Source organism: Gossypium arboreum, chromosome 13 (assembly GCF_025698485.1).
Source record: "Gossypium arboreum isolate Shixiya-1 chromosome 13, ASM2569848v2, whole genome shotgun sequence".
In the NCBI taxonomy this organism is placed as follows: Eukaryota; Viridiplantae; Streptophyta; class Magnoliopsida; order Malvales; family Malvaceae; genus Gossypium; species Gossypium arboreum.
The window spans coordinates 41196596-41268684 of record NC_069082.1 but is presented as its reverse complement, the minus strand read 5'-3'; the positions used below and the strand labels follow the sequence as shown (position 1 = coordinate 41268684).

The 72089-nt window shown below is 34.1% G+C and overlaps 1 protein-coding gene across 5 annotated transcripts; it reads left to right on the top strand.

Annotated features, from left to right (window-relative positions):
• The first annotated feature begins 39459 nt into the window (after positions 1-39459).
• Positions 39460-48722, top strand: LOC108479587 (protein MICRORCHIDIA 6). Of its 5 annotated transcripts, none has more exons than XM_053024198.1 (22): positions 39460-39659; positions 39984-40054; positions 40258-40635; positions 40734-40808; positions 40914-40948; positions 41644-41722; positions 41861-41950; positions 42025-42100; positions 42936-43014; positions 43087-43215; positions 44119-44217; positions 44307-44408; positions 44497-44643; positions 44933-45025; positions 45752-45803; positions 45925-46036; positions 47141-47349; positions 47428-47519; positions 47911-47990; positions 48175-48217; positions 48297-48395; positions 48485-48722. In XM_053024198.1, exons 3-22 carry the CDS (start codon positions 40266-40268, stop codon positions 48494-48496), a joined length of 2073 nt encoding a protein of 690 aa, XP_052880158.1. In that variant the 5' UTR covers positions 39460-39659; positions 39984-40054; positions 40258-40265; the 3' UTR covers positions 48497-48722. The 5 variants fall into 5 exon arrangements, with proteins under 5 accessions (XP_052880158.1, XP_052880157.1, XP_017637773.1 ...); XM_053024197.1 differs by having other exon boundaries at positions 48297-48403; XM_017782284.2 differs by having other exon boundaries at positions 39460-39807; positions 48297-48403.
• The last annotated feature ends 23367 nt before the right edge of the window (positions 48723-72089 follow it).

The window sequence follows — 72089 nt, the reverse complement described above, 5'->3', positions numbered from 1 at the left end:
TGAGACACATGGCCTGTTCACACGAGCGTGTGACCCCTGTATGGTTGAGATTTTACTAAGTTTCCAAAATTTTTGTATGATACCGGTTTAGTCTCGAACCACTTTTAAAGCATGTTTAAGGCCTCGTAGGCCCTTATAAGGGACAATATGATTGTGTTGAATGATTTATGAGAATGAATGCTTTATGGTTTATAAATGTATGCTATACGTTGTGTATTAATTGGTAAAAGCTCGTAACCCTACTCCGGCGATGAATATGGGTTAGGGGTGTTACATTGTTTGTTATTCAAAGGCAGAGTATGTGTACTGAAAGGTTTAGAACTAGTGCAGAAGATTTTGAATGAAGCTCACAATGGTAACATTTCTATTCATCCTGGTAGTAATAAAATGTATAATGATTTGAAAAAGATGTACTGGTGGTTGGGAATGAAACGAGATATTTCTGAGTTTGTGTCTAAATGTTTGATATGTTAACAAGTAAAACCTGAACATCAGTTGCCTTCTAGACCATTACAGCTAGTTACGATACCCGAATGGAAATGGGAAAGAATTACTATATACTTTGTATCGGGGTTACCCTATCTCCAAAGAAGAAAGATGCCATTAGGGTGATTGTTGATTGATTAACTAAGTCTGCACACTTTATTCCAGTACGCATGGATTATTCTTTGGACAGATTGACTAAATTATATGTTTCTAAGATTGTCAGATTGTATGGAGTGCCTGTCTCTATTATTTCAGATAGAGACCCTCGGTTTACATATCGATTTTGGAGCAAATTGTAAGAAGCTCTAGGTACTCAGTTACACTTTAGTACTGCATTTCATCCCCAGACAGATAGTCAATCTGAACAGGTAATACAGATTTTGGAAGATATGCTTCAGTGTTGTATACTTGAGTTTGAAGGTAATTGGGAAAAGTATTTACCTTTAGTTGAATTTGCTTATAATAACAGTTATCAACCTAGTATCAAAATGGCACCGTATAAAGCTTTGTACGGTCAAAAATGTAGAACTCTATTGTATTGGAAAAAACTCAGTGAGAAAAAGTTACACGAATTTGACTTAGTCCGTGAAATCGAGGAAAATGTGAAAGTAATACAAGATAGTTTGAAAGCAGCCTCTGATCGCCAAAAGTCCTATGTTGATCTTAAAGAAAAAGAAATAGAATTTCAAGTTGGCGACAAGGTATTCTTGAAAGTATCGTCCTGGAAGAAAGTTCTCCGATTTGGTCGCAAAGGAAAACTAAGTCCACGGTTCATTGGATCATATGAGATTACAGAAAGAATCAGACCGGTTGCGTATCAGTTAGCTTTACCACCAGAACTTGATCGGATTCATAATATTTTTCATGTGTCTATACTACGACGATATAGATCCGATCCTTTACATGTTATTTCTCTTACAGAGGTAAGGATTCAACTTGATATGAGATATAGTGAAGAACCAATCAAAATCTTATCTTAGGAAACAAAAGAGTTAAGAAATAAAAAGGTAGCATTAGTAAAAGTTCTTTGGCAATGACACAGTATAGAAGAGGCTACCTGGGAACCGGAGGATAGTATGAGGAAGCAATACCCGAATCTTTTTACTAGTAAGATTTTCGAGGACAAAAATTTTAAGGGGGGAGGGTTGTAACAACCCATTTTTTCAGTAAAATTGGAATAGTGGTTTCGGGACCGCAAATTTGATCTGAAAATAAAATTTATTTTTATTTTATTATATGGTCCGTATTATGATAGACATGTCATGTGAAAATTTTATCAATTAAGTGTTTAATTATGAGAAGGACTAAATTGCATAAAATGTGAAAGTTGAATTCTAGTAGCTATAAGGATTAAATAGCTATGGAATTCAAAACTAGAGGTCCTTATATTTTAATTAGACCATTAAAGAAAAGTATGCAGATTTCTGGTGACTCATCCATGGAAATTTAGAAAAAAGGCAAGGACTAAATTGGAATTTGAAAAATATTTAATTAATTAAAAGATGAAAAGAAAATATCATCTTATTTTCTCATCTTCTTTAACCTAAAATACATGGAAATCCTAAGAGAGAGAAAAGAAACTTTCATGGCTTAATTGGGTAAGTTTCCTTGTCCTGTTTTTAGTAATTTTGATATTTTTGAAACCGAAATAGCTTAATCTATCTATTTAGGGGATTAATTTGAAAAGTTATCAAGGTATGAAATTTGGGTCATGGATGAATATGCTGAAAATTAGAAATTTGGTAGAAAATGAAAGGTTGTTGATAGATAAACAACTTTTACAAAGTGATTTTTGATGAAAACATGATTTAGGGACTAAAATGTAAAATTGTGAAATTGAAGAAAAATGCTAAATTTTTATGAATACATGTGCTGTAAGTTTTGTAATGGGATTTTCTTTAGGCTTGGAATAGGGAGTACATTGCACAAGTTTTATTTTCAGAGCCTAGGGACGAAATTTGAATTTATGGAAAAGTTAGGCACAAAATGGTAATATTTCCTAGGACGTAAATTGAGTCCAAATGAGTATGAAATATGAGAAATTGATGATTAAATCTAGTTATATAGATCCGGGGCAACTCACATTCGAGGTTAGATCGAGGAAAAGAAAAGGTTTTTGACAAGTAGATTACTTACGCGAACAAGTGTGGAGGTAAGTTCGTGTAACTTAATCGAGCTTGTAATTATGTTAAATTAAATGCTGTGATTGTATGAAATGTGATTATCATTTATGTGATTTACTTGGATGTTACAGTATGAGAAATTAATACATGCTTGAAAATGGTGAAAAAGGGTTATGTCCCGATTGAATATTGAATTCCGATGAACATATATGCTTTCCCAAAATGAATGAGGCCTTGCATTTGTTGCTGACAGGATTTAGCTCGAACAAGTAATCCTATTTACCTCATTATGGAAAGGATTTAGCCCGGATGGGTAATCCTGATATAATACCTCTCGAATATATGTTACAATTAGGATTTAGCCTGGACTGGTAATCCTAATTGAACTCTTCCGAACGTACATTATATAAAGTATTTAGCCTGGACTGGTAATCTTGTTATATGATATGTGACTCGAGAGTGTGTTCCTCAATTAAGTGCCCTAATAGGTACTCTTGAAAAAAGAATTGACGGGTTATTGAATCATACACCTCGAGTGTACCACTTGAGTATCCATCGGAATTTCAATGATTCAACAGACACAAAACTTCTTGGCATGATAAGAGAATTATGGAATGAAATAAATGATGACTTGAATTAGTATAAAGAGCTCATCTATGTTTACTTGATTGATATGAAGATTTTGTGACTAAATGTGTTTGATTGAATGCATGTGTTTAGGCAATTATACCAAATGGATTTAAAACATGATATTGTATGCTTAGATTTAATAAATGAGATTGGTAAGTTTGGTTTTCGTTATACGAACTTACTAAGCATGTAATGCTTACTCCGTTTTATTTTTCCCCTATTTTATAGTGCTCGGAAGCTCGCGAAGGTTGGAGATCATTGAAGCATCGTCACACTATCTACTAGCTATTTGGGTATTTATAGTAGAATCATTTTTGTATAATGGCATGTATAGGACAAATTGGCCAATAGTGGCTTGAAAATGATGTTTTGTAACTTAGCCATTGGAATGGCTAGTAATGGTTTATTTTGGTATGATTAAGTAGGTTATTATGATATATACACATGTTATGTTAAGTATATGTGATCAAATGATGTTAATGCCTAAGTTAAACCAAGGTAAGTTTATAATCATATATGCATGTAATGATATGCCTTATTCAATGATAGAGTTTGCTTAATTTAAATGCTTGAAATGGTTGGTATTGGATGTGGGTCTTAAGTGCAAGCCTTTGGTGTGATATTGGGTGAGAAATGAAGTTAGAAGTGGCTTTATTTTGTCCACATGGGAAGACACACGGATGTGTTTCCAAACCGTGTGTGACACACGACCGAGTACATGGGCGTACTTTTAGGTCGTGTGTCCATTGCACCTTAATTTTGAGAAACAGAATGCTTAGAATTGAGCACACGGGTAGAGACACGGGTGTATGTCTCAGCCGTGTGTGCTACACGACCTAGAACACGGGCATCTGTCTTGGCCGTGTGAAACCTGCACCTAATTTTGAATTGAATTAATTAACCACACGGCCTAGCACACGGGCATGTGGCATGGCCGTGTGCACAAGTCAGAGAGTTACACGGGTTTGACACGGCCTGTAGCATGTGCGTGTCCTAGGGTCACATGGGCGTTTCCCTTGGACCACATGGGCGTGTGAGCCCTGTACCTTGGCAAATTTTTGAAATGTTGCAAAAAATTCTTAGAGTTCCCGATTAAGTCCCGACTCGATTCTAGTGCTCGTATTGGGCCTCGATGGTCCAACTAAGGGACATTTTGAATGATCTCGAATAATGAATAGTAATTTACATAAATTATTTGTAAAATGTTTTTAAAGTTTCGGTAATGCTCTGTAACCCTGTTCTGGCGACGGATACGGGTTAAGTGGTGTTACAACAGCAACCATAGTTGAAATACAAGGGTGAGTTGTTCATATTGGATCACTAGTATGCCTTGTGCCACAGCAGAAAAATATTCCAACAATCATCAACCTCAAATCCATGTATGAGGAACGAATCGTGTTGAAATAGGGTTGAAGATATACCTTTCAAAACTAAAAATGTTGACTAATATCATTGGTTGAAAACCTTTGCACGATGTCAGTCCTAGCCGTAACAAAGTGTCGTAGCCTCTACGTAGTCCACCCAGTCAATCGCAAATAGAAAATTCTTTTGAACTTTTCAGAAAGTATCCAAACTTTTGGCTGCTATACCTAGTTTGATTTTCTTACTCACTCTCCACAATCCGAGATTGTATTCCTTTTATTAATATCATCTATATTGAAACCATTCCCATTTTACTTTTTGGAGAAAATCATAGAAGTTATTGAAATTATATTATTTCCAAAAGAATACTAACTTCCATAAATATTAACTTTGGAAAGCTATTGCAAATCATATCTGCAAGGGAATCCTATTCGCCAAGTAATTCTATCCGCCAAGTTATTTTGTTCTCCAGGCGATACTTATCTGCCAAGGATAAGAATCTGTCATGATCATTTGTAAGAGGGTATACACCCATTCTATTGGTGTGAAGTCTATTCGCTTTAACCATAGGGTGTGACCATGTAGGTTCTTACAACATTGGCACTAATACTAGAATATTTATAATGTTACAAGAAATGAGTGGCGTCTAGCAATGCGTCATTTCTACCCAAGTTACAAGAAGCCGTGATTCAACATAACTTTTTTTGTGATAAACTTTTCATGTATCATATCATTTTATCCTTTATATCTAGATTGGGCATCGAAAGTTTATTTCGGTCATTTTCATGGACAAATAGTTTTTGAAATGAGATTGAAATTAAAGTTGAACATTCAATTTTACTGGTTTTGAACAAACTGTGCAAATGATTTAAAAAAATACGTTTGAAATCACGAAAGTTTTTCTGGGCCATTCCGGTGCCATGTAGCTTTCTAAATTTGGCCATAACACTGGGTCGGTTTTGGGGTGTTAAAGTATATATTTTACCGAATTTATTAATAGAAACAATTATATTAATTAATTTTGGTCAAAATATAAAAGACATGGATTTGGAAAGAATATAATTAATATATGAATTTGATTCATCCAAAATATTAATTGTATATATTTTACCGAATTTATTAAAATAAACAAATTATATTAATTAATTTTGGTCAAAATATAAAAGACATGGAAATTAATATTCTTTTGTAATGAATATAATTTATTTTTCTAACTTTCCATTTTCCTTCTCTATTAATGAGAGTATAATCTTGGTTTTCCTTTTTAATACGTGATATCAAAGAGGATAAAAGGATGATAATCCCTTTGTGTGAAAAGGTTACCAACTTAATAAAATAAAGGTCTAGCGACCATTTTTTAATTCTCTCTGAAAAGTTCAAGAGAAAGTGGTTGTTCATTTTTTACGGGGTGGACTATGTAGAGTCAAGACGTTTTCGTTGTGTCTTGGAATCGACATCAAATCAGTAGCATTCTTTCAATGTTTTCACTAAAGAAGGTATATTTTCAATCCTATTTCAACCCAATTCGTTCCTCGAACATGGATCTTTGGCTATAGATCTCTGGAATAATTTGTTCATTTAGCCATGGGGCATACCGATAGTCCTAACAGTGGTCAATCTTGAGGAGTCCATGGGGGGCATGAGGGAGACACTCGATGTGGTCAAAGGATGCATAGACGACTTGAAGGAGCAACTCAGGGACTTTGTGTTGATGTCTCTCAGTTCCTATAACCTCCTAAACCCGACCTAGATGTTATGGCTGGCCTGAGAAGGATACATAAGCCACCGAAATGGCTAAGCTAACTTACATTACTTTTTAAGACCTAAACTCATTTTAGAGAAAACTGTAGTTGTACTTTGAGTTAGCTTAAAAGCATTCATTCCTTAGGTCATGTATGCTTAGGACTCATTTTATTGTTGACAATGTTGTTTTAGAAAAACCGTTTGCTTGTCGCTCTTCATTAAAAAAAAAACTCAAAGTTAAACTAATGCAGTGGAAAAACCATTTTTCAAGTCATTGTGGAAAATTAGTTGCCTTATCGATGTGTTTTTCAAAAATAGTTCCTTCGCAATGAAGTGGAAACTAGGGAACAATATCAAATTTTACTTAAGCCCGATATCATGCATTATCCAGTTATTATGCTTGAGTAATTCATGCATGCAAAAATCCCCAAAAGAAAAGTTACCAAGCCACAAACCAAAAATAATTAAAAATTACAAGCCAAAACCAATAAAGACTTAATAATACTTAATTAAATAATAATAATCTGAGATCCAAGTTGATTCTCTGAATGTCGAGTCCAGTCCTAATTTTGAGGTTTACTTGAAAAGTTTAACACTATTGGGGGTGAGCTTATGAAAAGCTCAGTGTGAGCTGAATAATTATTTAAACGGGCAAAAACATCAAATACAGTGAAACATATTAGCATTAACAGAAGAAAAAAGAACTATCATAGGAATTTCATGTCATTACATAGCCATTATCAAATTGATATCAAACGGTGTATGAGCATAGGTCATCATTCCTTCAAGTAACAATCATTCATTTTGATACCATTTAATATAACAAAATACAATGCGTAGCATAAATCAATAACATTCGAATATGCCGTGCACATGATGCAACGCAAAAAGGTTTCTACCCATACCATCCGCTACACACCACGAGTTCTCCAGAACTCGTCTGCCAAACTCCAAAACATTATGAGCATAACTTAATGTGGTAAAAGCACCAAATAATCAATAATGCAGAAAATCTGTCGGATATCAAATAGTGCGATACAATTGCCAATAACATAAAATATGCGATAAAATCACCAATCCCCTTAGTACTCCAGATGCAGTGCACTGACTACGAATAATGCAGACTTAATATGTCGCTAGTACTCCACGGAACTCCTTAGTCAACCACAAATTCCCAACCCAATGCATATGCTGTATGTCACACAATCTCATACATAATCATATCTCAATACTTTTCACATTCATTTGACATGCTCAGCATGTCCTCAATAATCACATACTTTCCGTAAATGGAAACAGTGTTCCAATCTTTCAAATTACCATTGTGTTGGTATCAATCAATATCATTCAATTTCACATACTTTACGAATTTTAATTGTGCATAAATAGCACCATTTTCAGTACACAATATAACAAATATCTCATGCATTTAAATCATACAAAAGCTTAATATCTCAACACATTATATCATTTAGTCAAACATTTTCATATCTCATAACTCAAATATGCAATTACAAACTCAATTAAACATTCATGCTATCAAATAGCAATTTTGCCAACATGTCAATATTTTAAGGCTCAAAACATACCTGGTTCGACCACTCACAAAATCAATAATTTGGCTATTAAGACAATCCAATAAGCAAGCTAATTTATCATATATAACATGATATTTAACATTTTCAAACAAGTTTATGATTTTAAGACCTACATCTTATTTTTCACTTCCTCGCAACACACTAGTGAATCTTTTAATTTTCCTTAATAATTCCCTAAACAAACCTAAATCAAAATTCAGTATAAATTTAATCAATTTACCATTAAACCAGCCCGAAAAAATCCACTTATGATTTCAAACCAATTGTTGAAATTATAACTATTTTATGAATCCAAACTAGTTAGATTCTTTACACTGTATCGATGCAAACCTTATGTACAATCGTTCTTCGCCTTTACGGATGATTTGGGCATTTGGTTTAGCACTTAATTCAGCAATATACTGGAAAATCAGTAGCTAGTTAATTATTATATTCCTTCATTTAATCAATTCATAACCTTTACCCAACAATTATGTCGAAATAACAAACTAATTACCCTTAATTGCACTTACGCTTCACAATTTGTGGGATCCGAATGGCCAATCGATCAAGAAAATTTTTCCCTAATTGAAATGGGTTTAAAATCAGATTAGGAGGGTTCAAGGACTCAAATTAATGCTGGAAAAATATATGCAAGAACCAAGAAACAAAACAGCCCCCTTTCTTGTACATAGGCACACGCACCACCACCCATAGTGGCCAAATTTGAGGCTGAATTTTAAACCGATTTGAGATCTCATTAATTTCTGGAAAAATACCTTTGAAATAATTTAAAATCCCCCAAATTCCAGATCTACAAATTTATGTTTTTAATGGACAAGATTAATAAAGAAATTGAAGAGAGAATAGACTTACCCAAGCTAGTCGAGAGAAACGACAATGGCACTTTCTTGGTAATGTTCGAGATCGATCTTGGAGTTCAAGATTTTAGATTTGGGGTTAATTTTAATGAGGAAAAATTACAGCAATATGGTGGAGAATATGTTAACAAATCTTGTGGCAAAAAAAAAAGAAATGGTAAAACTAGGTGTAGGCGACGACAACAATGGAGGAAAGGAAAAAAATTAAAATCAAAGAGAATGAGAGGAGGAGAAGAACGGATAGGGCAATGAGGAGGAGGATTAAAGGCTGATTATTAGTGAAAAAATTAATATTTATACCTAGGTTAACTAGGCTTGGTTGACCCACACATTAAAACAAGGGTATTAAATTATTTACATGGGAAGGGAATTGAAGTTAGGACCTCAAGGATAAATTCACCAATGCTTAACCATTAAACCAATAACTCATTCTTGATATACTTTGAAATATTTATTTTTAAAAACAAGGCATGTCACATACTAGGGTTTAAGACAAAATTTGCAAAATAATAAAAATGATGCGAGAGAATGGATTTGAACTTGGGTTTCAAGAAACGTTGCACTAACATTTAACCAACAAACCAATACGTCATTTATTCCCTAAAAATGCATAGATAATTTAAAAAATTAAGGCATGATCACTCTCTCTCGATTCACAAACTTGATTCTACTAACCCCCGATTTTTGCAATGTTACAGTTCTAATGTGGAAAAGGTGAAAGAGTTCCTCAATTCCACTAAAAATAAGATGACAAAGAGGAATGTTGCTTTCGAGGCCATGGTGACAGTTTTGTAGGAGGAAACAATGACTACGATGAGGGCTTTAAGTACAAGAATAAAAGAGCTCGAGGTAGAGCTTGCCTTATGTCGAGCAGTAGTGGATAAAGGAGTGTCAAGTGCAACACTTAATTGCGAGGTAGACGTCTCAAAGCCAAAAAAGCTTGTAGGGACAAGGTCATGCAATGTGAAAATTTTCTTGTGGAGAATGGAGCAATACTTCCCTACCAAAGGCATCATAGACAATGCTATTAATATCTACTACCATGTTTCTTACTGATTTTGCGCTTGTATAGTGGCGGAGCAGGTCCATAGATAAAAGGCATAGTGAGATTAAGACTTGGAAAGAGTTCCAATATGAGTTGAAAGGCCAGTTTTATCCAGAATATGTCAAGGAGGAAGCTCAAGAAAAGTTGCGACGGCTTACACAATAAGGCACCATTGGGGAGTATGTGCGAGAGTTCAAGGAACTCATTTTCCAAATTTCAGATGTGAATGAAAACAAGGCATTTCTTACCTTCAATAATGGGTTAAAGTTGTGGGTCAGATAGGAATTGGAACGTTGAGGAGTCTAAAAACTATCGAAAGCCATGGTAGTAGAGGAGTCCGTAGTCAAGCTAGATCTAGGGAAAGACAAACTTAATTCTTCCTATCCAAGGAAAGAGGCGTATGTGGGGGAACCACAAGGAAGATAATGGCAATGGCAATGGTAATGGTGGTAATGGGAAACCATAAGTTAGGAAAAGGAAACCCAACAACTTGAAGAAAAAGATGAGCAAGATGAAATACTTTCTTTACGATATTCACATATGTTGAAGAGAAGTTTGTAGTGATCCTTTCTTTCAAGAAATGACAAGTCAAAAAGAGAGGCCAAGAGACATGGGTCGAGTGTAAATGATGTCGAAGCCAAGGAGGCCAAAGAAAATAAGAAGTCAATGGAGTGCTTATTGTGTGGTGATCTACATAGGTTTCAGAATTATCCAAAGAAGTCTGCCACCAAAGGGAACAATAAATAAAACAAAGCTCAAAAAAAGCTCCCAAGTGACTTGGCTTAAGCGTAAGGGGTGTCAAAGCCAAGAGGACAAAGAGGAAAAAGAAGAAGCGAGTGAAATGCTTCTTGTGTTGTGGTCCGTATGAGTTCTGAAACTATCTAGAATAATCCAAGTTATACGCGGTCAAGAGAAAGGTAGCAACAAAGCTTATTGAGTCATCAGAGGGGCTCTCACCCAAGGAAGAGGTGAGTTGTGCATCGGACTTATTGGAAAAGTAGCGATGCAAACATTGAAGCTAAGACCAATGAGACTCAATTCAGGGAAAGCGGTGGACTTTGCTAAGGCGTTGAAGAGGCTTCCATCCAAAGAAGAGGTGAGTTGTGTATCAAAAGTAGAGGAAAAAGTAGCGGTGCAAACATTGAAGCTAGGACTAATAGCGCTAATCTCTATTGAGTCATTGAATGAGCTACCACCTATGGGAAATGTAGGTTTTGCATCGGGCTTTGGGAAAATGATGATGCAAATTGGATAGTCGAGTTGAGTAAATGTAACGAACAAGGTAAATCTTAAACACCGTGGTAGCGTTTTACATTTTGACTTACCATTGGCTTGGCAAGAACATAAGGGCCCTTTAAAAGTTTTAAAGCAAGGAAGCTTCTTGCCAACAATCATAACAAATCGAGCTAAGAGGCGACGGAATCCAGGCAAAAATTCTGAGGTGTGGGACAACCCGATAGTGAGACTAGTTGGGAAAAACCTAAGACGTTGAGAAAGCTCCAAGGTGAATCAATCCAATACTATTCCAAAGGCACAACAAGGGTATTGTGGGAATGAGCAAGGGAGAATGTCATAAGCTGCAGTTCAAAGCCCATGACCATTGCACAAAATGTATCTCGTTGAATTCAATCAGTTAGATAGGGATCATTTAACCCACGCGAGCTGGCCCAATTCAAAGAACTGATGGTAAAACATGTCTACTTGAAGCTTGGGTGGCCCAACGAAGCAGATATGAAAAGTTAGGTTACCTTGGTAAATAGGGAAACTTATCTTAGAAGATTGGGGAGAATAAAATTTGATAAGATTATATTTGATTTGATTATGTAATCTTGTAAAATCCCTTAATTGTAGGGATAGGCTTCATCTCGTCCGTCAATGTAAATTTAGCTAGATCACTGGATTTGAGGGAGCTCAACTATAAATAGAGAGCCTCCCTCTCAGTTGTAAATCATCCATTGATCCATTGTATCTTGAATTCTTAAAGTAATAGAATTCTTTGAGAGCATTTATTCGAACACTTCACGTGCATTGTTTTCTGTGGCTATTTTGTTCTTTGAACATTCTTTCGGCTTTCTGTTGCTTCTGCTTTGCATTGGTGCATTGGAGGAATTCTGTTTGAAACCTCAATTGTAGGGAGTTAGGCTGACTTAAGTATTTTTGAAGCGAAGAAATCACCTAAGACCGCACAGATTGTGAGACTAAAGTTCTATCTCTATGACATTAGAATAGAGTTAACATTTATTGTTTAAAAATGTCATTTATTGTTTTATAGAGTTACTATTTTTTTATATTTTTAAGTTTTTATGATTTTATAAATGAAATATTTTTGTTTGAAATTGAACTACCATTGAAAAAAAAAGTAATTTTCAAGATATTTTTCTTACAACAAATGTTGATTCTATTACCATTTGTCCTTATTTGATTCTTTTTAATAGTAAAGAGACTAAATTGATCCATTGAATAATAAAGGGACTAAATTGATACAATCCTTCTAATACGGAGATCTCCCAAGTACTTTACATGAAAAAAATGGATATTGGCTTTTGTTAAAATGATAAAGTTAATATAATAAAGAGTAGAAAGCCTCAAGTTTGAATCCCAAGATTCTTATTTTTTATATGTATATTTTAGATTTATCAAAATATAAAATGAGATAAATACTAAAAGAAAGAAACTTTTAGTAATTACTCAAATTAAGATAAGTTTTTGCTGATAAGTGATATCAACTCAATAAAGAAGCTTTTGGGAATTACTCAACTGAGTTGAGACCTAGTTTAAAGTAAATATAAATTTATGGTGATACCATGTAACAACCTATTTTTTAGTGGTGTTAGAAACGGCAGTTTCAGAACCCCTTTTTTCGATGTTTAAGTCCTTAAATATTATTGTTTAATATTTATGAGTTTAGTATAAAGGTTAATTAAAGTTTGATCCTTTAATTTTGTCAAATTGATAGTTAACCCAGGTACAATGACTAAATTGTAAACGTAGTAAAAGTTTATTGATATAGATTTTTAATAAGCCAAAAGACCAATTAAGCAATTAGGCCATTCTAAAAGTTCTAAGTGGTGGTGGAGGCTAGTTGTAAGTGATTCACCTTGTTAATCATGTTTAATTTAGTTAATTAAAGGTTAATTTAGTTAATTATAATTAATTAAAAGTTAAACTAAATATATAAGTAAAATTAAAAGAAAAAATGAGACATTTCATGTTCATCTTCATCTTTTTCACAAAACAAAAGAAAAAAAAAGAATTGGGTTTGAGCTTTCAACCTTTCAATCCTAAAAGTTTTCATTGATGAATTCATGATGGAATTGGTGTTAAATGGTTAGATTTTAAGCTTAGATGTGAAAAAGGACTAGATTGTAAGGTGTAATTGTTAGTTTTGAATATAAGGACTAAAGTATTTAAATTTCAAAGTAGGTTTGAAATTTCTATAACTATTGATAATAAAGAGTCCTAAAGGGATGTAATTGAGATCAATTTTGAAATCGAAGCTCAAATTTGAAAGATATTGCGATTTTGGTTTTAGGGACTAAATTGAATAAAGTGCAAAAATTTAGGGTATTCAAAAATGAAAATTAAATTGATTCATACTTATTATAGGATATTATAAACTGTTTAGAATTAATAAATTGAACTGAAATATAGTTTAGATTGGGAATTGGACCAAATAAAAAATAATTGTGGAAAAGACAAAAAATGTTGAGTAGTCCTTAAAGGGAATTGGACCAAATAAAAAATAATTGTGGAAAAGACAAAAAATGTTGAGTAGTCCTTGAAGTTCCAACTTAATTGTTGATTTTTTCAGGTAAGTTCATATGGTATGAATTTTATTTAAATTTTATATATTTGAATGATGATTTTCTGTATGTTTGATGGTAATTTGAATTGTTTGTCATTTGGTACAAAAGGTGAGATATGGACTAAATTGTAAAGAAACGATAAATTGACTGATAAAATGAATATGATGAATTGCAATTTGAGATTGACTATTTGAATTGAATTGGTATGTAAATGGTTGATTTTTTAAATGGGGGACTAAGTACCCCTTTAGATCACCAGTAAGCTCTAGTGTGGTGAGATTTAAAGAGTAAAAAAAATTGAATTGAAATGCAGCTCCAATTGTGGTGTTTGACAAGCACACCAGTGAGCATTTCTCACCTCATTGTAACTCAAAATATTGGCTGGAGTTAAAAGGTCTAGTGGATTGATTTGGAAGTCCAAAAATAAGGGTAATTATTATTTTACCTCTCCAACTCTTTCTTTATTATTTATTTTATTTAATACACATAACATAAGTTTAATATGTCATTATTTAATATAATTTAATTTTCAATAAATATATAATTTTATTTATAAATTTAGTATAAATACAATTTAATTTATATTTTATTATTTTATTTAAATATAATTTGTAAAATATTTTGATATTTTATTATGAATATAATTTAAAATTATTTAAATTTTATTGTATATGATTTTAATATTTTAATTATCATTTTATAAAAAATATAATTTTAATTTATGTTTTATATTAAATAATATAACATAAATACATTGTCATTCCTAATCTAATGTCCTTAATAGTCATTTTATATTCTCACCTCACCGCTACAGTTGCGTTTAAATCCAAACACACACCATATCATTGTTTCTAATCTCACCGCCATAGTATTCAATCTCACCTTTACAGTAACTAATCTCACTGCCACCACTGTTTTTAACCTCACCGGAGGCCGCCCATCCAAACTAAGCCTAAATTGAATAGAATTAAAAATAGTGAAATTCGATGAAATTATGGAATTAACTTTGAATTAGGCTGAAATAGAATTTTCTATGTGATGAATTAATGCTTTGAACAATGAATTGAATTGATGAGATGCGAATTAAACAAAATGATGATTGAATAAATTGTTATCCTATTAACTATTCAGGTAGAATCGGATATAGTTGGCATGCCATAGGATAGATTGAGTACGAGTTGCTTTGACTACATGTTGATGAGTGCTAGGCACAAATTATACTTCAGTTATATCGATGAGCATTGGGCGTAATATATTTACTTTGGATTTTCTGATGAGGCATTGGGAGCCAAATTTGGTATATTGGTTGGATCTGTGTATCTATTCAAGACCGAGTCAGGTTAATAGGGGTATAAAATGTAAAGTTGATAATGGAATATCAATTGAATTGATATTGTGAAATAATGCTAAACAGAAGAATTATAATATATGAATTTTGATAATATACAAAAGATTAAGCAAACCAGATATACAAGTCCAGAGGACTGATATAAGAACGTGACGAATTAATCAATTCGATTCGAAAAAGGATATGAATTGGATATTGAATTGATTAAATGCTGACTGATTATGTGAATGGAATTGAAATGATGATTATAAGTGAATTGGAATGTCATATATTTGAATTACTATATGATACGATTATAAATTGAACTCAACTTGTTGATATGTGGTTGCCATGTTTAAGCAAACTTGTCAAGCTTGTAACGGCCCATTTTACTATGGTGTCGAAAATAGTGGTTTCAGGGCTACCAAATTCGACGAGTAAGTTTGTAAATATTATTATTTAATATTTATGAGTCAAATATGTTTTTTAAAAAGGTTTTTGATTTGATAAATTATGATTTATAAACGATATATTAAGTTCAAGTGGTATGACCTTAAGGTCAAATGGTTTTAGAAAATGAGTTATCAGGACCTAGTTTCTATAAACCAAGCCGTAAATTTGTCATTAAGCTGGTATTAAAGTTTTATTGAAAAATTTTAACATTTCTATAGTTAATTAATTAAAAAGGACTAAATCATAAAAAATGTAAAATTTAATCACTATTTGATATGAGTGACTAAATGGTTAATTGAATAAAGGAAAAGGGACTTGAATGGTAACCAGAACATTTAAGGTGTTAGTGGACAATAGTGGACATGAATTTGATGTTTTATTTATTAATTCTAAATAATTTGTATGTATCATCTTTTCCAATTTATTTCTTTCACCGATTTGAGAAAGGAGAAAGCCATTGTTAAAGGCTTGAAAGCTTCGGCCAAACATCATTATGTGCATGTAAGTCCGATTTAGTCCCGTTTCTAATAATTTTTATGTTTTTGAGATCGTTACAACTAGGTCCAGCTAGCCCGTACCTTCAATTTTAAAACTGTTAAAGATTTTGAATGTTTTCATTAATGAATCTTGTGATTTTTTATGTTAGATGATGAATTTGGGATGTTGATTGATAATTAAAAATATTTTGTTAAGTGATTTTTGATGAATTTATCGGCTAGGGACTAAATTGTTAAAATAGTAAAAATACAAGGGTTTTGATACAAACTCAGTTGTAGATGTCTCTAGTCGTATTTGTTTCCCAATCGTGAATTTGAGTAAGAGTTGAATCATTTACAAAATGAATTAGGTTTAATCAAAATATGCTAATGAAAAGAAAGAAAATGGCTTAAAACAAGGTTGCGACATGGTTAAACAAAGATAGGTAATTCGGCTAAGGCCTGAGAATGAACCAACAATAATGTGAATTGTTGACCCGAAACTCAAAATAGGTCTTAGGTGAATTAGGTTTAGAAAAAAAAACAGCACAAAGAAAAACCTTGACCCACTATCAAATGTGATAGGAACCAAAGGTATATGAATGCCACACCAAAGGTGATAAGTTCGGTTTAACAAAGAACAGCTTGACGCCACAAGATACTTTATAATTCAATTTAGTTTTGAAAGAACAAGGAGAATTGGAAATCTCTCAAGTTTCATATTTAGCATAAATTTCACAAAAAAGTCCCTTCAACAAGCTGATTACAAAGTTTTTATAGTACATTAAGAGACCTAGCCAAAAAGTCACTTAAATTCAGCTTTAATGAGCAGTTATGAGCTAAAATGAAACTTAATCACTAAGCACAAACTCTTGAAATCTCTAGGCCTAAATAACAACAACTATCAACATGATTTACTGTTCCAATTCAGCTGATTTAATTGAACTTGAAGGCTTGGGCAGCTGAATAGACACCAACAATATGGATAACATTTTGGGCACTCAAATAGACTATGGTGTGATCATTAAGAGACAATCAGTTATGGAATGTGTAATCACTCCTTTGTCCATTGCTATTCTTGAACAGCTCCTTGGAGAAGAGGAATAGACTGTCGAATTTAAATGGTGAATAATGCTCTTATTAAATGTTGTAACAGCCCCTTGTATATAACCGATTCCAACTAAATAGTCGCATTTAATACTTTATAACCGCCCTTGTTTGTAACCAATTCTAGCTGAATAGTCACCTACAAGCATTAATTTAACAAACACATTGAACACATTAAACACATTAAACACACATTAAATGTAACAGTCCGATTTAGACCCTAGTCGGAGTAGTGGTTTCAAGACCACAAATCTGAGTTAGAAAAATATTTAAATATAATTTTCCGTGCTTATGATATACGAATTATCATGTGTGAAAGTTTCGTACGAAAATTTAATTGTTTGTATGCTCAATTTGATAAAAGGACTTAATCAAGTAAAATGTAAAAGTTGCTTGTTGTTTGTTAAAAGTGCCTATTTGATTTGACTCATTAATTGTGGGGTTCTTATGTGGTAATTTGACCTTTGGAAGTTTGAATGGACATTAATGACTATCCAATATATGTTTATTTTATGTTTATAATAAGGTTAGTAAGGTAAAATGTTTATTATTGAATATTAAAATAAAACAAAAGCATGAAAATGACCATTAACATCCATTTGTGCCGAAAATACAAGAAAAAGAAAAAGAAAAAGAACATTAGGGTTTGGCCATTGATTTTCTTTGATTAAGGTATGTGTTTTAATTCGTTTTTGATAATTTCTACGTTTTTGTGATCGTTTCTTTGTGTTTTACTAAGCCTATGCCTCAATTTTTTATTTTGATGATAATTTTTAAATGTGACATGGATGAATTCATGAGCTTTATGTTGTTAATTAATGAAATATGAAAGTTTGATGTTTGGTTTATATGTTTTGTCTTTGGATTTTTGATGATTTTGAGTAAAATGGGCTAAATTGTGAAATTTGTAAATTGAGGAACTAAAATGTGAAATAAATGAACTACAACTTATATGAATCTTATATAAATTTGGCTAAGCATGTGTACAAGCAAATTATGTGTATTTTGTTATTTTGTGAATTAGGGACAAAAGTGTCAAAATGTGAAAATGTGAGAGCTAGATAGCAAAATGCCCTAAATGTGTGTTTGTGGATAGTTTTGAATGAATTTGTGATTGAATTAGTTAAATTTGAAATTATATAGATCGAGAATTAAAGAATACAGAGTTAGATCAGGGAAAATCAAAAGTTGTCGAGTAACCGATTTCATTTATCCGAATCTGTATGAGGTAAGTCGATATACAAATAAACGTGTTTAAATTGAATTCTTATGATTCATATGATATTGAATTTTGATAATGAATGTTCGAGTTAGTTATGTGCTATTCGAGAAAGTATCGACAAAGTTTCGACTTCCGAAAAGTCCCGTATGAACCTTAGGAATAGTTAGGATACATATGTCATGACATAGGAATTTCGATATCTGTTCTGTGTGTAAGACCACATCTGAGACGTTGGCATCGATTTCTGTTTTGCGTGTAAGACCATGTCTAGGACATTGGCATCGTATCTGATTTCGTGTAAGACCCTGTCTGGGACAGTGGCATCGATATTTGATTACATGTAAGACCACGTCTGGGACATTGGCATTGTATATGTTTTTCGATCTATCCGCATATCCTTGCATTTCCAAATGGTTCAAACGGGTATTCCGAGAAAATAAATGACTTTGTGAAATTTTATTTGATTCAGGTATGTTCGAATTGTGTTCTATATTTGAAAGAAAAAGGTAAGTATATGTGCAAATGATGAATATGATTTAAGCATATGAATATGAAATTTGTGTTGGCATTTAGCTACAAAGTATAAATGATTTGATGATGTTTATATGCCTTAAATGATATGTTTATTTGTATATGGCTTACTAAGCTTTTGAAAGTGTACTTTGTATGTGTTTACATTGCTTTATAGATATCGAAGCTACTGTGAGCTTTGGGGATCGTTGAGGATCGTCACCACACTATCGAACCTTATTTTGGTACTTTTAAAAATGTATATGTTGAAGTACGGCATGTATAGGCTAGAAACGTTTAGATTATGTTTTGTGATGTATATATTTAGCCATGTGATATGGTTTGGTATGGATGTGATTAGGATATGGTTTTTGGTTTACGAAATGTGAGGCAATATGATATATTTGGTGTGTTTATGTATGGATATAAGAAATGGTAAAAGTGGTAAGCTTTTGGTTTATGTTAGCAATAGTAATTGATAAGTTTTGATCATAAGATTAAATGATGTATTGAAAGAAATGTTTTGATATGCTTTTGTCTTATGTTTTAACATAGATTAGTAAGGCTTATGAGCATGAAATTGGCTGGTAATGATATGTCATGAATAGCTTATGTTTTGATAGTGAATTGGTCATAAAAGGTTGTGCAAATATGCTTAGTTTGGTGCTTGTAGGTTTGACCTAATTGGGGTGGCAAGTTGGCTATTCAAAAGGCCTATTTTTGTCCACATGCACAGAGACACGGGCGTGTGTCTCAGCCATGTGCGACACACAGTAATGTTACACAGCCTTGTGTCTCCTGGGGTACCCTACGAATTAAAGTCAGTATACCCTCCAGTTTTGACACAGGCGTGTTTATTGGTCGTGTGTGGCACACGGGCTGGCACATGGGCATCTGGTCGGCTGTGTGGCCAAGTCAGTAGCCTCCCTAATTTTCACACGGCCTGCCACACGGGTGTGTCTTATGGTCATGTGGATAAGTCAGTATGTATGCCCTATTTTGCCAGGGCGTGTCTAATGCCGTGTGAGACACACGGCCTGTTCATGCGGGCATGTGATCATTGAAATGTTGAAAAATTTCCTAAGTTCTTGGTTTAAATTCATATTGAATATAAATGATTTGTATTTATTGAACTGAGATGATATTTGATATTTGATTGTTTTGATCTAAGTTACGAGTTCAGTAATGCCTCTTAACCTATTCCAGTGACGGTTATGGGTTAGGGTGTTACATTAAACACATTAAACACATGTAACAATAAATTATTCTAGCAACTAAATTAACTAAGATAAGCATTTATTCTAGCAACTCAATTAATACCTAAGATGAGTTCAATTAAAAAAAAAATTCAACTTGTAATAAATTGCAAGGGCGCCTGTTGAAATGATCTAACCATGATCAATGGATTCGACTACTTGCTCTCCCCAAGCTCGATCAACATAGCTTGCTAACGCATCTTGAAATCTCTTAGCTCAAAATCAGTTATAGGTCTTTGTGGCAGCTTATCGGGTTTGATGGTAACTTCCCGAGCTATGGTCACATCATCCCCCCTCTTCGAGGCGATTTGTCCCCTAATCGTCACCTACATCAAAAGGGGATAAATCAGCAATGTTAAAAGTAGCACAAACTCCATACTCACCAGGTAAGTCTATCTTATAGGCATTATCGTTAATCTTTTCTAAGATTTGAAAAGGACCGTCTCCCCTCGGAAAAAGTTTGGATCATATTTGAGCTGGAAATCTCTCCTTACGCATGTGAATCCAAACCTAGTCACTGAGTTCAAACGTCACTCATTTACGTCCCTTGTTGACTTTACAAGCATATTGCTCGATTCTTTGTACAATATTATCCCTAACTCGCTGATGCAATTTTTTCACAAATTCTGCCTTTTTCTTTTCATCTACATGCATCAACTGATCAAAGGGTAAGGGCAACAAATCCAACGGATTTAATGGATTAAAACCATACACTACCTCAAATGGTGAATATTTGGTAGCCGAGTGTACCGATCGGTTGTACGCAAATTCGATGTGGGGTAAACACTCCTCCCAAGTTTTTAGATTCTTTTGAATAATTACCCGCAGTAGTGTTGACAAAACACGATTAACGATCTCCGTTTAGCCATCGGTTTGGGGATGGCTTGTTGTTGAAAATAACAGCTTGGTGCCAAGCTTGCCCTGTAACATCCCGATTTTGGGCCTAGTCGGAACAGTAGTTTTGGGACCACAAATCCGATGAGGAAAATTTTATTTCTATTATATTTTTATGGTCTACAATTCACGGAATGATTTTTTGAAAATTTTATTTGAAAAAATTTTGACGTTTGGGCACTCAATTTAGTCAAAAGGACTTAATCGTAAAAAGTGAAAAAGTTGAGTTCTACATGCTAGAGGTGTCAAATTGTTATGAAATTTTAAATTAGAGGTCCTTATATGGTAATTAGACCATTGGTTAAGTTTGTGGACAAAAATGGACATGGTTAGGCATGTTTCCAAAGTTTTTCATTAAGGGCATTTTAGTTATTTAGTTATTAAAATGAATTAGAAACTAAACTAAAAGCCAATTTTTGTCCATCTTCAACCTCTTGGCGGAAACTTGCATGGAGAAACCATGGCTACGGTTTTTCAAGCTTCCAAGCTCGATTGTAAGTCCGTTCTAGCCCCGTTTTTAATGATTTTTACATTTTTACAATCCTCGTAACAAGGTCTATCTATTTCTACCATTAATTTGAGCTAGGGTTCATGATTAAAAATTGACCCATGTGTGACATGCATGAATTTTGATGTCTAATGGTATAAAATTAGTGTTGGGTGTTAAATAAACGACTTTTACTAAGCGATTTTCGATGAAAACATCCGAAAGGACCATTTTGTAAAAGTTGTAAAAATGGTATAAAAGGGTGTTTTGATTAGAATTGTAGTTGTCTATAGTTATGAAAATGGTTTGGCTAGGCCTATAAAGTGATAAAATTAAATAAAAATCACTTTACGAGCCTAGGGGCAAAAGTATAATTTTGTCAAAGTTTAGGGGCAAAAACATAATTTTGCCAAAATGTGATTTTTGGACCACATTAAATAATGTGACTAATAATTAGACTAAATGTGATATTATAGATCAAGGAAAATGAGGATTGGACCTAGATCAGGTGAAAAATGGAAAATCGACAGTTAGGTTCCTTTTTGCTATTTTGGTGCTGAGGTAAGTTCGTGTGTCAATAATATTGCAATGCTATATTTGAATTGAAAATTCTATATTATTATTGCACGAATGGCATGATTTAATATATTGAAAAGTGATGAAAGAACGGTATATAAAATTTGTGAGAACAATGATATATGACTAGTAGCACATGAAATGTTTGATGGTTCAATCATTGATGACTTGTTATATAATAGCTGAATGTATTGAGAATTTGATATTATATAATGTCTTATTAAGTTGGATAACTTGTGAAAGAGTGAAAAGGAAGGTAAGTTTGTATGTAAATAATATATCGATTCTTTTTATGTTATTATATTTCGTTATTATATGAGATGTGGCTGCCTATAGCATGATCATTTGATGTAAACTACGAATCAAAATAGACTATGAATGAATTTGTTAACTGTTGAAAAGTGAGGAATTTCTCAGTTGAACCTTCGAAATAGAAATGATACGAATGATCCATTGTTAGAACACATGTGTAGTGTTATGTACAGGCTACTATGTGTTTAAAATGGTTTTAGGTCACATGTGTAGTACTAAGTGTAGGCTACTACGTTTACCAGATAGTTAGGTCACATGTGTAGTACTAAGTGCAGGCTACTATGTGTATTTGACAACTTTGATTACGTGTGTAGTACTAAGTGCAGGCTACTACGTGTATCAAATGGTTAGGTCACGTGTGTAATACTAAGTTCAGGCTACTACATGTTCCAGATTGTTGGTCGCGTGTGTAGTACTGAGTGCAGGATACTATACGTACCAGTAGCTTCAGTTACAAGGGTGGTAATATGTGCAGGCAACCGTGTATTTGTTATTATTCCGATGAGTTCAACGGGAAATCGACTAAGTGAAAAAACATGTGAACATGACCATGTGATGAATAAGTGCAGGTATATGTGGAAATTTATGAGTAATATGCTCGATAGTTGAGCGAACTTTCGGTAAGATGGAATGGAGTAAGTGAAATTATGTAAGAGTGAAATTTGTAATAAAATAGTTTTGGATAGCAGCAGTTGTGTAACTTTGAAAAATCACCAAAAATCATGAAAATCGAATTAAAGGTTGAATAAGATATGAAATTAACGCTTATTGAGTCTATTTTCATATAAAGGAAACTGTGTAAGCAAAATAATTTCATATTATGATATATTTAAATATTTGTGAGACAGGGTCAAAATGATTTTGGAATCCCCTATTTTGACTTGAAAAAATCATTAAAAATTTTAAAAATATAAATATGGGTTATAAATTATATTCTTAAAGAAAACAAGTGAGAACATTATCCAAATCTTGTACGAAGAGATAATTAATTTTTAGTGCAGAGGGGTCGGAACTATTGGACAGCGAAACAGGGGTGACTTTAAAGAATAAAATGTACTTATTGGCTAGACCAAAAATTCTGAAAATTTTATGATAAGAAGATATGTGAGTATAGTTTCTGGAAAAATTAGCAGTTATCAATTTGGAGTCCCGTAGCTTAGGATATAAATAACTCTCGAGAAAATAACTTAACTGGACTTTGAATAAATAGAGAGGAATTGAAAAATAGCATGTTAATACAGTGCTTATTATTTTTCATGCGAGCTTACTAAGCGTAAAGCTTACTCCCTCCTTTCCATTTCTTTTAGTGTTGTCAGGTCGGCTCAGGGTTAGAGGTGTTGGAGGCAGCATCACACTATCAAGCCAATACCTTTGAAGTATTGATACATATGTTAGAAATATCAAGTGAGTGGCATGTATAGGGACCTAGTTCTATGACATGTGTTATTATGATTTGGCTAAATGTATTGGCCTATATTGAGCTATTGCATATGGATATGAGAGGTGGCTCATATTGATTATGTTTTGTAAGCTAGCTAATTGTGTTACATTTTAATGCATATGATGTGATGATATGAATATGTTTGTTTGCCATGCATGGTTGGTAATATGCCATGTGTGTTGAATGCATGTTTTATGACCATGAATTAAACGTGTAATATGGTAATAAAATGATAGTGCCTTGAACATGGATGTTTGATGTATAAGTTAGTAACCATAGTTTAATGGTATAAGTGATTAATGAGATGACAAGTTCAAATGAATGTGTAGTAATGTGGCTAGACTAGTTTATCATGAGTAGGTGGAACATATGTATAATGACGAGCTAATGTTGAATGTGTCTTAATAAAGGGTGTTTAATCACTAAAATGATGCCATGAGTTGTGAGTTTGATGTGTATAAGGTTGTAAGGGTTGATGAGAAACATGAATGCTTGGAAAATAGCCTAAGTGTTAGCCACATGGGCAGAGACACGGCCATGTGTCTCAGTCATGTGGAGGACACGGCCTAGCATATGGGTGTGTGGCCTAGTCGTGTGGTTCAAATTATTTTGCTGATGTCACAAACAGAGATTTACACGGGCGTGTCCCAAGCCACACGGGCGTGTGTGACCACACGGTTCAACACAGACGGGCATGTGACTCTCCAAAGCAAGAAATTTGCTAAGTTGTCCAAAGTTTATCAAAAGTTCTCAGTTTAGTCCCGAACCACCTTGATGTATGCTTTAGGCCTTGAAGGCCCGTATAAGGGATGATATACATGTGTTTGAAAAGTTTTAATTTGGACGAAAATTTTCTGGCCCGGTTTTTGCATGAATGACTGTGTATGTGTTAGGTAATGCCTCGTATCCTATCCCGGTCTCGGGCACGGGTAAGGGTTGTTACATGCCCCATAAGGTTATCCAAAAATGGCTAAGGAACTTGGTGTCTCGGTCCAAAACGATGGTCCTCGGAACACTATGTAATCACACGATCTCCCTAAAAAATAGATTGGAAACATTTAGAGTATCGTCAGTTTTGTTACACGCAATGAAATGAACCATTTTTGAAAACCTATCAACTACAACAAACACAGAGTCTTTGTCGTTCTTTGTTCTAGGAAGACCTAGAACAAAATCCATAGAAATATCCATCCATGGTGCTTCTGGGATCGACAACGGAGTATAAAGTCCATGTGGCTAGATCTTCGATTTCGCCTTCTTGCAAGCAATACAGTGCTCGCATACTTTAGCCACATCTCATTTCATTTTCGGCCAATAGAAATGTTCTAAAAGAACGGCCAAAGTTTTGGCAATACCGAAATGACTAATTAATCCCCTGCTATGCGCTTCATGAACCAACACGTCTCTGGTTAATCCTTGGGGTATGCACAATTTGTTTCCTCGAAAAAGGAATCGATCTTGTTGATAGTACCTATCATATGCACCTTGCACACATAACTTGCTAATTTCTCCAAAATCAGAGTCATCAGCATATGAATCCTTCAAATAAGCGAAACCAAGCAATTTAACTTCCAAATGGTTTAAAGAGCATACCTTCACGATAGAGTATCCGCAACGATATTTTCCTTACCTACTTATATTTAATCACATATGGGAAGGATTATAAGAACTCGACCCATTTTGCATGATATTTGTTGAGCTTGGTTTGCCCTCTCAAGTGTTTCAAAGCCTCATGGTCCGTGTGTATAACGAACTCTTTCGGCCAAAGGTAATCCTGCCATGTCTCTAATGCACGTATCAACGCATAAATTTCCTTGTCATAGGTGGGGTAATTGAGCATAGCCCCGTTAAGTTTCTCACTGAAATAAGCCACCAGACGCCTATCTTGTGTTAAAACCGCACCTATACCTATACCTATACCAGAGGCATCACATTCCACCTTGAAATTTTGTTAAAATCTAGTAAACACAAAAGTGGAGCATTAGTTAAACAATCTTTGATTTTAACAAAAGCATATTCTTGTTCATCAGACCAAATGAAAGGAGAATTTTTTTTGATAATACCGGTTAATATGGTAGCAAAAGTGCTGAAGTTCAGCACAAATCTTCTATAGAAGCTTTCAAGACCATGAAAGCTTCTAACTTAGCTGATTTTTGTCGGACGTGGCCAATCTTGTATCGCTTTAATCTTTTGATTCACCTCGAGGCCACTCGCACTTACAATGAAACCTAGAAAAACAACTTTGTCAGTATAAAAGCTACATTTCTTAAGATTTACATACAAGACTTCCTTTCATAAAACCTCCAAAATAGCATGCAGATGTTCAAGATGACCAGATAAGGTTTTACTATAAATTAAAATATCGTCAAAATAAACTACGCAAAAAAGACCAATGAAAGACCTCAAAATTTGGTTCATCAACCTCATGAAAGTACTCGGGGCATTAGTGAGGCCGAATGGCATCACTAGCCACTCATACAAACCATATTTGGTTTTGAATGTAGTCTTCCACTTGTCCCCCTCTCGTATTCAAATTTGATGATAGCCGCTTTTCTGATCGATTTTAGAGAACAATTTAGCACTGCTAAGCTCGTCTAACATATCATCAAGTCTAGGGATGGGATGACGGTATTTGATAGTAATCTTGTTGATAGCTCGGCAATCTATGCACATCCTCCATGAACCATCCTTTTTAGGCACCAACAAAACTGGTACCACGCTTGGACTTAAACTCTCCATTATATAACCTTTCTCCATTAATTCTGCTACTTGTCGTTGCAACTCCTTGGTTTCCTCGGGGTTGCTTCGGTAAGCTGGCCGATTTTGAATTATAGCCCTAAGAACAATGTCTATTTGGTGTTTGATTCCTCGGAGAGGAGGCAACCCACTAGGCACTTCTTCCGAAAAACGTCTTCGAATTCCTGAAGTAATGAAACAAAAGACAAAGGCAAAGAGTTATCAGGTTCGTTAGCATCGAATAAACACTCCTTGTACATAAGTACAAGCATAGACGGGCGCACCAACGAAGATTTTCTTATCTCTCTTTCCCTCACAAATACGCTTATTTTATCACTCTCATTTTCTTTTTGAATTCCTTTTTCCTCTCCTACTTTTACCTCCACTCTCTCAATTGTTTCTTTCTTTTTATCATTTTTCTTTTCTTTTTCTTTTGATTTTTTGACAGACTCTTTTAATTTGATTTATCTTGATACAATTGTTTCGGGTTAAGTGGGGCTAGGTTTACATTTTTGCCTAGATACTTAAATGTGTAATGGTTGGTGTATCCATCATGAATTGTACGTTGATCAAACTGCCATGGACACCCCAAAAGAAGGTGTCCCGCATACATTGGAACCACATCACATACCACTTCATCTTGATATTTTCCAATGGAAAAGGCTACAACAGCTTGCTTTGTCACTTTAAGTTCTCCTCCATCATTCAACCATTGTAGCTTGTACGGACTTGGGTGTTTGGTTGTGGCTAACCAAGCTTGTCAACCAGCATGGCACTTGCTACATTAGTACAACTTCCCCTATCAATAATCATGCTACATACCTTACCTTGGATGTGGCACCGAGTGTGGAAAATATTTTCCCGTTGTTGTTTGGTTTCAACACTTTGAATGTTAAGGCTCCTTTTCAACACAAGGATCTCGCCTTCAACCAGAAGCTCCAAATCTTCTTTATCATCATTGGATGACTTTTCAGGCTCATTTTTATCTTCTTCCTTGGATTCGATTTCACCGTTAGCCCTTACCACTATAACTCGTCGATTGGGACATTGACTAGCTATGTGCCCCCGGCCCTGAACTTGAAACATTTTATGTCTCTCGTGCGATTTGGCACTTGCTCATTTTTATTTTGACTTGACTCACCAACAGGCTGATTGGATTTAGTGGCTACAACCGGCTCCTTTGTTTGAACAAGGGGTTTATTGACTCTTTGGCTCCATTTGTTAGTGGAGGGATTGGTATAGGATCGACTAACTCCTTTTCATTTGAGTTGTTTTTTAAATTTTACCGCCATATGGACCATGTCCATCACTTCAACATAGTGTTGTAATTCAACTATGTTGGTGATGTCACGGTTTAGGCCCGCAAGGAATCTGGCCATTGTCGCCAATCGATCCTCCTCGATATCAGCTCGGATCATTGCTATCTCTATCTCTTTATAATAGTCTTCAATGCTTCTATTGCCTTGAGTAAGGTTTTGAAGTCGTTGATAAAGATCCCGATGGTAGAATGAAGGAATAAATCGTTTTCGCATGATCGACTTCATTTTAGCCCAAGTAGAGATGGGTCTTTCACCATTTCATCTTTGACTTGTTATAAGCTGGTCCCACCATACAATGGCATAATCCGAAAACTCGATTGCCGCGAGCTTCACTTTTTTGCTCTCTGAATAATTGTGGCATTCGAAAACAAGATCAATCTTCTTTTCCCACTCCAAATAAGCTTCGGGGTCGTTCTTACCTTGGAATGGTGGTATCGACATCTTAATATTCTTAAGGTTGTCATCGGAACGATCTAGATATTTAGGGCCCCGATTTCGTTGGTAGCCTTATTGACATACACTTTGGGTAAATGAATGATCACTTTCTTGATCACTCGCTTCATAGGGATCTTGGATTGGACGTTTACGCCCTTATCTTGCAACTTCCAGACTTGCCTCGTGATGTACTCGTGTTTTGACTTGAAATAATCGATCTTCGATTGGTTCTAATTTACGATCGAATAACAGCTCCATTTCTCGCATGAGTGCTTGAAGGGTGAGATCTGACACGCCTCCTCCAATGTTTCTTACAGGTCAGATCCCAACTCCCTTGTTTGGATTTCTTTCTGGACTTTGAGACATTTCAGTACTCACAACAAAACCTTAAAAATTCTCTATCAAAGAAATCACATTCACTTGGCTTTTTCTTCACTCAGATGAACTCACAATCCTCGTGCCTTTTTACGCTCACTCCGTCTCTATAAGTTCTTAAAGGGACTAGTTAGACTTGGAAGAAGCCGTTGTAGGTGGTTGGCAAAATTAATGTACGGTTTTGGTAGGATGTTGTAAGATAAAGAAGGTAGGCTTGAAACAAAGGAAATGGAAAGGGTTGGGTGTGGCCTAATGGTAGGGTGTTGAATAAATGTTTCCGGACAGTAAGTACAAATTTTTTAAAAAAATTCGGCAATGAAGATCTTGTGCACTTTTTTTTTTAATTCTGAATTTTTTTTTACTTACAATATGCTAATTACAATAAGTACTTTTAAATTCACGAAATTTTTTTATCGAATCTACAATACCATTGTACCAAGAATGCCGATTCTTACTCCAATTCCACTAGCTCTGATACCAAATGATACGAACTCGGTTGTAGATGTCTCGAGTCGTATTTTTTTCCTAATTATGAATTTGAGTAAGAGTTGAATCGTTTACAAAATGATTTAGCTTTAATCAAAATAGGCTAATGAAATGAAAGAAATAGGCTTAAAACAAGGTTGCAAAATGGTTAAACAAAGATAGGTAATTCGGCTAAGGCCCAACAATAATGTGAATTGTTGACCCGAAACTCAAAATAGGTCTTAGGTGAATTAGGTTTAGAAAAAAAAATAGCTCAAAAAAAAACCTTGACCCACTATCAAATGTGATAGGAACCAAAGGTATATAAACACGACACCAAAGGTGATAAGTTCGGTTTAACAAAGAATTGATTGACGCCATAAGAATACTTGATAAGTTAATTAAATTCCGAAAGAACAAAGAGAATTGGAAATCTCACAAGTTTCAGATTTAGCATAAATTTCACAAAAAAGTCCCTTCAACAAGCTGATTACAAAGTATTTATAGTACTTTAAGAGACCTAGCCAAAAAGTCACTTGAATTCAGCTTTAATGAGCGGTTATGAGCTAAAATGAAACTTAATCACTAAGCATAAACTCTTGAAATCTCTAGGCCTAAATAACAGCAACTATCAACATGATTTAATGTTCCAGTTCAGCTGATTTAATTGAACTTGAAGGCTTGGGCAGCCAAATAGACACCAGTAATATGGATAACATTTTGGGCACTCAAACAGACCATGGTGTGATCATTAAGAGACAATCAGTTATGGAATGTCTAATCACTCATTTGTCCATTACTATTCTTGAACAACTCCTTGGAGAAGAGGAATAAGCTGCCGAATTTGAATGGTGAATAATGCTCTTCTTAAATGTTGTAACAGCCCCTTGTATATAACTAATTCCAACTAAATAGTTGCATTTTACACTTTGTAACCGCCTTGTTTGTAACCGATTCCAGCTGAATAGTCACCTACAAGCATTCATTTAACAAACACATTAAAACACATTAAACACATTAAACACATTAAACACATTAAACACATTAAACACATTAAACACACATTAAACACATGTAACAATAAATTATTCCAGCAACTAAATTAACTAAGATATGCATTTATTCTAGCAACTCAATTAATAACTAAGATGAGTTCAATTAAAAATAAAATTCAGCTTGTAATAAATTGCAAGGGATGCCTATTGAATTGATCCAAGCATGATCAATGGATTCGGCTACTTGCTCTCCCCAAGCTCGATCCCAACATAGCTTGCTAACGCATCTTGAAACCTCTTAGCTCAAAATCGAGTTATAGGTCCTTGTGGCAGCTCAACGGGTTCGGTGGTAACTTCCAGAGCTATGGTTGCATTAGGTTTGTTGTGAAATTATTGTAAAAATGGGCTGTATTGAATGCTATGAATATTCAACTAGCTTGAGTTTGTATTAAAAATGATTAATTTGCATGTTTTGGGCTTAGGGACTAAATTGAAGAAGAGTAAAACTTTAGGGGCAATTTTGTAAAATTTTAAAAAATGACTAAATTACATAAAATACATTTTTATACTATCTAAATTAATATATTTAATGAAATTATTAATTCACATCAAGATCAAGTGGAAAATCGAGGAAAATAAAATTTACCAAAATGCCCCTGTACTTTGTCATTTCTACAAATTAGCCAGGTAAGTTCGTATGAACTGTATTATGTATAATGTTGGTTAAATTGAATGTTTTTATATGATTTTTTTTAATTTGAAAGTGAATCAATATATATAAGTTATTATACAATTTATCGCGTTATGAAACACCGTAAATCCAACGGTGTGTCGGCGATCATCAAATATGAAAAAGGATAGCTTCGACTATCAAATATGAAAATGTATAGCTTTGGCTATCGATTATAACAAGGGATGGTGACGACCATCGATTAGTGAAAAGGGATGGCTTCAACCATCGAATATGAAAAGGGACGGTTATGACCATCGTTTAGCACACTTTGGGTGAGCTCCGGTAAGGGTTCCGATTGACTTCACTATGACAAATATGGAAAGGTATGTTATACAAATGATCAAAGTATGAATATTTATGTTTATGAAAGGTATGATATAATTGATGCTATGTTATGTTCCATATCTTAACATGTGATGATATTGTTAAGTTATATATTTAATCACTAGCTTGTGCCAATGGTCAATGTATTGTTTATGTCATGAAACACCCCTAACCTGTATCCGTCACTGGAATGAGTTACGAGGCATTACCGATCATAAAACAGTTCAGAACAGACTTTCTTTACAAGGTTAATCATCTAGTATTTTTTTTTTATAAATGCATTTCATTTCACATACTTATCAAATATGTATACTTTAACTTTGATGACATTTGAATAATTCAAATATAAAATATTTTAATTATCAAACAAATGTTATCTTATACTTTATACAATCAAACATGCATTATTTCCTTTCAATAAATGAAATATTCCATAATAACATTCATTTGCCTTATTGCTACATTTGCATAACATGAATAAATAATTATATAATCCACTTAATATATGCCAAAATATATCATCAACTTAACCAATTAAACCATTCAAATAAATTATCCAAAATGTTCAAATAATGTGCCATTCTAAAACGATACATGAACATATTCATTTCATGTCTATTCGGCAACCAAGATCTGCTAGTGCATATTAATTGATTTTCAAATAATTATCAAATCCATATAGCCATACCTATCATTATTTTATAACATAAGCATACTCCAATGTACTACATATTCTTGACATACATTTTACTAATTAATGCATTACATATTATAACTCAAACACAAACATCATTTACTTTATAATTGAAACACCACCTTTTATCCTTAAACATATATACCTTGAGTTAATAAATGTGTCGTACCATTTCATCTTGTGTAAATATATATATATATATACATATATAAATTTATAGAGGTACCGAATCACCAAGTTGACCATAACCCTTTCATATATTTTCACCAAATAATCGAGTACACAAGTACATTATACTAGCTTCCAAATCAATTCATGATACAATTTATACTTTACAAGAATAAATCAATAACCAAATATAAACATATATCCCATACACAAATCTTATCTACCATGTAATAAACATATCAAAATAAACTTTTTCTATATTTGAATATAACCTATCATCCTTTAATACCAAATCATGAATAACACCTTAACCAAATTAATAACCAAATTCACTTATAATTTTATCTATCCATATGTCATAACCAAATCAACCAAATGCACACATCCAAAATCACTAACCAACTTCAATGCACAAAATAGATATCACAAATACCACTCATTCAGGACATATAGCATAATAACCAAATGAACGTAAGCCATAATCAAACAAAACCGTAATAAAGAATTGAAGTTAGGCCATTTTCGCATGGCTTAAATTATAAAAAACCAAAATCCAACATTTCAAATTACAATCTAGCCTATACATGCCATAGGTTCGAAAATTCAGCTTATAAAATACCGAAGACAGTAGATAGTGTGATAAGCTTCTCTGATGATTCCCAAGCTCGTAACTTGAATCCAAAATCTATAAAACTGAGGTAAACATGAACACACACAGAGTAAGCTTACATAGCTTAGTAAGTCATAAGCAAATAAACAACTTAGTTACATAATCAAATCATATAAACTAAACCAAATTTTACTATCATAGTTACTTTAAATCTTTAAGCTTACAAATTCATGTATTTTATATGTACTTTCACTTGTATATTATTCATGGTGAATGAACATATATATATTTTAACAAACTATCATTCAATTTCCAAGCCAAAATATCTTTATCATAACTAGTACATATACTTTTATATGCAAAAATTCATAGGTCAAAGGATAATAATCACATACATATTTTTATTATATGGCGAATACACATACATATATATAAGCAAAATATCATTCAATTTCAAAGCTAAATATCATTATGTGAACACATATACTTATACTCATGAATCAAAATACAGCTTCTTATGCATAAGCATAGTAATGACCGAATGAACACTTTTATATATAAAGATACATTAACAAACTATCATTCAATGACCAAGCCAAACATCTTTATCATACCAAATTCACATACACTTATATGCATACACTCTTAAGTCAAAGTATAACAATCATATATATTTATATCAATGGCCGAATATACCACCAATTGCATATATTCAAAAATAATTTCAATAATGTTCATATTATTTATTTACAAGGCCGAATACCTTTTTCACATTCACATATGTTCTTACTTTACTTCAAGCATGTTTTGCAACAAATATTAAGTAACTTACTCACTTAGTTTCAAATAGGTAATAAGCCAATTCATACCTGACCATTTTAGGTCACTTTTGCACATTTGATCTCAAATTATCGATGCCCATTGAAACATTTAAAATTGGATAGGACACTCGGATAATCACACATATATCATACAATGCCAATGTCCCAGACGTGGTCTTACATGTAACCACATATCGATGCCACTATCCCAGACAGGGTCTTACTCGCACAAATATATCGGAGTCACATATCGATGCCATGGTCTTACTCGTACACCACATATCGAAATCCTATGTCATGACATATGTATCCTAACTATTCCTAAGGTTCATACGGGGCTTTCGGATGCGGTAACTCGATCGAAATGAATGCTTAAACATGGTTACCAAGCTTATTCACATTCAGCATAAGCATATATAATTCATATTTTTCATACCAGCATATATGTTTAGCATTTATCTACAATTAAACACGTCTATCTGCCTTTAAATTTACCTTAGATGATGTAAAATGGAACGGGACGACTAGTCGACAACTTTCATTTTTCCCCGATCAAACCCGATTTCTTTGGTTCTTGATCTAAACATATTCAAATTAAGCTCATTCAAACATATTTTCATTCAATTTAGTCCAAAAACACATAAATGGGAAAATTACCATTTTACCCATGATATTTACACTTTTTACAATTTAGTCCCTATTGCACAAAACACAAAACATTCAAAATTGCAAGATACCCATGTTTGGCTGAATATTCCTAGTGTTCATACAAGCCCATATATTTCATTTATTACACACTTTAGTCCCTCAAATTATTTTTTTTTCAATTTAGTCCTAATTACTCAAAATCATCAAAAACTCCAATACAAAATATGTTAATATAAAACATATCTTTCATATTTCATCATCAAACAACAAAAATCACAAGCTATAAACAATGGAAAAACTCAAAATATTCATCAAAATCAAAAATTAAAGCTTGGGTCTTGAAGATTACTAAGCAACGATCTCAAAAACGTAGAAATTATCAAAAACCGAGCTAGTTACATACCTTAATCAAGATCAACCATGGTCGAACCATCCAAGCTTTTTCTTTTTCTTTCTTGTTTTGATATTCGGTGATGAATTTATGAAAGAAAAAATGCATGAAAACTTATTATATGTTTTATTATATATTAACATGTTTATTATTTTACTTATTTAACCTTTTAATTAAAATTTTAAACCATTATAAGCAATGGATATTACCGTCCATCATATTAAAAATGGTTATATTGCATAATAAATGCTCCAAATTATAAGACAAGTTCAATTAAATACTTTCACATTTAACCACCAAATTTTCATTTTACGCGATTAAGCCCTTTTATTTAATTTGGCACCCAAACGACAAAATTAAAGCACGAAAATTTCACAGATATAAATTCACACAAAATAAACACAGTAAATAATTTTTAAATATTTTTCTGACTCGGATTCGTGGTCCCGAAACCACCGTTTCGACTAGGGTCTAATTCGGGCTGTTACATGTCATATGTGTATGCAAATGAAATGGTAAGTGTTCAATAAGAACCAAGACATGTTTATATAAAACTCAGCGGGATGGTGATACATGGAAAGACATGATAGGTTGTGATGGATGATAAATCCAATTGAATCATACTCAAGCATAATGGTTATCCATGTCAAATTCATATAAATCGTGTTTAAATGAACTAACATGTGTTGTTGATCTGCTAGGGCTTATGCCAAGCTTGCGGATATGATTGATGTTTATGATTATGCTTGTACTATGCATATGAAACTGGTAAAAAAAAGGAAATGAATGGTAAGTACGTAATTGGGATGTATTATGATGTTATAAAAGGTTTAGTCTGATAAATGATGTATTATATGTGAGTAAATTGCTTATGCTATGAATGGATACAATAAGTCAAGAATTGCTAAGGTTGTTTAGGCTTATGATAAGCATTGGGAATGAAATGAAAAGAAAGTAAATGGAAAGATATATAATTTTATAGAAAGGTTGATGATTATATATTATGTCTCATGAAATCCTATCATGTTATGAATAGTTAATAATTATGCGACACTAATGAAATTATTCAATTGTGAGTTGATAACTGTGGTTGGATAAATCTTGAGGCATTGGTATAGTCTTGTATTTAACCTATAAATTTTATTATTGAAATGTAATTTTATGCTTATGGTTTATACGAGCTTACTAAGCATTCATTGCTTACATAGCGGTTTTTCCTCTACTTTACAGATTATTAGAAGCTCGATCGGGTTGAAAGCTAGTCGGAGATCCATCACACTATCATCGATTTTACCGTTAGATTTCGATGTCTTGGTTAGGGTTATAATGGCATGTATAGGTGAACTTAAGGTTGATGATTAGTTGAATGTTAGTTGATGTGTTTGGCATGTATATGTCATTTTGGGAGATGTAGCCTTGGTACATTTGGTGCCTTGTTGATATGTGTTAATTTGATAATGTGTTAAATCATGTTTGAACGGCTAAAGTGATATATGATGAATTGACCTGAACATGGTCAAGATATGGTATGCTTTGGAAAGGTTTTGAGCTAGATATGGCATGAATCTAATATGATATGGTGATTATGTAACAATTATGTTATGTTTTGGCATGGTAACAAGTTAATTGATAATTGGATAAATATATACATGTATAGGTGTTTTAGTTGATATCTTAGTTCATGATGCTTGAATTATTAAAGATGGAATGGTAGTTTAAAATGCATGTTATAAATGGTCTTGTGTTATGATTGAATGTGGTGAATTGGTACAATTGTTATAAATGACATATTTGGCTATTGGTGCTAATTGATGAATGGTACATTTGGTGTGAAATTGATAGGTAAATCAAATGGTATGTTTTGACATAAATTTAGTTAGAAGTTAGTGAATATTTTGGCTAATTTGAACACATGGTTATACATGTTTTAAGTGTTGAGATTAAGGTGCCCTTTTGGGTATATTGGTTGTATGCAAATATACCATATTTGGATAGCTTGATTTTGCATGGTCTTAGTGCAATTTGAAGGCTTGTATATATGTGCAAAAGTGATTGTAGGTATATGCTTGAATGGGTGAGAAAAATGGCTTAGAAAGGATCTATTTTTTGTCCACACGGGTAGAGACACGGGTGTGTGTTTCAGTCGTGTGTGACACATGGCTTGGCGACACGGCCGTGTGTCCCCTATAGTTTTCATAGGGTTGCAAGTCAGGTTGTTACACGGCCTAGCACATGGTTTGGCACATGGGCGTGTGAGGTCATTTCGAAGGTACATGGCCTGGCATACTAGCTTGTAGCTTGGCCGTGTGACCCAAGTTAATGAGTTACACGAGCATGGACACGGGCTGGGACACGACCATGTGTCCTTACTTCGAATGTCCACACGGGCGTGTGACCCCTACAGTTTTGAAAATTTTCATTGTTTCTTGAAAAATTCTATAAGCTTCTGATTTAGTCCCGACTTGTTTCTATATGTTTTTAGGGCCTTAGGGTTCCTATAAGGAACAATATACACGTTATGGATTAGTTTTGTTATGTTTAATGATGTGAATTAAAATGTTTTTAAAATTTTTGTTTGTTTGAAATGTACACTCCAGTAATGCTCGTAACCTTATTCTGGCGACGAATACGGGTTAGGGATGTTACAAAGCTAGTAGCTTACTCTATTAAATTGTAAATTGAGGTTAGTTGTTGTTTAATGCCTATGAACTTACTAAGCATTTTGTTAGCTTGATCAATCAATCAAAATAGCCAAGAGGAGGTGAATTGGCATTTTAAAAATTTGTGGGAGCAAAGGAAAAAGTATAAGACAATGAGCAAAAGAAATTTATAGTGGTTAGGCCCCAATTGCCTACTCTACTACCTTAGCTTTCCATAACTAAGGATTTTTCCAAATTCACTAATTTGATGAACTTTTAAGAATAATGTTAAACCTTACAACCCCCTTAAAATTTCTACCAAAATCTTAAGATACAAACCCTCTTAAAAGAGCAAACAAAAAAATAATCCTTCCAAGATTAGGATGTTTTCCAATTAAGCACTAATACAAAGAAAACACTTGAGCTGATAGAAAAACAATGAATGCTCACAAATGTATACAAGAAATATGTGAAGAATTTTTTTGCACAAAGGTTGATAGGATAAACCTTTTGATCTTACTCCCAAATTGATTTCCAATCGTTGTGATTGTTGTGAAATTGAATAGAGTTGTTGGGATGTAAAAGACTAGAACATTAATGCCACATGCAACAATAGGCATCGATAATTTTTTATAGGTATCGATACTTAGAGCATTTAATGTCCAATTTAGTGACTGTTGGCCATTTTCACATCGATACCTGGAGAGATTTATCAATACTTGATTAAAAGTATCGATTTTTTTTATGGGTATCGATACTAGGGTAATTTTTTGAATAATTTTCAAAACATCAAACCTTAAAATCATATTAATACCAATAGAGGGTATCAAAATTTTTTTATAGGTATCGATACTAATACTTTTTCTCAATTCTCATTCGAAGTCAGAATGCCAATTTCGTATCAATATTGAAAAAGGTATCAATAAAAATATCATGGTATCGATACTTAATGATAAGTATTGGTATTTTTACTTTGATAAAAAAATCCATAATGGCATTTTCGTATCGATACTAAGAATATGTATCGATAAAAATGTATATGTATCGATACATATTGAAAAATATCGATCCTTGTTGTTTTTGCTCAATGTTTCTGAACTTCAAAGCTTAGAAAACAACTTTATAAGTATTAGGGAGCAATTTTTCACTTGTTTTAAGAAGTTTGAAATTTGTTCAAAGTATTTTTTAAGTGTTCAAAGTGATTCTCAAAGTGTTTGAAATTTTTTTACTTTAAACTTAATTAAGTCTTTGTTAAAAAACAATTTGTATTAAAAGATATTATATTTGTTATATCAAAATATTTTATCAAATAAAACTTGGTTTAACACATTCGATATGATTACTCCATTGCTTTCCCTTTTCTTGTATATTGCCAACTTGTGAATCGTTGAGAAGCTCACACTATCCTATTATTGATCCGATAGTTTTCAATCATTTTAAGCTTGGTTTTGTGGCATATATATAGGTGTTTTGTATTTGGTTAACCTTGAATGATAACTTAGTTTAAAATCTATTTTATGTATGACTTTGCCTAATGGTAATGTTTGTTGAGATGATATGCTTTTGGTAAATGGTTTGAGTTGTGATTATGACATTTGAAATGGTAATATTAGATGTGAATTGATAATGATAAAGATGGTAAATGGTTAATGGTTGATATGTAAACTTTTATAAAGGAATGATATGTTTAAAGACCATGTAGATGTTATAAGTTGAATTGATGATGAATGTGATTACTTGGACATGTTTGGGTATGAAATTGAAGTGGCTTTGTGCAAGTAAAGTTGTGCATTGAATAATAAGGTAAAAACCAAAGAATAAAAGAGTACATGCTTATAATTATTTTTTAAATAACATAATATTATATAATATCATCATTAACTAAAACGATCATACATATCTCTTCGTTATCCTTTGAATATTTCATTTTAAAATACTTTTAATTTATTAATGCTAATATTTTTCATTCTTTTTATAGATGATTTTACTTAAATGTAATAGATACTATTTATAAATTTAAATTTAAATTGATATATAACTTTAATACTAATTAAGTGATAGTTAAAAGATAAAATCAATCTCTATTTTTAATGTAAAAATCAATCCCTCTTTATATACTTAGATTTCTATTCAAATTATAACTTTATTTATTTTAACATTAATTATTAGTTATTTTGACTTATTGAAAGTCACTATGCTTAGATTTTTATTTAAGTCATAATTCTATTTTAGAGTCAATAAAATAATCACAAATTAATTTTAAATAAAGTTATAATTAATAGTATTAAAGTAAAATATATTTTAAACATTAATTTAATAAAATAGTAAAATATAAAAAATATTCTTGTGAATTTAAAAGTTTTTTAAAAGTTGTAGTTTAATATATAATACAATAAAATAATATACAGATAGTTTACATTGTTTTCTGCCTAATTTTGATTATGCCATAATCTAAATTACCCGCACCAGCTCAACAGACTCGAGGTTACCCACACCAGCTAAACAGCCTCGAGTCTCTCCCCTTCGCCTTCAACCCGCCTGAAGCCGCACTCATGTAATCTACTGTTTCGGCCCTCCTTCCAATTTCAACAGGCGAGCGCCAGCATTCGCCACAACCCCTAAACCACCATTTGCATCCCTGTTTATAGTTCTCATTTCGTTTGATTTTGAAGGCTACATTCTAATTTCACTTTGGCCTCCTTTGTTGATTTATTCTCTTCTCTGCCCTTGGTGAATACAAGTTAGGGTTTCAAAAATTTCTGAACCCCGCCAAAGAAACTTGAAAGTCCCGTTTGTTTTTTTTGTTTGTTTTCCTTCTGTTCTCAGTTTTTCTTGAGTTTTATACTTTGATATCAGTAGATTTTCATGTTATTTAATTGATGTTGGGGAAATCTAAACTGAAACGATATTGTGCAGCTTCCGCGTTGCAGTTTGGCGTCCATAGTCTTTTTCACCGAAGAAGAACCCTTAGGTTTTCCTAGCAAAAGGTTCCGCATCCCCTAATTTAATTTATTTACCTCTTAATTTCTGGGTATAATAGATGTTTCCGATTGAGTTATGTTTAATTTGAATAATTTCAATTTCCTTAGTTACTGGGAATCCAAGCTATCGGGTTTTCTTTTTGCATGCATTATGATTTTTTTTTTGTAACATGTTCTTAGGTGAAGCCTGTTTTCATTTCTATTTACAGTTTTGGAGATGAATTGTCTTGACGTTGTGGACTTATCTAGTGATGATGAACTTGGAGAGGTCGACCTGAAACCTGTTAAATTGGAACCTGGTACCATTGGGAGCATGATACAGCAGCAACAGAACCATAGCGTTCAACCTGTTAAGCTTTTCAGTTCCAAAACACAAGCTAGAAAACAAGCCTCTGAAGAAAATAAAAGCCCAAATAATGCTTTAAGTACTGGTCAAAGTAGTACTAGTGTTTTGGAGCAATGCCAGTCTCCAGGGGATGATACAGGGGTCTGTTCGACATCAGCTGTATCTCCAGCACCAATTTGTCGACAATTCTGGAAAGCTGGGAGCTATGAAGGTGGCCTTGGTTCCAAGGTCACGCTACAAAGTATGTAGCTATCAGTCTAATGAATTGTGATTCCCTAATTGCTGATCCATCTTAACTTTTTATTGTGCTTTTTTTTTTTAAAAAAAAAACAACAACAGATAGCACAAATTATCTACATGTGCACCCCTTGTTTCTTCATTCAAATGCCACCTCACATAAGTGGGCTTTTGGTGGTATGTCTAGCTTATGCAGATAATTTTTTATACTTCGTACATTTTCTTTTGGCAATGAGTACCTTTGCATGATTACACTGTATTTTGTTTGTTATTTGTTTGCAGCTGTTGCTGAACTACTTGACAATGCCATTGATGAGGTGAATTTCAACTTAATTTGTTGGTGGAGTATATCTGTCTTGTTTAGTGGTACAAATGCATGGTATAGGATTTCTTTTTGAAAACTTTATTATATGATAAAATGGTCGTAAAACGAGGATTTAATAATATAACTGTTTTGTCTGATTTATTGTAATTGATATTAAAATTTGTTCGGGATTCCAGAATTTAGTGATTTAACAACGGCATTGATTTATGTTTACAATTAGAAGGTAGACCAGGTTATGAATGTTAATGTGGATTGACCTGTAACTAGAGATTTAAAATTTCTATTACAATCTTAGAAGTCATAATTCAACTTGTATATTCCTGTAATCATTAAAAGATGGGAATAAGACCAACCTGAATAAAATAAAGGCTGCAATACAGGTAATGTTGTAACTAGACCAAAGCTAAGTATTAGTGGTTTACTAGGCTAAACAAGCTCTTTTTTTTGGCCAGAAGACAAATTCTTCTTCTATGTATATATTTTTATTAAAATTATGGTTAGCGTGTTTAATGACTGAAAATTTAAGCATAGATGAAGCTTATATCACATTATTACCCTATTAATAGCCTTTTTGTAGGTGAATATACGCACAGTTAATTAGATTACTACAATGTGTTCCCCAATTTGCTATTTTGATGAATTCTCAATGTTGGGCAATTCATATCTTATTTCTTTCAAATTGGATAGATCCAAAATGGGGCCACTTTTGTCATTGTAGATAAAACATCAAACCCGAGGGATGGGAGTCCAGCTTTGTTAGTTCAAGGTATTTTTTTCTCAATTTAATAAAAATGATCATATACCTTTTCATTTATGATCCTTTGTTTTTTGCTTCTTTGTAAAAGTTGTCTATAATCCAATATTTGTAACTAGCACTTCTCATAACTTGATAATATACCATTAGATGATGGTGGTGGAATGGACCCTGAAGCAATCCGTCGCTGCATGAGCTTTGGATTTTCTGATAAGAAGTCAAAATCTGCAATTGGACAATGTATTAATCTTATGTTTTGTTTGGAATATTTGTTGGTTCTTTCTTTTTATATTTACAAAAGTTCTGGCTTCCAGATGGCAATGGTTTCAAGACAAGTTCTATGAGACTTGGTGCAGATGTGATTGTATTCAGCCGCCACCTGGATGATAGGTTTGGTTCCTCTACAATGATCATTTTCTTCCTCGTGCATCAAAATTGTATTCTTGTTAGTCTTGTATGTTTTCTATAGGTAGACTATTAAAGTTTATTATTATTTCATGTTGGTTTATAGGATAAATTTGTCATTTCCATAAATTTCTGATGAAAAATAATTTTTATTTATGAAAAAAACTGAAGTATTGCTGGAAAATTTTGCAATGATAAGGCTATCAATCTTTTTTTTTTTTTCTCCCTCAGAACACAAGGGAGCAATATTATTTTAACTTGTTATATTTATTTTAAAGAATTGATTGTCCAACCCGTGTTAAAAATTAGTAAGATAGATGGATTGCATATTAGGGTTCAAGTGACTTTTCTTGCAACCTGAGTTTAGGCTTTTGGATGTCATGTGACTCAAAGTTTGGAAGTTGTTGAACTGGGGGTGATGGGTTGAATCATTATTATTCGTATCAGTTTATCACTACATGCATACTTGAATGTTTTAGGAGGTCACAGTTGAGCTTTTTTGTTCTTGTGTCATCTTGGTTTGGTACATGAGGGTGGGCCTTGACAAGGAATTAAGTTTTTGTGTGGAAACCATCCCAAATGAAGATTGATGTTTGGCTTCGTATATAGTTTAACTCACTAATTTCTAATAATCTAAAATTCCTAATGTAAGCTTTGCTTTTATGTGATTCAAGTGAATAAAGTTGTGTATGAGCTTGGGTTCTGTTAGCTGAAGAGATTTTTCTGTTCTATCTTAGGCATATATGGAGTATCTTACTTTTTTTCTTTTACGCTTGTATTGCTACTTTTAAATTGTTAATTCCTTTTATTTCTTGATCAGGTCATTGACTCAAAGCATTGGTCTACTCTCTTATTCATTTTTGACAAGAACATGCCATGACAGAATAGTTGTACCTATGGTGAGCATTCTAATTCCATTGAGTTTATGTTAGTTTCCAATGCATACTATAAGATCTTTGTGCAAACTGCAGGTGGATTACGAGCTTAATTTGTCAAGTGGCACTTTGGACGTGTTGCATGGTAGAGAACATTTTGCGTCTAATCTTTCCATTCTGTTAAAATGGTCTCCATTTTCAACAGAAGCTGAGCTTTTGAAGCAAGTAGGCCTTAGACATTTCTTCATTTTTATTTATTTTACTTTCTCCATGGAATTGCCAACTACTATTATTGCTGCTAATTGAATTGTTCATCACTAACATTTGCGAAATTGAATTTTCTTTGATATCAAGCGCAAATATATAACCTTTAATTCTTAAGAACTAATGGTTGCTGGCCAAATAAGGTGATTTCTAATCACAAGTGGTAAGATCACCTTGTAATGTTGAAAATGATACGAAATACTACATTCTAAAAGTTAGGCTTAATATAATAGGCTTAAATCAAAATGGAAAATAGAAGACAAAAAAAGAAAAACAGGAATATTATATTTGTTGAATTAAGGATATTGTGTTAAATGGAATACCATATGGTGTAAGCAAAATATCCTAAATCCGAGCTGAGTTTTTCTTGAAAATACTTTATAGACTTTTGACTGGCGAATTCTATATTTGACTTCAAATTTTTAACCCTTGGCTTGATGACCTTCAAGCCTAGTTATGTCATTCTTTTACATTGGTTTGAGTGACGTGATTCAACCCATAAAATTAACCGTGCATTCAAATAAAGCTCATGTGTTTTTGTTGTTATGGTTTTAAGAAGATTCTTTGTATTGTTGTCCCCTTAATTTGTTTTAGAGTCAGAAAAGAATGGCCAAGTGCACAAGGGGAACATGGGTTTGGTGAGACAGTAGGTAATTAAAATAGCTTCCTAAAAATTACATTTAATTGGGTAAAGTAAATTTCACTTCAAACTGAAATCTACTTTGAATTTATACAACACCTCATCTGGAGCAGTGGAGCATGGATCAAACTGAGAAATGTCTTTTATTTGACATTTCATGAAAATTTTTGGTCTTTGAAGTTATTCTTGTCTCACTAACTTCACATATCTTCATCTAAGTGCAGTTTGATGACATTGGTTCCCATGGCACAAAAATTATCATCTACAATTTATGGCTCAATAATGATGGGAATTCAGAGCTAGACTTCGATTCTGATGAAAAGGTTGAAATTTTTTTGTTCATCCTCTTCCGTCTTTTTTCCAATAAATTTTGTACCCTCTTTCAAGTGAAATCTTATTATTCTCTCTGCAGGATATTTGCATTAGTGGAGACATCAAAAAGGTTGATACAATCCCTGCTTGGAAAGCTGTAAATGAACAACACATTGCTAGACGTTACCATCATTCTCTTCGTGTGAGTCTGTAGTTTCTGTATATTTTATGTTAAACTAATGAGTAAAAGGATTCATGTTTCTTAAGTTCGATTCTGTCTCACCATACAGGTATATCTGTCCATCTTGTATTTGCGAATTCCTGAAACTTTCAGAATAATATTGCGTGGAGAAATTGTTGAGCATCATAACATTGCTGATGATCTGAAATATATAGAGTATATCTTGTATAAACCACAAAGCGTTGGATCTGTGGAGGTACTATTACTTATTCCGAGCATTATCTTTGTTACTTATCATAGTATCTTCTTTGAAAACTAGTGATCTATATGAACCACTGTTTTTCCTATTCTAAACAGCCATCCTCTGTAATTTAGCATGAAATTAGCCTACTGCCTTTACATCTGTTGGGTACTGCCACTGCAAATTTTACTGGAAGTTGCTCGCATGGATATGATTGTATTCCTTGAATCCCTTGATGGTGATTGTCTGGATGTTTCTTTGACTCTTGCATGTATTACATTTCTGCTTTCTGATTTAAATGCAGGGTGCTGTTGTATCTACAATTGGTTTCCTTAAAGAAGCTCCTCGAGTTAATATCCATGGATTTTGTGTCTACCACAAGAACCGTCTAATTCTGGTAACTGTCATGAAAAAGTTTAACCTTTTTTTGATGGTTAGACTTTCTTTGTTAATGTTAGGGATGAAACATGCTAATGACTAAATGGTATAACTTCATTTGGTGAAATAAACGAACATATCCTTTGTTCCAGCTATATCTCAAAATGTTGCTCATTTATAGTTCTCCCTGAAAAATAACACTGCTGATTTTCAACCATGTTATGTTTGGTGGATTTAAATATAGGAGTCTAGTATAGAAACATACTTGGTTTGTCATGGCCTTTTATTCATTTTTATTGAAACCTTTTTTTGTGCCTCGAAGAATTAAGTACATATATTCTTTGATTTCTGGTAATCTAAAATGATAATAGTTCTTTTTATATAGAAAAAATGATAATAAGTTAATATCAGAAGCTTCATAAAATTTTAAAAATAGCTTCTGATCTGCAAAGCTCATGATTGTCCAACTTATAAATAAATCATTTCTAATTTTCCTTGAACAAAATGTCATTTCTGTCGTAGGATTGGGTTCAGGAATACTGTATCAATAGTTATTGTGGATTGTTATATAATCTGTCTGTGCATAGGTATCTTTGAGGGAAGTTGTTCTCCTTGGCATTTGCATTACATGCCTCTGGATGTCTTTAAGGATGAGAATTGTTCTGCTGCACACAATTTATTTACATGTTTGTTTCAAGTGACAATTGTTGGTTTCTTCAAGTCTTTCCTTTTCCTTCTTTTGCAGCCATTTTGGCAGGTCGTTAGCTATTCAGACAGTAGGGGTAGAGGTGTGGTTGGTAAGGATATATTAACTTGTTGATATTTGATTCCTTTTTCTGCATTGTAGGTTAATTACACCTAAAATCTTGGTACAAAGTTTTTTCTTTCTTTTTAAAATTTATTTTTTTGTTCTTTCAGGTGTTTTGGAAGCTAATTTCGTTGAGCCAACTCATAACAAACAAGATTTTGAGAGAACTTCCCTTTTTCAGAAGCTTGAAGGTCGCTTGAAGGAAATGACATGGGAATACTGGTAATCCCTTTTTTTCTTTTTAGAATTTGAATACTGGTAATCTATTATATAAAGCCTAAGGGGATGTGTGGTATGAAGTGTTCATCCCAAAATTAGGGTGATCTACATTCGATGATTACATCACTGTGTTTTTCAGTAATTTGAGAATCCTATGTGGCATTAATATTAAATCATTGCAGTGATATAAACTGCCTTAAGCAGTGATTTGATTTCCATCCAAAAGGATCAATGAAGGTAATTTTCATTAACACTATTTTTTCACTAACTGTCTAGATAAAATTGGGAAAACATGTGACAAAATGCTTGCTAATTCTTGGCATAGACCTCTCTAAACTTGGCTAAAAAATTTGAGGCTTGTGTTTTAAGGTGCTGGCATCAATAGTTTTGTTGCTCATGGTGTAATTTTACGCACAAAAATTTTCTGAAGAGAAAAATTTTGGATTCCAAAAAAAAGTGAAATATGCCAGTAAGCAAGCAATTTTTTTTCTCTATAGTAAGGGTATTTTGGATAATTTGTTCTAAATGATTTTTTTTCCTTTTATTACCAAATATTGTAGTTTAAGATCGCCAGTAATTTATAGTGTTATACCAAAACATGATAATATGAAATCACTCATGATCAAATTACCTTAATCATCTTATGACCATGTGATCTTACAAGTGATACCAAACGCTACCCTAGTCACATGTATGCTTCATAGTTTGTTGTTTCTCCCACTTGTTTTACTCCTAGTTTTCTTCCTATCTAATTGGCCTTGCAATTTCTCTTTTTGCAATATCTACCTATAGGCTTACCATGGATGTTTATGGTAGGAAGTCTGCATTTTTCATGTTTTCATTGTATGTTTGGGATAAAAATTAAAAACTATGTTCTAATATTTTTTATTATTTGCTGAGAAAAATATTAACTTCATGCTTCTGTTTTTATACAAATGCTAAATTTGATGGCTTGAAAATATTATTTTGGAGTATGGATTTAGGCATCATATACTGTGCCTTTGTTGCATGTTTGCAATGTGATCCTTAATTTCTTTTATGATACTTCATGAGGTTTTCAGTTCATGTTCATCACAGATACCTGAAGCTCATTATTCTATCTGGCAGGGATTATCATTGCGGACTAATTGGATACCAGATCAGGAAAAAGTCTCAGCCACCAGCATCTCATTATTCATCTCATTTTACAGGACAGAGCAGTGTGCAAGAATCTGTTGGGTTGAACAAAACTTATATGGTTTCTGATAGAGTAAAAGGACGTTTAGATGTTGCCGAGCAGTCAATCCCCATCTCCTCTCATGGAAGAAGCATGCAAGGTAAGTACTATATCAATCTTTTTTTGGCACTAATATGATCTTATTATTTTCAAGTCATGGTGTCTTGTGGTTAAACAGGATTGCCTATGAAAAGGAAAGAACATGTTGACCTGGTAAAAATTGAAAAGGTGAAACGCCAAGCAGGGACGGGTTGCAAAACATATCTACAGGTCTGTGTAGGGAGCATGCTCTTACAATTATTAGAATACAAAGAGGGGGTAATAGGTTCATTGCAGAAACTGGAATCTGCTAAAGATGCAACTAAGTTCACTGTTTTATGCTTCAATGAAAGCGTGATTCTTTTCAGTAAATGTATGCAAACCCTTCTAGTCTTCCTGCTCATTCTATGAGTTTGCTGCCAAATTCTGAGTGGTATTGTATTTAGTTGGTTACATGGGCAATTACATTAGCAAGTCAGTAGTATTGATTAGTTCTATCTTTCTTTACGCAGCTGTTTGAAAATTTGGTTTTCTTTTGCTTACTCCTTGTAGTATATATCAGTCTCATTAACAAAACAGATTTCTATTGCTAACCTTGTGTGCCTTTTTTTTTTCGGTGTAGCCTCTCAATGGTATTGGAAATCACTTGAGAGATGAAGAAACCCGGAACTTGTTGCAAGAAAACAAGAAGCTTCGTGCAAAGTGAGTAGAATATGTCTACGTGGTTTCCACATCTTTCACTGAAATGGTTTTATTAGTTCTGTGAAAGACATCAAATTCTTATATATAGATTTATCACATGTATTTTGTGATAACCAGTCTTTAGTCTCAAAATTTAGCCCAGCAATGAACTGGCAGCTAACTGCTGGCAATTGTTGTATTTTAGATGCTTGGAGTATGACAAGAGAGGGGAAGAACTTACCATCAAGGTATTTAAATCTGTTGGTCTCTCAAATCTTGTATCAATAATTATGGACTTTAACTAAATCTAACCTTTAACTGGGACAGGTAGAAGAGCTTAAAAATGAAATGAGAGAGGTGCAACGCGAGTATGGACAGTTGTTGGCGGAACTGAAGTCACTGGATGCGGTCAAGGATGAAAAGGATGTAAATGTGTAAATTTTGTCCCAACTCCTAATCGTTCGATTCTTTCATTTGTATGTTGTATCTCAGTGTATCCTCTGATCTCAACTTAGGGTCGAGATTGAAATTCCATACCAACTTCAGAGTGGGAGCTAAGGGTGGCAATTGGACTGGCTTTACCAGGGTTGGGCGGTCATTTTGGGTTCCGTGCATTTTGTATTCAACTATGTTTGGTTCCGGGTTATTTTGTATTTGAATCATTTCAGGTTCTCTTTATCATGTTTTAGATTTGGTTAGGTCTTACAACATCTTTTATTTTATATTATAATGAAAATATTAGATTCTTTTATACTTTTGGTTTAAATTAGAACTTAGTACTGTTTATGTGCTAGATCCGTTTGAAGTTTGAAATTTGAAAGGATTTAAATAAAAATATTAAATATAAAAACGAACTTGGATAAAACAATCAGATCGGCTCGGCACATTTAAAGCTCATCCAAAGTTTCTATATATTATTATTTTTATATGTTATTTTATATGTAAAAATTAAATCTATAGTACTATATAGTAGTATCATAATGTAAACATTAAAAATTCTTAAGATTCTTAAGATGAATATATATAAAATTTTAATGAATGAAAAAATTAAGAATAATATAAATATACATTTTAAAAATTTTAAAAATAATATGGATAGGTTTAAAATAGATTTGGATTAACAAGTTACAATTATGAGTAAGTTTTGGTAAAATTTTAGGTTCATATTTCAAGTTAGGTTAGGTTCGAGTAAACATATAGCATGTTAATATCATACTTAAGTTTAGTCCAAATCCGCTTGACTCAACTTATAAACACTTTTAATTTAAATTAAATTACTTTTATTAAAAGTGAAGATAAAAGAAGTGAAGATTTAAATTTAGGTTTTGTTAGTCTCCATTATGATATTGATAATAAATATAAATTGCGGAATTAGGCATTTTTACTTTAATCTTTTTAGTTTAGATTTTATATTTTTAAAATTTTAAAATTTAACATTGGCTCAAAGTAGTCGTTAAATCATTAGGTTAGATTTTGCTATAGTTCAAGCATTATGTGTAATATTATGTGAAGTGGTTTTGCTTTTTGTTTTCTAATATGATCTTTTGTTTTTTGTTTGTTTTTTTTTAGAATTTTGAAATTTAGTCCTAACTTGATGATAGCATTATTCTGCTACCTAAAATAATATTAATGTCTTATTTAAACATTTTAACCATGCTTGAACTAGAATTGTAATTTATATTTTTTAAAGCATGCTTGTATGGGGAATCTCATGCATATGGACTTAAAATCACGGATATAATGGTATAGAATTCCAGTTGCGCCTTAATGATCATTTTTTGAAAAACTGAAAATACAGTTTTTTTGACATATATGAATTGATTTCAAGACTTGTGAACGTTTAGCATTTTAATGTTTTAGGTAAGTAATATACATGAAAGTATCTCAACTTAATAATTTATAAGTATTTTTAGATTTAAAAAATATAAACTTAAATGCGATAAAATGTATAATCTTTCTAATTATAGACGGAAAAAATTATACATAATTCTTATTAATATTATATCAAGAAATATGATCAGAAAAATTTGATATCTAAATCTAGAAATCACAACTGAGTTTAGTATTTTTTACAAGTTAAATTTACTTTTCACCCAATCATATTATGCCAAGTGTATTAAAAAGAAAAGAACCATTTAATTGATTTTTTAATTTTCTTTTAAATTTTATTAATTAAAAATATTAATTCATTCTCTTCTTCACTACAGACGAGATAAAAATTGAATCTTTTTAAGAACCCTAGCCGTTACTCTTAGTGCGCCACCGCCATTGTTGCGTCTTGCCGTTGACGGTATTATTTGACGTTCAAAGCTCTCCCCTTTTCTCCCCGTTATCTTCCCCTTATCCTTTGGCTGCCTTGCACTGCTGCCACTGCTTTGTCGCTTAACTCCATCGTCGTTGGCCGCCCAATGAAACGTGTTACCACCTAACTCAAAATAGTACGAAAAAAAAAACCAACATATGAGAAAGAAGAAACAGAACGAGCAAGGCAAAGTAAAAGGTAGAAGTGGTCATGGGCTGGGTCGGGTCGAGTTCGGGTCGGGCTCAACTAAAAAATTAGGCCCATTCATTGGGATCGGGTCGGGCCGGGCCTAAAAAATGGGCTTAAAATTTTGTCCAAGCTCGACCCAAATAAAAATGTTAAAACCGAGGCAGGCCTACCACAGTATTAATTTTATATTATTTTATATAATTTTAAATATATATAATACATCAAAAATATTAAAAATCAAAATAAATATTTTCTAACAAATTGAAAATAAATTTTAAAAATATGTAGACTTAAATAGTACTAAGATAGATGCAACTTAATAAGTAAATACCTCTAAAATAATAACAAAATTAACAAAGATCTTTAAAATAATAACAAAATTAATAATAAAATAAGTTTTATACGATATCTAAATAATAACAACAAAATAGTAGCAATATAATATTAATATGGTAGCAAAATAGGAGAAAACAATAAGAAAATAACATTAAAAACAAAAAATAATGATTTTTTTGTCATTTAGTGAATTCGGGCCAGGCCGAGTCGGGATCGGGCCAAAAATACCTTACTCGAGGTTCGACCCATTTTTTAAATGGGCCTTATTTTTTTGTCCAAGCTCATTTTTCGGGCCTATATTTTTTTCCAAACCCTGCCACATTTCGGACGGGCCTTCGGGCCGGGCCGGGTAGCCTGACCCATGAGCAGGTCTAGTAAAAGGTGAAGAACCCATTTCTAGGTTTTAAGATAGCACTTCAGTGGTGGAGTTTCAGGGAGAATCAAGCCGATAAAAAGAGCGAGGAGCAAGAGAGAAGCATTTCATCATTGAAATCGGGGCAGAAGGACACCGGAAGTAGACCCTAACGATGGTGGCGACAAAGCAACTTTAAGGTTTCAAGGGAGATTTTATCTTGGTTTGAGAAGGAAAATGAAGTTAAAAGGGAAAAAGTGTTTTGATGGAGCAAGATGGGGCTCGAACGGTGATAGCGTTGGGAGAAAAAGGATGGAAAAAATAAAAAATGAAGAAAATAAAATTAAAAAAGTTGATTCATTAATCAAATAAAACTTTATTACTTTAATTAATAAAAATTAAAAGAAAAGTGAAAAATATGTTTTTTTTAATACACTTGGTTGAATATGATTGGTAGTTTGAAATGTGTGGTGTCAATATGATTGGATGAAATTAATAATTTAACGACAGTTAGTCAGGTATTTAAAGAAAATATCAAATTGGCTTACAATTTCTAAATTTAGGTATTGATATGATTGGATGAAAATAATAATTTAACGATAGTTAGTCAGGTATCTAAAAAAATATCAAATTGACTTACAATTTCTAAGTTTAGGTCCAAGTTTGTAAAAATTGTCAAGTTCAGGTAACTCTGATCGCATGCGCACATGCGCAGAAAAATAAATAATTTTTAAAGTACGGTTTTAACTGTAAAGCGTACAGTGTCAGTTGTAGTATTTATAGTGTTACAATAGAGCGCCAAAGTATTCCAAGGATCAAACCCAAATGAGCTAGCGATTTAGTGATTTCTATTCAAGAAGCATGCAAGAACAGAGTCCAGCTAGCTACTCACTAATTTCTATATTACGACAAAGCATAAATGGAGTTAATTAAAACTAATTAATTATCTAAGACAAAAAGGGACTAAATTGTAAATAAAACAAAAAAAAACTATCAAATACGATAATAGGAAACGGTTGGTTGATTTCTATGTGGTTGGTTAACTTTTGAATTAGGGATCTAAATCGTGATTACTCTTAAATTAGTTCTATTTTACCTCTCGGTCTCCACTTTATCAACTTAGATAAATTAATCTTGTTTATCTCTCGACCTTACCAAAAATAACTCGAGACTAATGAATTGGTGCCCAGTAATATTACCTCTCGGTCTCATTTATCTTGTTTTTCCCTTAGGGGTGTCAATCATAATTTTTGAAGTTCATTCGATTTATTCGAGTATGGTCATGCATTTCTAGTCTCACTCTATCAAGAAGCCTAAGGTATTGCTCCCATTATGTAGGAGGGATAAATTCTATATTGATCAACTATATCCCACTACATGGATTGTGGTATATGTAACACACTTGACCCGTATCCGTCACCGGAACAGGGCTACGGAGCATTACAAAACATTCAAAAACATTTACAAATAACTTATGTAAATTACTATTCATTTACTGAGATCATTCATAACGTCCCTTGATTGGGCCTTCGAGGCCCAATACGAGCAAGAGAATCGAGTCGGGACTTAATCGAGAACTTTAAGAATTTTTTGCGACTTTTCAAAATTTTTCCAAGGTGCAGGGCTCATACGCCCATGTGGTCCAAGGGACATGCTCGTGTGACCCTGAGACATGCTCGTGCTTGAGGCTGTGTTCCACCCCGTGTAACTCTCTGACTTGCACACACAGCATTGCCACACGCCCGTGTGCTATGTCGTGTGGTTAATTAATTCAGTTCAAAATTAGGTGCATGTTTCACACGGCCAAGACACACGCCCGTGTTCTAGGCCGTGTGGCACACACGGCCAAGACACACGCCCGTGTTCTAGGCCGTGTGGCACACACGGCTAAGACACACGCCCGTGTCTCTGCCCGTGTGCTCAATTCTGAGCATTCTGTTTCTGAAAATTAAGGTGCCGGGGATACACGGCCTAACCACATGCCCATGTTACCAAGCCGTGTGTCACACACGGTCTAGACACACGCCTATGTGTCTGCCCATGTGGACAAAATGAAGCCATTTCTAGCTTAATTTCTCACCCAAAATTTCACCCAAGACTTGCACTTGAAACATTCAACCAATACCAGCCATTCCAAGCATTCAACTTAAGCAAATTTCATCATTAACAAGGCATATCACTACGAGCATACATGATCACAACCTTACCTTAGTTTAACTTAGGCATCCGCAACATTGATCACCTATTCATAACATAACACATGTGTATATGTATATCATAATAATCGACTTAGTTATACCAAAATGAACCATTACTAGCCATCCAATGGCTAAGTTACAAAATAACATTTCAAACCACTATTGGTCAAGTTGTCCTATACATGCCATTATACCAAAATGATTTTACTAAGTATACCCAAAATGACTAGTTGATAGTGTGACGATGTTCCAGTGATCTCCAACCTTCACGAGCTTCCGAGCACTATAAAATAGGGAAAAAATAAATGGAGTAAGCATTACATGCTTAGTAAGTTCGTATAACGGAAACTAAACTTACCAATCCTGTTTATTAAATCTAAGTATACAATAACAAGTTTTCCATCCATTTGGCTAAATTGCCTAAACACATACATTCAATCAAACATGTTAGTTACAAAGTTTACATATACATCAAGTAAGAATAGATGAGCTCATCATGCAATACACTTTCAATACATTATCATTTCATCTCATAATTCTCATGCCATGTCTAGAGTTATATGTTTGTTGAATCATTCAATTCCGATGGATGCTTAAGTAGTACACTTGCAGTGTATTATTCAATAATCCGTCAATTTCTTATTCAAGGGTACCCATTAGGGCACTTATCCAAGAAACACTCTCTCGAGCCACATATCGTATAACAGGATTACCAGTCCAGGCTAAATCCTTTATTTAATGTAAGCTTAGAGGAGCTCGATTAGGATTACCAATCCAGGCAAAACCCTAATCATAACGTATGCTTGAGAGGTATTATATGGGATTACCTATTCGGGCTAAATCCTTTATATAACAAGGTCAATGGGATTACACGTCTGAGCTAAATCCCGTCCACAAAAAATGCAGGACCTTATTAATTTCGAGAAAGCACATATAATCATCAGAATTTAGTATTCAATCGGGACTTACCCTTTTATCATCATTTCAAGCATGTATTCAAACACTCATCATAACAATCAAATAAATCATATTAATATAAGTCACATTACATACAAACACAACTTTCAATTAAACATATTTACAAGTTCAGTTAAGGTACATAAACCTACCTCGACACTTGTTCGCGTAAAAAGTCTACTTATCCAAAACCATTTCTTTTTCTCGATCTAACCTTGAATTAATGTTGTTCGGATCTATATAAATGAATTTAACCATCAATTTCACACATTTCATATTTAAATGGACTCAATTTACATCCTAGGCAAAATTACCATTTTGCCCCTAACTTTTCCATAAATTCTGATTGTCCCAAGGCTCGGAAAATGAAACTTGTGCAAATTACTCCCTACTCCAAGCCTAACCAGAACCCCACTACAAATTTTACAGCACATATATTCATAAAATTTTAGAATTTTTCATCAAATTTTACAACTTTTCATTTTAGTCCCTAAATCATGTTTTCATCAAAAATCACTTTGTAAAATTTTACTGATAAAGTGCTTAATTGGACTTTTAGGACTAAATTGCAAAAGTTGCAAAATATGTGTTCTAATTCATAAGTACTTGATTGAAATGGGGGTTTAAAGAGGAGGTCCTTAAATGGTAATTAGACCATTATATTTCGTTTGGACAAAAATGGGCATGAATAGGACAAAATTTTAAAGAAAGGCCTTAAGGGCATTTTAGTCATTTGGTAATTCAAAGAAATAAAAAGGGAAAATAAAGCCAAAATTGACTCATATTTTTCAGGGAGGCCGAAATTAGCATGGGGGAAACCATGGCTATGGTTTTCAAGCTTTCCAAGCTCAATAGTAAGTCCGTTCTAGCCCCGTTTTTCAAGTTCGTTATGATTTTAGAATTCCGGTAACTTGATTAAGCTTATTCTAGCAATAATTTAAGCTAGGGTTCATATTTGGAAAAATACCCATAGGTGAAATATGTTTATTTTGATGTTTTATGGTAAAATATGAAGGCTGAAATTATGTTAATTAACTTTTGCTAAGCGGTTTTAAGCAAAAATGAGTAAAATGGCTTAATTAGTAAAAGTTGTTATTGTTCATAACTATGTGTTAGAGTGAGAATTTGATGTTTCCATAGAAAGGAAAAATGATCAGCATGTCATAAAACATAAGAATAAGGGATGAAGTTTAATTCCCGAGCCTAGGGGCAAAAGTGTAAATAACAAAAGTTTAGGGGAAAAATTGTAATTTTTTAAAAGTTTGAGTTAAGGACTGTTTTGAATAGTACATTAATTAAATAAGTAAAATATGATGTTTTAGATCCTAAAAAATGAGATTTGAATCTAGAATAGGAGAAAAATCGAAAATCGAAAAAGTTGGTAAAATGGCCGTTTTAGTATCGAGGTAAGTTCATATGTATAATAAGCATTAATTTATGCATGTTTCAATGTAAAATTGATATATTTACTATGATTGCCGATGTGTTGAAAGTACGTATAATTATGATGATTTAAATGTTCAATATTAATTTGACATGGAAATGAGAAAGTATGTAAGTTTGTATGTAAATAATACATTATCTTTATTACGTTTTTTTATTTCAGCATATTTTATGTATTGTAGCTATTTTTTGAATCATAATTGACTATTGGAAGTATGGAATCAAGTACTAGAAAGAGAGAGAAATCCCGGTTGAACCTTCGGAAAGATTGGATGATACAGATGGTATGTAGCTAGGTCACATGTATGGTGCTGAGTGCACATCATGTGTACAAGAGAGCTACGAGACATTATGATGTAGCTAGGTCGCATGGGTGATACTATGTGTACACCATGTAGACAAGAGAGCTACGGGATATATGTAGCTAGGTCGCATGCGTGGTTCTAGGTGAAGGACACCATGTAGACAAGAGAGCTACGAGATAAACTGGCTAGGTCACATGGGTGGTACTAAGTGTTCACCATGTGTAAAAGAGAGCCAAAATTATGTGTACAATCAAGCTAGGTCACATGAGTGGTGCTAAGTGAAGGTCACTATGTGTACAAGAGAGCTTCGATTTTAAAGGTGGGTTGTGTGCGATACCTTGGCGATCATTATTATTCAAGCGTTCAACTGGAAATTGATTAAATGAAATTGTGTATGACTTTGTGATGATAAGTGTAAGTATATACGTGTGTAACTTATGAGCAATATGCTCGATATGTGATTGGAAATTGGAAAGATTGTTATGGGAAAGTGATGAATACAATTGAAGTGTGAAAGATCAAAATTGACAATAAAACTGTTCTGGATAGTTGCATTGATGTGAATCTAAAAATTTACCAAAAATAGTAAAAATTGAATCAGAGACTGAATGCGACATCAAATTAGATCTTAATGAGTCTATTTTCATATAACAGAAATAGAGCAAGCAAAGGAATTCTATATTATGAGATATTTAAGTTTTTGAGAGACTAGTTCAGAATGACTACGTGATCCCCTATTCTGACTTGGAAAAATCATTAAAAATTGTAAAAAAATAATTATGGGATATAATTTATATGCTTGAAATCCTTAATGAGTATAGTTTCAAATAAAATAAACAAGAACATCCTTTGAATTCTGTACAAGGAAAAAATTGATTCGTAGTGAAGAGTGGTCAGAACAGTTGAGTAGTGAAATAGGGGTAACTTCAATGAATAAACTGTACTAATTTGCTGGACCAAAAATTATGAAAATTTTATGGTAAGAATATATGTGAATCTAGTTTCAAGGAAAATTAACAGTTTGTAATTTGGAGTTCTGTAGCTCCAGAAATAAATAATTTAGTTGCTAGTACTCTGCTAGATAGCTTATTTTGAACCTGTTTATGATTGTAATAGTGAAAGTATGTGTGTTTCTGATGGTAATATTCCGGGAACATATTGTGACTTTGTTTAAAGTATGATAATGTATTGTTTATTAATATTTACATACTTACTTACTAATCTATAATGCTTACTCCCTTCCTTTCCTTTTTCCTATAGTGTCGCAGATGTTAGCCCGAGTTGGAGGTCGCCGGAGGTTAAATCACACTATCAAACTATTGATCGATATATAAAGGTTTTAAAGTATTTTAAGTCTTTGGCATGTATGGAGACTCGTTTAATTGTTATTAACTTGCTAGGAATTGGCTTAAAATACTGACCTATGTTATTTGAAGGTCTCTATTGTATAAAGTCATCTAATGTAGATAGTCTTGATTATGTTATTAATTAAATGATGCAATTTATGAATGTGCATGCTTGCCTATGTGTGTGGTTGAATTAAAGCATGATATGGGCCTTGTAAGCTCTTTTTAAGGGACAGCTTGAATGTGTTTGAAAAAGTTTTAAATTAGAGTGAAATTATGAATCGGTTTTTATATGATGATTAGTGATTAAGTCCGGTAATGCCTCGTACCCTGTTCCGGCGTCAAACACGGGCAAGGGGTGTTACAAAGAAAAATCTACATATTTTTCTTGATGGTATAATTACCATATAAGGACCTCTAGATTTGAATTCCATAGCTATTTAACCCTTATAGCTACTAGAATTCAACTTTCACATTTTATGCGATTTAGTCATTCTTGTAATTAAGCACTTAATCGATAAAATTTTTGTTTCAAAATTTTCACACGACATGTCTATTATAATACAGACCATATAATGAAATAAAAATAAACCTTATTTTTGGGTCAGATTTGTGGTCCTGAAAACTGTTTCGATTTTACTAAAAAATAGGCTGTTACAACTCTCCCCCTTAAGGATTTTCGTCCTCGAAAATCTTACCAATAAAAAGATTCGGGTATTGCTTCCTCATAGTATCCTCCGGCTTTCAAGTAGCTTCTTCAATACCGTGTCGTTGGCAAAGAACTTTCACTAAAGCTACTTTTTTATTTCTTAACTCTTTTGTTTCCCAAGCTAAGATTTTGATTGGTTCTTCACCATATGTTATATCTAGCTGAATCTCTACCTCTGTCAGAGAAATAACGTGTGAAGGATCGAGCCGGTACCGTTGTAAAATAAACTCATGACAAACATTATGAATCCGATCAAGTTTTAGTGGTAAAGCTAACCGATATGCAACCGGTCAAATTCTTTCTATAATATCATGTGGTCAAATAAACTGCGGACTCGGTTTTCCATTGTGACCAAACCGAAGTGCTTTCTTCCAAGGTAACACTTTCAAGAATACTTTGTCACTGACTTGAAATTCTATTTCTTTTCTTTTCAAATCAGCGTAGGACTTTTGACGATCAGAGGCTGCTTTCAAGCTGTGTCGAATCACCTTTACTTTTCCCTCGGTCTCTCAGACCAAGTCAACTCTGTGTAACTTTCTCTCACTGAGTTCTGTCCAATACAATAGAGTTCTACATTTGCGACAAAAAAAGACTTCATACTGTAACAGCCTGATTTTGGGGCTAGTCGAAATAGTGGTCGCAGGACCACAGATCCAAAGTCATATAAATTATTTTATTATTATTTTAGAGTCATAGTATGATCATAGGAGTGCATGAAAAATTTGGTGGATTAATTTTAGCGTTTATGAGCCGAATTGTGAAAAAGGACTAAATCGCATAAAGTGCAAAAGTCTTGAATTAATAGCTAAAGGTGTTAAATAGTTAGAGAACCAAATTAGGGGTCTTTAAAAGGTAAATAGACTGTTGGAAGAAGGCATAGCCAGCCATAGAGTCAAAGAGGAGACAAAATTGTCAAAATTAGGTGAGTTGGTGACCAATTTTGACTAGATTAAAAATAAAATAAAGGGAAAACATATAATCTCTTTCCCATATTCTCCATTGAATTTTCAGAAAAAATTAGGGTTTGAGAGCCTAAAATTTTCAACAACTTGAAGCACTCACAAGTAAGTGATTTCTATACCCTTTGTTGATGATTTTTGTATTTTTGAGACCCTTGTAGCTTGAGCTTTCAAATGAGGGGTATATCTTGCAAAATGGTTGAAGGTCTAGGGTTTTTCCATGAGAGCATTTAGGGTGTTTCTAAAATTTTATGGAAGAATATGAGTCTTAGTTATGTAATAGACAACTTTTGTGAAAGGTGTTAATGTGAAAATACCTAAAGGGACTATTTTGCACAAGTTGTAAAATGAATGATAAATGTGTGAAATAGAGAGAATTTGGGGTTGCTATAAGATTAAAAAGAGTTCAGCTAGGCTTAAGAAGCAAAGAAATTCAATAAAAATTGATTTTCGAGCATAGGGGTAAAATGGTCATTATGCCAAAGTCTAGGGGTAAAATGGTCATTTTACCGAAGATGTGAATTTTTAATTGCTTAATTTTATTTAGTGATTAAATAAGTGCGTTTTACTATTTTAGATCAAGAATTTCCAAATCCAAGCCTAGATCGGGGGAAAGCCAAGTAAATCGACTAGTCGCCACATTTTGTAATCCGAGGTAAGTTGTATGTAAATAATAGAAATACATTGTTATTATATGTGCTTGAAATATTATAACATGAATTGCTTGATTGTGAAATTGAGAATGTGTAATGATAAATGAGATAGTCGAATTTCCGTTGGAACCTTAGGAAGTAAATCAGATGTTCATGCCATGACATTTGGGTCATTCGTGTGTAAGCCAGTGTCAGACATGTATGGGACATGCATCGGCCACATTATGAGAGCCAATGTAAGACCATGTCTAGGACATGGCATCGGTATTGAGATGAGGGCTAGTGTAAGACATGTCTGGGACATCCATTGTCCTCGAGAAGTAAGCCAGTGTAAGACATGTCTGGGACATACCTCGGGTATGAAATGATAGTCAGTGTAAGACCATGTCTGGGACATGGCATCGACTTGAGATGTGAGCCAGTGTAAGACCGTGTCTGGGACATGGCATCAGTACCTTACCTATGTTTGAGGTTTAATGATTCTCCGGTAGTATTCTGAATGGTTCAACAGTGAAAGTTATGTTCTTAATCTAGTGAGGAAAGTATAACCGTGTTGTGAGTGGCACAGGAACCTAATTGGTACGTATGAGATATGAGCTCATTGTATAATATGTGACTTGTATGGATGGTGATGAATAAGTTATGTCTATGCTTACCTTGGTATTATGAGCATGTTGATTATTGATATATTGTTGTTCTATATTTATTTATATGCAACTTACTAAGCTTTTATTCTTACTCCCTTTCCTTTCGATCTCCTTACAGTGCCGCCTATCTAGCTCAAAGATCATCGAAAGTCAGAGATATTGATTACACTATCAACCGAAGCATTCGGTATAGTTGGATTTATATTTTTGATTATGGCATGTATAGGACTTAGGCTTTATTATTTTGTGTCATTGAGGATTGGCCATATGTATTGGCTTAGGTCGGAAACCCTACAACTTGTATTAAGCCTTGAATGATGGCTAAAATTCATTTTGAATTTATAAAAGATGCATTATCATGGTTGAATGAGTGTCTATTGTGGCTGATTTGGTTATAGAAATTATGCTTGTTTTGGTATTGGTTGGTATTTGTATAGAACCACTTATGTAAAGGTGGCATTGAGGCTTGGTAAATAGCCTTATATTGTCCACACGGGTAGGCACACGGGCTTGTTTCTAGGTCGTGTGTGACACACGGTCTGCCCCATGGTCGTGTTGTTTTGCTGTGTGTCTGGGCTGTGTGTGACACACATCATGAGCATGCTGACGTCAGAAATAGAATGTCCATATTTTCGTAAAAGGGCTAGGACACAGGCGTGTCGTAGCAGTGTGAGAGACACGGGCGATTGACACGGGCGTGTGTCTGACCGTGTGAAAACCCCTGTAGGTGTGAATTAGAAATTAATTCTACACAGGTGTGGGACACTGGCGTGTCCTAGGGTACTTAGGCCATGTGAGCGACACGGGCCAACAGCACGACCATGTCGAAATAGTCACACGGGCGTGTGCCCTGTTTTAAAGGCAAATTTCTTAAGGTTGGTGTAATGACCCGGAATGGTCCTGAATAGTTTTCAAAGGTTGATTTAAGGCTCGTAGGCTCATAATAAGAAGTTTAAAATATAAGTTGAAAAGGTTTTAATTTGGACCGAGTCTCGGTAACTTGAGATTGTTTGTATGCATGAGATCAAGTTAGGTAATGCCTCGTACTCCACCCCGGCGTGGGTTACGGGTATGAGGTGTTACATTTAGTAGTATCAGAGCTATGGTTTAGTCTGTTCTAGGACTATCCTTGCAAGAGTATGAGTCTAGCTATACATGCCATAACTTTATATTGATAGTGTGACGATTTCTGACAATTATAAATTATGTTTTTATATAGTAAATGGATCTTGATAAAGCCACGGTAGATGATGTGGATAGTAATGCGTCGGCTCCTGTCGAAGGGACCACTCCAATTGAGAGTGAGCCTGTGAATATGGGCCAAGGCGGAGGGGCTAGAGAAGCCTACCCTTGAATGTTGGACGCTTGGTACACGGAGTTTGTTTGTGCGAATCCGAAAAATCCACCTTTCCCACCTCCTCCGATTCTTCAGTATGCTCCGGTAGCTCCGCAAGGCGCGGACATGATTAGAAGAGAGAAGCCTCTGGTAGACAAGATCTGGAAACAAGGGGCCGAGGAATTCCGGGCTAGCATAGATGATGACCCGGAGAGAGCAGAGTTTTGGCTAGAAAATACCATTAGGGTATTTTATCAGCTATCGCACATACCTGAAGAGTGTCTGAAATGTGCAGTGTCGCTTTTACGAGATTTAACTTATCAGTGGTGGGACACTCTCATGTCTGTCGTACCAATAGAGAGGATCATGTGGGAATTCTTCCAGGAGGAATTTCGAAAAAAGTATATTAGCCAAAGATTCATAGACCAAAAGAGGAAAGAATTTCTAGAGCTAAAGCAAAGCCGAATGTCAGTGACAGAATATGAACGTGAGTTTGTGAGGCTTAGCAAGTATGCACGGGAGTGCGTATCTACAGAAGCCACCATGTGTAAGAGGTTTGAGGATGGCCTTAATGAAGATATCCGAGTGTTTTTTGGCATCTTAGAGCTGCGGGAATTTGTAGCACTTGTTGAAAGAGCCTGTAAGGCCAAAGAGTTGATTAAAGAAAGGAGGAAAGTGGCTTTTGAGTCGCGGGATTCAAAGAAAAGACAGATGGATAAATCACATCAGTCCTCATCTAAAAGATCGAGAGATTTCACTACCCGATCGAATGCTTCGGTAGGGTATTCAAATAGGAACAAGAACTGGCAGGACACAACTTCTAAAGCCCAGACCACTTCAGTCGTAAATGTTGGTAGCACTCGGCCAAATAGGCCAGAATGCTCGCAATGTGGTAGGCGTCATTTTTGCAAGTGCCGAGGGAATGAAATGGGCTGTTTCAAGTGTGGGTCATTGGAACACTTCGTCCATGATTATCCTGAATTAGATGAGAGAGAGAGAAAACAAGATGTGAAAGCGAGTAGTGCCCTTTTGAGGGGTAGGCCATAGAAGAACCCCGAAAGTAGGGCTAGCAGTAGAAGCATGCCAAGAGATGTTGTGGTGAGGTCCGAGGGCAGGGTGCCTGCAATGACTTATGCTATACAAGCTCGGGAAGAGGTAGAGTCTCTCGATATGATCACGAGTACCTTTTCTATCCATGAAATACCTGTAGTTGCTTTAATTGACTTGGGATCTACTCACTCTTATATTTGTATGGATTTGATACCTCGTATGAGTATGCTAGTAGAGTCCACTGAATTTTTAATAAAAGTGTCCAATCCTTTAGGCAGATATGTGCTAGTTAATCAAGTATGTAGAAATTGTCTTTTAACAAATAGGGGTTATTTTTTTCTGGCTAACTTGATGTTATTGTCGTTTAATGAATTTGATGTAATCCTTGGGATGGACTAGTTGACTGCTCATAGCGTTGTAGTGGACTATGGGAGAAAAGTTATTGACTTTAGATGTGAAGACGGGAATGTTCTTCGAGCTAGACCAGATGAGTCAGATAATCTGCCTGTAGTAATATCGTCTTTGACTACCGAGAAATATTTGAGGAAAGGATATGAGGCTTACCTAGCTTTTGTGCTGAATACTCAAGTGTCTGAGTTGAAGATTAAATCAGTGCCGGTAGTTTTTGAGTTTACAAACATGTTTCCGAAAGAATTACTTGGATTACCTCCAGTAAGGGAAGTTGAGTTTGGAATTGAGTTGGCCCTCGATATGGCACCCATCTCGATTGCTCCGTATAGGATGGCTCCAATGAAGTTGAAAGATTTGAAAGCGCAGTTGCAAGAGCTAACGAACAAGGGCTTTATGAGACCAAGTTTTTCCCCGTGGGGTGCTCTGGTACTCTTCGTGAAAAAGAAAGATGGGTCGATGAGGTTATATATCGACTATAGATAGCTTAATAAGGTAACAGTGAAGAACAAGTATCCTTTGCCAAGGATCGATGACCTGTTTGATCAGTTAAAGGGAGCCACTATATTTTCCAAGATTGACCTGAGATCTGGATACTACCAGTTAAGAGTGAAAGAGCAAGATGTGCCAAAGACTGCGTTTCAGACAAGACACAGGCATTATGAATTCCTCGTCATGCCCTTTGGTCTGACTAATGCCCCGACGGTGTTTATGGATTTAATGAACCGTATTTTTCAACCGTATCTAGATAAGTTTGTCATCGTCTTTGTCGATGACATATTGGTTTATTAGCGTGATAAGAGCGAGCACGCGGAGCATCTGAGAGTTGTGTTGCAAACCTTGAAAGACAAGCAATTATACGCCAAGTTTAGTAAGAGTGAATTTTGGCTTAAGGAGGTTGGATTCCTAGGACACATTGTGTCGGGAGACGGGATCCGAGTTGACCCAAGCAAGATCTCGGCTATTGTAGAGTGGAAACCACTTAGGAATATGACTGAGGTCCGAAGCTTTTGGGTTTGACCAGGTATTACAACGGTTTGTAAACAGATTCTTTATGACAGCTACACTGATGACAAGGCTGCTGCAAAAAGATGTCAAGTTCGAATGGATAGAAAAGTGCCAACAAAGTTTCGAGAAACTGAAGGCTTTATTGACCGAAGCCCTAGTATTAGTACAACCAGAGTCGGGTAAGGAGTTTGTGATATATAGCGAAGCCTCCTTAAATGGTTTGGGGTGTGTCCTTATGCAAGAAGATAAGGCCATAGCTTACGCTTCAAGGCAATTGAAGCCACATGAGAAGAACTACCCGGCGCATGATTTAGAGCTAGCAGCCATTGTGTTCGCGCTAAAAATTTGGAGACTCCATTTATATGGCGAGAAATGTCGACTATTCACCGAACATAAGAGCTTAAAGTAGTTGATGACTCAAAAGGAATTGAATTTGCGGCAACGTCGATGGTTAGAGCTGTTAAAGGATTACGAGTTGGTAATAAATTACCATCTGGGAAAGGCGAACATCGTCGCCGATACATTGAGTAGAAAATTATTATTTTCCCTGAGAGCAATAAATGCTAATATGGCTTTGTCTAATGATGGTTCGGTTCTAGCAGAGTTGGGAGCTAGATCGACGTTTCTTCAAGAGATCTGAGAAGCTCAGAAAGATGAGAAATTGCAAGCCAAGACAACTCAGTGTGAGTTAGGAATTGAATCATATTTTCGTATTAGTACCGATGGATGTATAATGTTTAAAGATAGAGTTTGTGTACCCAAGGACAATGAGCTTATTCAGAAGATTCTGAGAGAGGCACATAGTGGTCGTTTGTCTATCCATCCGGGTAGTGTGAAAATGTATAACGACCTAAAGAAAATGTACTGGTGGTCGGGTATGAAAAGAGATATTTCAGAGTTTGTGTCTAAGTTCCTAGTGTGTCAGCAAGTGAAGGCTGAACACCAAGTACCTTCGGGTCTACTTCAGCCTATCATAGTCCCCGAGTGGAAGTGGAATCAGATCACTATGGATTTTGAGACGAGTTTGCCGGTAACCCCAAAGAAAAAGAATACAGTATGGGTGGTTGTGGATAGGCTAACTAAGTCGACACATTTTATACCAGTACGTACTGACTACTCCCTTGAGAGATTAGCCGACTTGTACGTTTTCGAGATTGTGAGGCTTCATGGAGTGCTATTGTTGATTATCTCAGATCGAGACCCGACGTTTACCTCTAGGTTTTGGAAGAAGTTACAAGAGGCATTGGGAACCAAGTTGAGCTTTAGCACAACATTTCACCCACAAACTGACGGACAGTCGATAAGAGTGATTTAGATTTTAGAGGGCATGTTGCGGTGTTGTGTTCTCGAGTTTCAGGGAAGTTGGGAAAGATACTTGCCATTGGTTGAAATTGCTTATAACAACAGTTATCAGACAAGTTTGAAAATGGCGCCTTATGAGGCTTTGTATGGGCAAAAGTGTCGAACGCCCTTATATAGGACTGAGCTCAGAGAGAGTCAGATTCACGGGGTCGATTTAGTCAAAGAGACTGTAGAGAAAGTTAAAGTGATTCGTGACTACTTGAAGGCCGCCTTGGATAGACAGAAATCCTACGCAGATTTGGAATGAAAGGAAATTGAGTTTCAAGTCGGCGATAAAGTATTTTTAAAAGTATCTCTGTGGAGGAAAATCCTCAGATTTGGTAAGAAAGGCAAGTTGAGTCCTCGTTTTATAGGACCTTATGTGGTTACCGAGAGAATAGGGCCAGTTGCCTACTGATTAGATTGCAACCGAAATTGGAAAAGATTCACGATGTGTTTCATGTATCCATGCTACATCGATATAGATCAGACTCGTCGCATGTGATTGCACCGTTAGAGGTTGAGATTCATCTGGACATAACTTATGGTGAAGAGCCGGTCAAGATTTTAGCCCGAGAAGTCAAACAGTTGAGAAATAAGAGTATAGCACTTGTGAAAGTTTGTAGCATAGACATGGAGTCGAGGAAGTCACATGGGAACAAGAGGAGACTATGAGAGATCAGTATCCAAACTTATTCACTGGTAAGATTTTTGAGGACGAAAATCCCGAAGGAGGGAGAAATATAACAGCCCGATTTTGGGGCTAGTCGGAATAATGGTCATGGGACCATAAATTTGAATTCAGAGAAATTATTTTATTATTATTTTAGAGTCATAGTATGATCATAGGAGTGCATGAAAAATTTGGTGGATTAATTTTAGCGTTTATGAGCCCAGTTGTGAAAATGGACTAAATCGCATAAAGTCCAAAAGTCTTGAATTGATAGCTAATGGTGTTAAATAGTTAGAGAACCAAATTAGGAGTCTTTAAAAGGCAAATAGACCCTTGGAAGAAGGCATAGTCGGCCATAGAGTCAAAGAGGAGACAAAATTGTCAAAATTAGGTGAGTTGGTGACAACTTTGACTAAATTAAAAATAAAATAAAGGGAAAAGATATCATATTTTTCCCATCTTCTCCAAAAAATTTTCAACAAAAATTAGGGGTTTGAGAGCTTAAAATTTTCAGAAACTTGAAGCACTCACAAGTAAGTGATTTCCATACCCTTTGTTGATGATTTTTGTATTTTTGAGACCATTGTAGCTTGAGCTTTCAAATAAGGGGTATATCTTGCAAAATGGTTGAAGGTCTAGGGTTTTACCATGAGAGCATATAGGGTTTTTTCTGAAATTTTATGGAAGAATATGAGTCTTAGTTGTGTAATAGACAACTTTTGTGAAAGGTGTTACCATGAAAGCACCTAAAGGGACTATTTTGCACAAGTCGTAAAATGAATGATAAATGTGTGAAATAGAGAGAATTTGGGGTTGCTATAAGAGTAAAAAGAGTTCATCTAGGCTTAATATGCGAAGAAATTCGATAAAAATCAATTTTCGAGCATAGGGGTAAAATGGTATTATGCCAAAGTCTAGGGGCAAAATGGTCATTTTATCGAAGATGTGAATTTTTAATTGCTTAATTTTATTTAGTGATTAAATGAGTGCGTTTTACTATTTAGATCAAGAATTGCCAAATCCAAACCTAGATTGGGAGAAAGCCAAACAAACTGACTAGTCACCACATTCTGTAATCCGAGGTAAGTTGTATGTAAATAATACAACTACATTGTTATTATATGTGCTTGAAATATTATAGCATGAATTGATTGATTGTGAAATTGAGAATGTGCAATGATAAATGAGATAGTAGAATTTCCGTTGGAACCTTAGGAAGTAAGTCGGATATTCATGCTATGACATTTGGGTCATTCATGTGTGAGCCAGTGTAAGACTTGTCTGGGACATGAATCGGCCACAGTATAAGAGTCAGTGTAAGACCATGATTGGGACATGGCATCGGCATTGAGATGAGGGCTAGTGTAAAACATGTCTGGGACATCCATCGGCCTCGAGAAGTAAGCCAGTGTAAGACATGTTTGGGACATGCATTGGGTATGAAATGATAGTGTCTGGGACATGGTATCAACTTGAGATGTGAGCCAGTGTAAGATCGTGTCTGGGACATGGCATCATCACCTTACCCATGTTTGAGGTTTAATGAATATTCGGTAGCATTCCGAATGGTTCAACGGTAAAAGTTATGTTTTTAATCTAGTGAGGAAAGTATAACAGTGTTGTGATGGCACAGGAACCTAATTGGTACGTATGAGATATGAGCTCATTGTATAATATGTGACTTGTATGGATGGTGATGAGTAAGTTATGTCTATGCTTACCTTGGTATTATGAGCATGTTGATTATTGATATATTGTTGTTGTATATTTATTTATATGTAACTTACTAAGCTTTTATGCTTACTCCCTTTCCTTTAGATTTCCTTACAATGTCGCCTACCTAGCTCAAGGATCACCGGAAGTCAGAGATATTGATCACACTATCAACTAAAGCATTCGGTATAGTTGGATTTATATTTTTAATTATGGCATGTATAAGACTTAAGCTTTATTATTTTGTGTCGTTGAGGATTAGCCATATGTATTGGCTTGGGTTGGAAACCCTACAATTTGTATTAAGCCTTGAATGATGGCTAACATTCATTTTGAATTTATAAAAGATGCATTATCATGGTTGAATGAGTGTCTATTGTGGCCGATTTGGTTATAGGAATTATGCTTGTTTTGGTATTAGTTGGTATTTGTATAGAACCACTTATGTGAAGGTGGCATTGAGGCTTGGTAAATAACCTTAAATTGTCCACACGAGTAGGCATACAGGCATGTGTCTAGGCCGTGTGTGACACACGGTCTGCCTCATAGGCATGGTGTCCAGTGGTGTGTCCCCTGCACGTAAAAATTTCAAGTCAGTATGCATGGTAATAAACACATGGGCAGAGACACGGTCGTGTGTCTCAGCCGTGTGGAGGGCTCGGCCTAGCACAAGAGCGTGTGCCTTGGCTGTGTGACATCATGAGCATGCGGACACCAGAAACAGAATGTCCATGTTTTCATACACGAGCTAGGACACCGGCGTGTCGTAACCGTGTGAGGGACACTGGCTATTGACACGGGCGTGTGTCTGGCTGTGTGAAAACCCCTGTAGGTGTGAATTAGAAATTAATTCTACACGGGTGTGGGACACGAGCGTGTCCCAAGGTGCTTAGGCCATGTGAGCAACACGGGCCAACAGCACGACCATGTTGAAATAGTCACAAGGGCGTGTTACCCTTCCACACGGGCGTGTGCCCTGTTTTAAAGGCAAATTTCTTAAGGTTGGTGTAATGACCCAGAATGGTCCCGAATAGTTTTCAACGGTCGATTTGAGGCTCGTAGGCCCATAATAAGAAGTTTAAAGTAGAAATTGAAATTTTTTTAATTTGGACCGAGTCTCGATGACTTGAGATTGTTTGTATGCATGAGATCAAGTAAGGTAATGCCTCGTACTCTGCCCTGGCATTGGTTACGGGTATGGGGTGTTACACATACGATGCCATTTTAATACTAGACTAATAACTGTTATTATAAGCAAATTCAACTAAAGGCAAATACTTTTCCCAGTGACCTTCAAACTCGAGTATACAACACCGAAGCATATCTTTCAATATTTGTATTACCCATTCAGATTGACCATCTGTCTGAGGATGAAATGCAGTACTAAAGTGTAACTAAGTACCCAAAGCTTTTTTCAATTTGTTCCAGAATTGAGATGTAAACCGAGGATCTCTATTTGAAATAATGGAGACAGGCACTCCATGCAATCTGACAATCTCAGAAACATATAATTTAGCCAATTTATCCAAGGGATAATCCATATTTACTGGGATAAAGTGTGCAGACTTTGTCAACCGATCAACGATTAACCAAATGACATCCTTCTTCTTTGGAGATAGGGGTAATCTCGGTACAAAGTCCATGGTAATTCTTTCCCATTTCCATTTCGGTATCGTAACCGGCTATAATAATCCAAAAGGCAACTAATGTTCAGCTTTTACTTGCTGACATATCAAACACTTAGATACAAATTCAAAAATATCTCATTTCATTCTTGGCCACCAGTACATCTTTTTCAGATTATTATACATTTTATTACTACCAGGATAAATAGACATGTTACCATTGTGAGCTTTATTCAAAATCTTCTGTATCAATTCTAAAATTTTTGGTACACATACTCTGCCTCTGAATAACAAACAAGCATCAGCCCCAATATGGAGTTCTGAGTCAGGAGTTGATTCGCTTTGTACCCGTACTGCTTGCAACTTACTATTATTTTTCTGAGCTTTAAAGATCTGTTGCAAAAACATTGGTCTAACTTTTAACTTGGCTATGATTAAACCATCATCAGATAATGCCAATCGAGTATTCATAGCTCGTAAAGAAAATAGGGATTTTCTATTCAGAGCATCAGCAACCACATTAGTTTTTCCCGAATGATAGTCAATGAAAAGATCATAATCTTTCAATAACTCAAGCCACCTATGCTATCTCAAATTTAAATCTTTCTGTGACATCAAGTATTTCAGACTTTTATGATCGGTGAATATGTGACATTTTTCACCAAACAGGTAATGTCGCCAGATTTTCAATGCAAACACTATGGCTGCCAATTCAAGATCGTGTGTCGGGTAGTTCTTTTCATGTGGCTTTAGTTATTATGAAGCATAGGCTACTACTTTACCATCTTGCATCAAAACACAGCCTAAACCATAGTGCTTCTATGGCTGAACTAACACTAGTGCTTCTATCAATAAAGCTTTTAATCTGTCAAAACTCTGTTGCCATTTATTATTCCACTCAAATTTTACATCTTTTTGCAGTAAGCGAGTCATCGGAGAAGCTATCATTGAAAAACTTTTTACAAATCTCCGATAATAACCAACTAGTCCTAAAAAACTTCAGACTTCAGACACATTCCTCAGTGGCTTCCAATTAACAATGGCTGAAATCTTATTCGGGTCTACTCTGACACCTTCAGGAGATAGTATATGCCCAAGAAAACTAACTTCCTATAGCCAAAATTCACATTTACTAAGACCCCAGTCGGGAAGTGATTTCGGGACCACTAAACCGAGTCGTGAAAATAATTGAATGATAAATTTTGTGCTTAATTTGTGTGAAAATGCATTTGTGAATTTGTGGTGCTTTGATTTTTGCCAATTAAGGTGAATTTTATTGAAAGGGACTTGTGTGAAAAATTTAAGAAATGTGCTAGGTATTTATGTGATGGCTTATTACTATGGTTTAAAAAGCATAAGGATGTGCATGTCAAATTGTCATTTTTTTATAGTGGTACGCCATGTGGTTGAGTAATTGAAAAGTATAAATTTTATATGTATTTATATATATAAATGTATTATAATATGTAATAACAATTTTATATTATAATGAAATAAGTAAGTGGGTGAAAAGAACAAGGTTGATAACTTTTGTTCTTTATTGCGAAAGGGGGGATAGGAGAGACCAAACTTTCGGCTATGTTAGCATCAAAATTAAGGTATGTTTAGTGTGCTATCTTCAAAGTCTTGTGAAAATCTAGTTAATCACATAGTTTCCTACATAGCCCATGTTAAAAACTTTAGTTTTGGTTGAGGATATAGCATTGACCATTTACCTAAGTTTTTGCTAAATTATTGATAGTTGAATGTTAGTTTTAAAGAATGAATAATTGTGATTGTAATGGAGTTTCATGTTGCTTAGGTGGTGAATTAAGCATATATGTGCATTAGATGCTAAGTAGGAAATCGGCTAATGTGTTGGGTGTACTATGGCCGATTGTGACTTGGATAAAATTTAGTAATGTTTGTGCTTTAAATGTGTTATGAACTATTATAAGTTAAATTAAGTTGAAGTTGGTAAAATTGAATAATTGTGGTTTAATTTCTTAATGGCAATTGGCTATTATGGTGAAATGCAAATGTTAATATTTAGTTACTAGTGTTTATATGTGTGCTAGCCGGATTTGAACTTGAATGATGATTTGAGCACAATGTGTTTTATTGATATTATGCATAAGTGAAATTATAGATATATATGATGAAATTGATTGGTGATATACATGTTTGAATAGTATGTATGCAAATAATGTGTGAAAGAGTGAATTGGTAATAATCTGTTTGGGACAGCAGCAGTAAAGTGATTTTGGAAAATCACCATAATTGTGGGAGTTGAGTTAAAAGCTGAATAAATTATGTAATTAAAGCTTAATGAGTCTAGTTTCTTATAAAATAAACTATGTAAGCAAAATAATTTCCAATAATAAGATATTTGAAGTGATGTGGGACAGGGTCAAAATGACTTCTAGATCCCCTGTTCTGTTTTTATAAAATCATTATAAATTGTAAAAAAATGGTTATAAGATGAAGTTTATATGGTTAGACTCCTTAATGAGTTTAGTTTCAAATGAAATAAACGAGAACATATTTTGAATTCTCTAAAATGAGAATTTTGATTCGTAGTGAAGAGTGGT

What these genes read in the sequence shown, in the direction of transcription:
- LOC108479587 (XM_053024197.1), top strand. Translation starts at nt 40,266, where the DNA reads ATGAATTGTCTTGACGTTGTGGACTTATCTAGTGATGATGAACTTGGA. An exon ending in ACATAAGTGGGCTTTTGGTG is followed by an intron (nt 40,809 to 40,913) that starts GTATGTCTAGCT and finishes ATTTGTTTGCAG; the next exon opens with CTGTTGCTGAACTACTTGAC. An exon ending in GTTGCAAAACATATCTACAG is followed by an intron (nt 47,520 to 47,910) that starts GTCTGTGTAGGG and finishes TTTTCGGTGTAG; the next exon opens with CCTCTCAATGGTATTGGAAA.